At 35.1% G+C, this 67,060-nt stretch overlaps 1 protein-coding gene across 2 annotated transcripts; it reads right to left on the bottom strand.

Annotated features, from left to right (window-relative positions):
- Nucleotides 1-9,742: 9,742 nt before the first annotated feature.
- On the bottom strand, nucleotides 9,743-56,660 carry LOC112127701. Of its 2 annotated transcripts, none has more exons than XR_002910691.1 (2): nucleotides 55,805-56,660; nucleotides 9,743-9,861 (listed from the first exon to the last, which is right to left on the bottom strand). XR_002910691.1 is itself a non-coding variant. In XM_024229036.1 (2 exons), exons 1-2 carry the CDS (start codon nucleotides 56,008-56,010, stop codon nucleotides 19,398-19,400), a joined length of 303 nt encoding a protein of 100 aa, XP_024084804.1. In that variant the 5' UTR covers nucleotides 56,011-56,660; the 3' UTR covers nucleotides 19,133-19,397. The 2 variants fall into 2 exon arrangements, 1 of the variants encoding a protein (XP_024084804.1); XM_024229036.1 differs by lacking the exon at nucleotides 9,743-9,861 and adding an exon at nucleotides 19,133-19,494.
- Nucleotides 56,661-67,060: the final 10,400 nt, after the last annotated feature.

The raw sequence follows: 67,060 nt of genomic DNA, 5'->3' as shown, positions 1-67,060 counted from the left end.
TATATATATATATTTGGGTAATATTTTGTATGAAGCAAGTAAAATAAAATATTTTGAAAAAATTAAAAAATAAAACAGTATTATCTGGGACAGTTTATAAACATTCAACCGACGATTGAATTGTCCGAGACCAGGATAAAAACACTTTTTCATATTAGTCTACTGTCCTCGTTTAATTCAAAAATTCACATAGTCATCAATTCGAACATTGTTTTCTTGGGTTAATGAAGTCAAACGAGAATTTCCTACTTTAACGTCACAAACGCCAAAAAACAGGCTAGTATAAATTGTAGCCCTGGTATTTTTCCGGGGTTAATAATCGTCAGATTGAGATAGCCCATCTATCGCAGAACATTACAGTTTAAACTATCGGCTGTTTTTCCTGCCAAGTTATGACATTTTATGATATAACGGTAACCAATTATCTCATTTCTTTATCCTATTGCTGGCATCAGTGGTCCTCAGGGCCACGTCAATTGTGGATAAAACACAAATGACAATCACAAATACATAGAAACACAGACACAAGAGAAAAAAATGATAAACTGTTTAGCATTCACACAACTCCAGAGGACTTATATTCCTCGGGATAATTGGGGATAAGCCCTGCCATTCACGCTAATAAATTAAATTCACACTTCACTGATACTTTCCAAGAGTGCTCGATATTCCTCGCGGTAATTGGAGGGTAAGCCCCTCGCTACTCTCTGTCTGTNTCTCTCTCTCTCTCTCTCTCTCTCTCTCTCTCTCTATCTATCTATCTATCTATCTATCTATTTCTATTTTTATAATTTTCATCAACTTCGGCTAAAATTGAATTGCCCCTTACAGAACCATTTATATAAGTAACATTTTATAAATTTGTTTTAAATACAGATCTTTTTTTATCCTTAATAGGTATAATTAACTACTTGTGGATTAATCCAAGATTTTAATTGTTTTTCATATTGATTCAACCGCTTTCCACAGTTTTTCTCTTTTTATGTAGCGGCAAATTCGATAGGAATTTGTCGGCTATTAATGTGTACAACATTTTCAAACGGAGTTAACCTCCTGAAAAGCTTTTCTATGTATTTCTTATAAAGCGGTATTCATTAGCACATTATCTCAGAAGAAAGTTGCTAATATGGACAAAATCCCAAGGGAGAGACAATTAAGGTAATCTGAAACGTCATTTATTCCCAATTTATGGTTTTAAATTTATAATTAAAAAATCAATACTTATAAAACTCGCTTCTTGGCATTTGAGGCTAAAATTTATAGTTAAACTGTTACAGAACGTAGTAATTACTTTATCTGCAGTTCTTAATGAAATTGAGAACAGATCCAGGCAACACAAAAACACAGATTCTCTCTCTCTCGCGCGCGCGCACACACACACACACACACACACACACACACACACACTCTCACTCACTCACTCACTCACTCACTCACTCACTCACTCACTCACTCACTCACTCACTCACTCACTCACTCACTCACTCACTCACTCACTCACTCTCACTTCGCAACAGCAGAGGTCAAATCAACGCGCAGGGTGCCGGTGTTTTTGGGAAAAAAACCCATTTGTAGGTATTATTTGTTTAATTATCAGTGAATATAAAACGATATATGAATAATTGTAGGTAAATATTTTCTACGGTACGTAAAAGTTCAAGTTGAAATCTCAAAATCTTTTTTAATATTTCGTATGAATAATTAATGTGTACAACAGTAATTATTTGTTTAATTAGCGGTAAATATAAGAAAAGTACGATTAATTTAAGGTAAAAATGTATAGAGAACCTTAAAATTCAAGCTGGGATTTAAACTACTTTTTTCTTGCATTTCTATGGTACTTAGTGTCCTAAATCTTTGATTTTTGAATTGAACTTTAAAAAAAGAGTACTTAATTTTGCAATAAAAAAAAAACTAGTGAGTGAAATGTTTTTACAATAATTATTCTTACTACTATGGCACATGATTTATGATACTGTAGTTATTTTATATTAATGATTTATGATAATGATAAATTATGATTTATAGAAACGTTCTTATTTTATATTAGTGATTTCTGATAATGATGAATTATGATTTTTGTGTAATTAAATAGCGAGACCTTTCAAAGTTGTTGACTATAACGAGTGTCGATTTAGACGACGGACGTATTAATAAAATCCAACATAGAAATGTTACAGTATAGACTGTTAGTTCAAGTTCTAACGATACTTCGATCATTCAAATGATAATAAATAGAAAGTTTTGTTGTTTTCTGTTTGTGACGAATTTTTCCACCCTAAAGCGGTCAACACTGACAGAGTGGTATATTCAACGTTTGTACAAAGCTCCGATGTGGGCAAAGTCTCAAGCAAGTTACAATTAAGATAATGAGGACGTACAGAATTGGTGCTGCAAGGATGTGGGGCGTGGCGAGGGCGAAAAGCGACTCGGTCACATGTCGGACATGAGACGACAGACAACATATCGTAGGGGTCCCACATAGGCCTGCATATCCGAGACCGGCACACCATAGCCCACCCTATTTACCACGCGTCATTAAATCGCCGGCTTCACTTTTTCAAATGTCTCCCAGCCGAAAGGTCAATTGGTAAAGGTCTCTTCCCGGCGTCCTCAGTTTATGTTCAACAATTCACTAACTGTTCTTATGTGTTCAGACCTAAACGGTTACTGAGCCGGCCGAATAATTGACTCCGCCATGCTAATAGTTTAAGAGAGTTTATTTGCTTAAACTAACAGTATATCATAGAATCGTTTAATCAGAAAAGTCGAGACGAAATTAATAAATCATTTAACACTAAAAGAGTTTTTAACATAGTTTTAACAGATTAAAGAAAAATCTTTACTTTTTTTTATGACGAAACTATTGCAAATAAAAATAACATAAAATGTATATATTTTCAGATTATTGTGCCGTCTATCGACCGTTTTATGTTATCGGACTTTTTCGACCAAGAGCGAGACAAGTTAGGTCAGAAAAGCTGTCAGAGATTAATAAATTTTCATCAAACTTATCAGATAATAATAATAAATCTTTATTTTCAAGGATATATATTTACAACAAAAAATAATAATTTGTACATCCTTGCCTCCAGTCAAAAAGCAAAGCATGTACTAGACAGCAGGATTTTTTTGGAGATCCTCAGAAAATGAAAGAAAATATATCTTTTCAAAGGGATTCTTTAAAACAAACAAATAAACAGAATAAACGTGAAGTGTGAAAAAACCAATCAAATAAATCTTGGTTTAAAAATATCTTAATTGCTATTCAAACTTTTGAAATTATCAATTTTTTACCTTCTTTGAAGTTTTTAAAATTTTTAATAATGAACCTCCCTAAAAAAAAACCAAGTGGCCTATTTAACATAATTTAGATATTTCCTATAAACCTATTGATGTAGAGGAGGAAATTTTGCATTCTGTTAATTGTGATCCCGAAACCAGTGCATAGTTTGGGATACCTTCCTTCGGGAAGGATTGTACCCTTAATATTTTACGAGGGTGTAAAGTGAGGAACGAAATGATCACAATGAGTTGAATTTTTCCTCATCTACATCTTTGTCTTCCCTTTTTCTTCGAGTGGAAGAACCAGTTTCTCTCAGCCTCTGGTGTTGGAAGGTGCGATCTGCTGGAACGACTCGATATGGAAAACGAGCTTGGTATTCTTTCCCTGCAGCATTAGCAGTGCACATCAGCAAGATGTTCATTACGAAACAAGGCCATAATTTAAATCAACAACTTGAGCAAGTTGTCAGCTGATAACATAAGGCAAACTGATTGAATCGAACAATACTGACACGAAACTCAAGAGCCAGACAGACTTCCTGGAAAAATTGATCGTGCCCCAGTCAGTTTTTTTCTCAACAAAATGCAAAATTTTTGGGACTTCCAGAAGCGCAATCCAAAAAGATGGGTACCGCTGGAAGCTAATTGAATGGGGAACTTTGAAGGAATTTGCATGGCTCTAGGAGTTTGTAGTCAATAACAATTACTAATCCAACATTTAAAATCAATCAGAGATAATATGTAAAGTACACGAAGAAGGACACATTGATGTCAAGAAAACAAAAGAGATGAATCTACCACAAGAACTATCTAACTCTAAAAGAAATTATAGAACAAGAAATAAGCAAACGCTTTTCAGAAGAAAGAGATCAACTTAGGGAAAACCGAAACGTCAAATACAGAAAATGCAAGACGAAAACAGGAGAGACTTCTATAGAAACCGAAAAGAAGAAACAAAGTACAATGTTGGACAGCTAGTCGCAATTAAAAGGAAGGACGCAGTTTGGACAACTTCTAAAGACGAAAAAGAAATTTCTGGGTCCGTACAAAATTGTTCAGATCCTGGGAAAAGACCGGTACAGAGTTCAAAAGATTGGTGACGACGAAGGGCAACGAACACTGCAAGCAGTGCCGATAATATGAAGACGTGGACAACTACCAACCCGAAGACGACTTCTCATCCGGGACGGATGAAGAACAGGATGGCCGAAATGTGGGAATAACCGATGATGACGTGACGAGAGGTGGGGACGAGAACAACGAAGAGAAGAATCAAGAAGGTTATAAAAAAGTTAAGACGAGTTAAGTCAATGTGTTAATGTGAAAATAAAAAATAGTTTAAAAATAGTCACAGTATTTTCTTCCAAAGCCCATATATATATATATATATATTAGGTTATCATTTATCATGGATTGAAGAAGAGTAAAATATAATGTCCTTAAGAGTTCAATTTTCATAAAGTTAAGTCAAATTCTAAATTTTTAAAAGAGCTTTCTCAGACGGGAGACTAGAAAATCAATACGCAAATTAAATCTCAAATTTGAGTCCAATGTCATACCAAGATATCTAAAACTGTAAGCAAAATGGATAGGGAAGCAAGAACCCTCATCATTAACATCACATGTATGAAAAGCAAATTTTAAATTATTAACATTAATTATCTTTTTTAATGAAAATTGCAATTTTCTTATTTTTTTTTGTTTTTAAAAGAAGAAAGTTTGAGTTATAACTAATTATGTTTCGAGAGAATTTAATATTCAAAAAATCATTAATATATGAAAGAAACAAAATTGAGCTTAAGATTACCTTGTGGTACTACCGAACCCGAGAGGCAGACAAATTGCGGCTGTTGCCAGCAAATATTACAGTACAGTTAATAATAGTACTTAAATACTTTACACGACATTATCCACTTAAATACTTTAATCACAAGCAAAATCAGTTTGTTCGAAAGCAAAGAAAGCTATGGTACTCCAAAACAATCAGCCTTCTTACAGTATTGCTTTTCTGCGATGGACATAAAAAGAAACCTGTGGATTTCTGTTTTATGAATGGAGTTTATATTTTATTATTGTTCACTCTCCTACTATAGTTTTATGCTCTTCTGATTTCCTTCATAACTATTGTACGTTTTAGCTTATTGTTTCTTGTTAAATTGGTAGGAAATACGTAGTTGAAGATATTTCTGTTATCACATCACAGGCAAATTTACACATAATCATGGGAACATTTAAACAAATTGTATGCCAATATTAATTATTTATTTTAAAGAGTTGTTTATTTTAAAATTAATTATTTATTTTAAAGAGTTAATTTTCCGAAAGAAATGAAACATTTCATCCGATTGACTGTCGAAAAATAAGCAGGAGTTGTCGTGTTCCTTTTGGATCTAAGCTTGTATTTCCAATATTGTGAATTAGATTTTTTTAGGCTCAATTTGGCAAATCCTGAGTAAATATAAATTGGGATTCATCCAAAAAGATGGATGGCGGAATGATTTACCAAAATTGTTTTCTAGCCAGCAAATTCCAAATCGAAATCTATCTCTTATATAAATTAAACCGATCTGTTCTAATCTTTCGAAACGAATATATTCACACATAAATTAATATATTGAAAAATACTAATTCAGAAGCTATGATTTTCATGGTGGGTACAGGTTTTCAGCTTGTAATGAAAGGTTCCTCAGGGCGTCACATTTGGTCGAGGAGTGGCACGCTTTGTCTCCTTACAGGGAACGAGTGGCACGGCACCCGACATAAAGTCTTGAGCACGATATTAGATTGTTGGGTCCCCTGTTCTTATGTTTAAGGGAAACTGAGAAGTTTCCTCATCCAATTACTGTAGCTCTAGGAGGTCCGAAGTCCTCGAATGTAATGTACAATATGCTGCAAGTGCCTTTAATCAGTTCTCTAGGAATATACGGTAGCTCTATAGTTTGTATGTATATATTTGTTTGTTTGTGTGAAATGAGAGGGCCGAAGGCGGTACATGGAGTACTCCATCGGCCGTCAGACCGCATTGGATGCTGGTATGGCTGTGTTGAGAATTACATTAATACTCCATACTGACATAGATGAATTTTTACACAACCTTCGCGAAGACTTGGGAAAGTTACGTCCTACAAATAACTCTTATCACAAGAGAACCTTTGTTCTGGCTGCGCTTACTACTGCGACGCACGTTTTCCTCAGAGACGACCGAAGTAAACATCCTTTAACTCCAGCCTACACGGGTCCGTACAGGGTTATAAGCCGAACCAACAAGGTGTTTACAATCAAGTTGTTACAACAAATCTTAACAATTGATCCTCTTAAGCCAGCGTTCCAGCTTGACGACACTGATCCAACACTGGCCCAAGCTACACAACCACCAGCAGAGCGACTAATCACGCCATCGAACAGCACAGCAACTGGACCGATGGAGCAATGCAGGACGCGTTCTGGCAGAGCAGTTAAGTGCAGTGTTAGGTTTTTGGACGCTGTTTTTTTTTGGGGGGGGGGAGTACTGTTGAGAATTACGTTAATTCTCCACTTACAGCGCCACTCACCGTAGATTTTCCCTGACAGCACATTGCGGTATCCATTAGATTGTTAGTATCGAGAATTTGAGTTGGCGGTGAAGTTAAGACGAGTTTTGGTTTGAGATTGAGTTGTAACTGTGTACCGTAATCTTGCGTGAATAAAATAATACAAAGTAATCTGTGTTGTTTCCCGAAGTTAGTAAAACCTCCACAACTGCATTGTCGGTAGCCTCAGTGCTTTTCGGGCGCCTTTTAAAAACAATCATATGTTATACTGAATAGTAGGGAATATTCTGCTGACCTACTGACAACATGATCCTCGTAACAGCAACGCTGCTAAGACTGTATTATTTTAGACAGGCAATCGTGATAAGATAGGAAATCAGCATAAACAGTTGCTTTATTGGAAAGTAGAAGAAAACCATTTAAAGATGGTTTCATACTATATGGGGAAAAACCGGGCCTACAAGAAGGTTATCAAAGATAAAGAAAGGTCAGGATGAAGGTTGATCAATTAGTTGAGCAACTGGAACAACGGAATCTGCCAGCCCAAAAATAACAAATAAATGAAATCCGGGTATTTAAGTAAATAGTAATAAAGACAAGATCGCACCTCTTGTCAAATGGGCAATAAAAACTAAACGGATTTTGTGCCTTGACAATGTAAGAACACTTTTGTCATCGGGGACGCCAGCTTGATAAATGTTTAATTGAGTCATTTGCCTGAGCATTTTCACATTGGTTCACATCATTTTTATACCTCGCCCTGACAACATTACTGACAAAACGTTTACATGAAATTAGTATGCAATTTATATTCCGAGTCTAATGCCGAAATAAATCCTCGGCCGATATTGCACGAGGGAGAGGGGTTGCTGTAAATAACGTGTAAAATTAATGAAAGAGTTTATTTATGCGTCCCGTCAGCATAAACGGTGTATTAAAAAAAAGTTCAAACAATCCACCGAGCACGTTCTCGCAGAAGATGGCGAATGTACTGTATTATGTATTAATTGCATTTGTATTTTATTCCATTGAATAAACATACACGTACGACTGGCTTCGGCATAGATCTGTTAAAATCGAGGTCTCCCTTAGGTAAACATAACTCGTACAGCAGTGTTTGTCTTTCATTATAAGATGAAAATCTCTAAAATAACTTTGCTGTAATTAATATTCGTTGAGTAAACTTTGATCGATACACCTATTCTTATAGAACATATAAAAGCTTAACAAATGGAATATGTTTAGCTTTTAGGATAAAAAACAACTCATTTTTAAAATCTGTCCTGAGATAAAGAATTCAAATATCTTTAATGGCTTATTTATCAATAATTTAAGTATGTAATTGTTAGCCCTTCCCCCCTGCAGAAAACAATTCATATAATAAATTCATAAAACTTGAATTCATACACATATGCCTTGAAACTCTATCACTTGGACCAAATAAGATTGTATTATAGCGTTTATCAATTTTTAACGAAAGAAAAAAAAAATGGTTCTTCACGCACATTAGTATCGAGTGAAATCCAAAAATGCATTTCAATTGATAATGTAAAAGTATTTATTTTCATAAATATACATTGATGATATTCAACTTTATAAAACAGAAACAGTCAAATATAAATATTTATTTTCTCGTTTTGTTGGTCCAGTTAAAAACGTACATTTTGTAAGGACAGACTTATTTTTATTTTTAAAACAAAAGACAATTTTTGTTGTGTTGTTGAATTAAAAAAGATAGGTTTTTTTGGTCATCCAATACAAACAAAACAACAGGAGCAACATAGGACTGTATATTTAAAGCGACTTGGTAGTCGAGGGCAATGGAGACGTAAGCCGGGAACTCACCCGATGGAATGCTATGCGACGCTACCCTACGCAAATCCAAAGCCCAATTTTCCATAAGATTGTATTACCCCCGTGCACATCTGCCCGATGCCATGCAACGCTACCCTACTCTGCGCACTGCGATCCCCACTGTCCAGATTTTCGTCGGGTCGCATCGAATATAGTCGAAGACAAAAGAATCGGACACTCACATTTTTTTTTTTATTGGCCTTATGATCTTGCATATTACCCATAGTACGAATTCTTGTGTGTTCAAATTGGGGGTTATCGGGAAAAAAGGGCCAGAGGCGACGGTGGGAATCGAACCCACGACCGCGGCGTGAGAGTCTCTCACGCTAACCACTCGGCTACCGCGGAGAAAATTGTTCAAAACATACCATTTTTTGATATAATGAATTCAACTAACAATTTATTACACGGTTTTGCTCATAAAATTTAACTAACAATTTATTTCATGGTTTCGCTCATAAAATTACACAATTTTCGTCGAGTAGCGTCAGAACAGGACAATCATATTTTTTTTTAGTTTATTTCAAACTAAGTATAAATAATTTTGCCATTATATTAATTACAATATTCCTATTTTAACGTAAACCAAATTAAACGAGATAAAAAATTCGTAAGTTTTTATAAAAATTATTTAATTATGAGGTTCTTTTTACGAGGGTATTTCAACTACGAGGTTATAAGAATCTCGGGGTGCCTATTTAAAATAAAAAGCCCATTTGTAAGTATGTCCGGTTCGAATGCAGGGCCGCAGGATTCGAACCCGGGACCTTTTCCTTACAGTGATGAACGCCGTGTCAACGCCTAAACCGTTGCGGCCACCGACGCCCCCCATAATTATGAGGCTTAGGAAGAAAATTTATCAAAATATTGTAATAGCTTTATTTAAAACAATTAAGTTTGATAAACAATTTATTACATGGCTGTGCTTATAAAATTTAACTAACAATTTATTACATGGTTTTGCTCAAAAGAATGCATTAAGAACAAAAGAGGCGTTGCGATTGCGATACTGATTTGTGATGTACGCTGTGTGACTGTACGTGGCGTGCGCTTGACGTCGCATAGATGTGCACACCTACCAAAACGTAACATGGCGTCGGGTAGCATCGGGTAGCGTCGCATAGCATTGCATCGGGTGTGTTCCCCTCTTTAGGATGTAGAAGGACTTCAAGACGAAGGCTCAGTAAAATAACTGTAACAATAGAAACTACCCGTGTAAAAATATCAAATAAATGAAAGGCCGAAAGTAATTAATTTGCAGCATTAATTGTCATTGTTAGGCACATTATTTGTCACGATACAGGCAGAAAGTCGCAAATAAGGAAAATCTAGAATAAACTATTTGTTCAATAAAACGACTGGAACAAAATAAAACAACTCTCTGCTTAAAACAAAGCAACTAGGAAAGATCTTCATCTCGGTTAACAAAAGAGATGGAAGCACTGTATCTTTTACAAGACTTGGTAATCGGCGATATTGAAGAGTTAGGATGAAGGACTTTAGAACGATGGATCAGTAAAGTAACTGGAACAACATAAATTTTCAGCTTAAAAACAAAATATTAATGAAGGGCTGGAAGGAATGAATTTCCACACAAGGAGGAACAACTGGCATCATTCAGGTAAAAACAGAAGGAAAGGATTCTTTAAAACAACTTGATACTCGTGGATAATGTAAATTCATAATGAAATCAACAACAAAACAACTGGAGTAACCGAAAGACCAAAATTTCAACTCACGAATTCAATAAAACTCTGAAATCATATAAATGAGAGAATGGGAGGTCCAGTATGAAGGACATTGACTTGATAAAGTAATTAGCACTACAGAAACAATCAGCTCAACGCACAACATTAACGAACGACTGGAAGAATGAAATATATGCTCAATATAGATGGAGACACAGAAAATATACAAGAATACCAAATTGATGATAGAACAGATAGAACAGGAAGAACAGAAAGAAAAATGGATGAACTGAATGTTCAAGATAAGTTGAAAATCGAGAGTACTAAATTAAATATGTAGTCAAAAAAATATATAAGGAGAAACGGTAAATATAAACTCAATAATGTCAAATTGATGATGATGACCGGAAGATGAATCACATGGCCATTATCTTGGCTGAAAAATATAATAAAAATTCTCAAATCTCACCGCAAACACACTGTTTAACAAACTTAACGCACTTAAATTAAAACTACCACTAAGCTAACCACTTCTTACAATGTTTTTAAACTGTTAATAGATTGTAGATTTATAAGGGCGTGGCATGTCTCAAGGCAGCTTCAAACGTTAAAACCACTATCAGCTCGAAGATGTTTTAGCAGCAAGGTAAATAAAGAGTTTTCAAGTCCCAGAACAAATAAGAATCAAGTGAGATGGACGTACACGCAACGATTATCACAGCGCTGACAGGCCCTGCGTCAGGAACCCACATGCTATACGAGAAATGTTCAGAGAAGATGAAAATGTAATCTGAACCTCTTCTAATGTGCTCAAAAATGAATAGGGATATTTGTAAATTAATCTTATTTTATTTTTATTTTATTTTATTTTTTTTACGAGGTCATATAAAACCTCAGGGTGCTTTTTCGAAAAAAAGCTCATTTGTAAGTATTTCGGGTTCGAATGCAGGGCCGCTGGTTTCGAACCCAGGACCTTTACCTTACAGTGATGAGCGCCGTGTCAACGCCCAAACCATTGCGGCCACCGACTCCCCAATTATTCTTATTGTATTAATTTTAATTAAATTAACCGATATATTCTTGTTAGTTGGATAAAGCAAAATAGAAAATACAAACCAAAAACACACTAATGTTAATCCTCAATTTTAATAACGGTTTTATTTAGACTAGTAAACATAAAGATTATTTATTTTGTAAATAAACACCTTTTCTCGTCTTTTCTCCATTTTAATACAGTTGTGTTCTCTTTAACCATGGAAAAGCAACATCTTGAACCAGAAGTTCGCAATATTATTGTGAAAATGAGTCATCGAGGCCATCAGTAAGTGGGATATTGCAGAGGCAGTTGGCGTTTCTCAGAGCGAGGTCTCTCGGGGTTTAGCCAGATTCCGAGAGACTAGAAATCCCAATAGTGGATCTCAGCGCATTACGACGCGAAGGAAGGACAGAAATATTGTCATTGCCGCAAGACGGAACCCTTTCCATAATGCCCAGCAGATCCTCAATGAAGTACGGGATGTGTGACAAGCCCTTTATCAACACAAACGATTTTTAATCGAGACGACCTACAGCAACAACCCACCACCAGCAACTCAGGAGAAAATGGTGCAGCGAGCACAACACCTAAAACATAATTTGAATCCTGTTATGTTTATGTGTGCTTACTGATAGCAGACGCCGAAGAGTCTGCCAAGAACAGGTGATCCGTACAATGCCCAGTTAGTGATCATTTCAGTGCAGTTTGGAAGAGGCGGTGTCATGGTCTGGGCTGGGATTTATACTAGAGGAAGACTGGAATCCATATTGTTCGAAGGCAACCTCACCGCAGTCCGTTATGTCCAAGAAATTATGTAGGAATACATCCCTCAAACCAGGGATCTCATTGGCAGGGATTTTCGATTTCTGGATGACAATTCCAGACCTCATAGAGACATAGTTATTCATCAAGGTTTAGAAAACCTGTGAATTTTCCATCTCCCCTGTCGACCATTGCCTCCAGACCTCAATCTCATTGAGCACATGTGGGATGCGTTGCAGAGAAGGCTTTTCGATCACCATCCGCAGCCAGTTGGCCTGCAACAACTGAGTGCAGCGTTGCAACGTCTATGGAGTAAAACAACATATAAAAATGGTACAAATAAGGAGCAACTCAGTATGTAAAAATAAAATAATTGCAGGATATATTTTGTAGATGGTACAAATGGTAGAAAGAATAAGGAGAATCTAGTAAAATGTCTTCTGTTCAACTTTTTTTTATTAGGAAACAATATCTAATACATTTCTTTTAACCTTTATCGTCTGGACCACGATTTTATTATTGATCTATACAATTTAAATAAGAAATACAATCAACACGTACATCTTAGTAAACGTAAAGGGTATAAATGCGAGTCAGGTTGACTAGCTATCAGTCACAAGTGGAGTTCTTAACAGTTTACTACTATCAGAACAGTATGATTAAATTATGCAAATACTATAACAAGTGAAAAAATGAATTTGTACAATGATAGAAATTTTAGACTCAATCATTGTATAAATTCATTTTTTCACATCGTACATGTATGTGTATAATTTAAACAATGATTATAAACCCCAGGCCCTGAAGATGATCTCAACAAAGTTCGAAACGATGGCACGTTGAATGTTTGTCTAATCCTACTCACACGAGAGTGCATCTCACGTTCTCCAAATAATCATTAATTAACGGTCACTAAACACCACACAGCACGATTAATTGATGGTTGGAACACATTCTGTCGTAAGATTGATACAAATTGAATGTAAGCCAAAAAGCTAGAAAAACCATTTCACCAGTTCCACAGCCACATTTATTAAACTTGGGGTACAAAGAATTTAAACATGAACTGATGACCCATGAGATGAATGAAATATAACAGTTTTATGCAGTAATCGTTCCATCCAAGTAAGTCAATTTAAAAAAAATCTATACATTTAGTTTTGATGATTTTTTAATAATCCCTAAGTCATAATGCAAATTCCCCACGTTAAACGATACTGGCTCAGTGTACAGTTTATATTGTCTTTTTTTTTTAAATTAATCATTCATAGAAAGAACCATTTAACCTGTTTGATATGAAATTTTTCAAAAACGGCCCAGCTTTTCATTTCAGATATGTTCATCGCGTTAATCACATGTTTGATATTGAACGTTTGTAAATTTGGAAGTCCGTACAATACACACAACTAAAAACTGGTGTTATATTGAAGTTAAAACTGGCCAGGTAATTAACAATTTAAAGTTTTAAAAAAATTTGGTTTTTTAATCATTTCATGTTTAAAATGGCTTTTTACGGACCTCTTTAATTGCAATTTAGTATAACAATTTAATAGCATTCCATTAAAATTTTATATAGACATGTTATAAACTAATATTGGGTTGTCCGGAAAATAATGCAGGATTTTGGTATTAAACAAAAAAAAAGAAACTAGTTACTTTAAAGCAATGTTCTTTAATCAANTCCTGTAAACGTAAACAGAATATTTTATATAGATTTTTTTTAATGAAAACTTAAAATCCTGCATTATTTTCCGGACAACCCAATAGATTGATTGAAAGATTAACATAGTATTTTACCAATAAAGTGAAAAAACAAAATTTCAAGGTTTGTAACAAACCTGTATTTTAGAACCTAGAATTTCACCTCGAACTTTTACTACAGACTTTGCAAAATCTCAATTTCAAACGGGATTTTATTACGGACCAATATATTTACATAAAAACAATTATTATGTATTATTTTCAACTAATTAATCTTTATGTAAGGTATTGATTGAGATAAAAAAGTCAATGTCACGAGCGGAATTCGAACCCACGACATTCGGCTAAATACGCCGCTGCTCTACCACTTGAGCTATCGTGACTTCGATCCAGTCGGACACCTACTCCCCATCTCAATGTACCTTTGGAATCTTCCTTCCTTTTTGCCATTTTTCAAATGACTTGTAATCTATTTGATTCTCGGCGACAAATTAAATAGCCACGGAGAGCTTTAGTGAAGATACACTTAATTTTAATTATTAAATCCATTAGAGTTCGTGGTCCGATTGTCCAAATAACTTCTTTTCAATTAATTAATCTTTAGTGGTAGAGCAGCGGCGTATTTAGCCGAAGGTCGTGGGTTCGAATTCCGCTCGTGGCATTGACTTTTTTATCTCAACCAGTACTTTACATAGAGATTAATTAATTGAAAAGAAGTTATTTGGTCAATCGGACTGCAAACTAAGGGATTATGTATTTTGTTATAAAACAATACGCTGAAAATGTCAAATACTTTGTAACAAAACTGATCAGTAATTTAATCATAACTTGGAACTGTTAGGGACCTCGCATAGTCACAGCTTAGGATAACAATTTCATCACTAACCATTAAAATTGAATAAATACGTTATAAATTAATAGGTTTGAAAGATATTAACATTGCATTTTCCCAATCAAATGGGAAAACAAATTTCAAACAATTTCTAACAAAACTTTATGTATCACCTGGGACATTTCCTAGTTGCTCGATGTCGCACATAATAGAGGTTTGCCATGCCTTGGCTCCGTAGAGAGAGCGTATAGGCATGCCGTTGAATTTAAGTTCACTAATTTCGTGGTCCGCTTGACCAATTAATATATTACAATTAATTAAGGTTTTTAGTTGAGATAAAAAAGTCAATGGCACGAGCGGGATTCGAACCCACGATCTTCGGCTAGATACGCCGCTTCTCTACCACTTGAGCTATCGTGACCTCGATCCACTCGGACACTAACTTCCCATCTCAACCCCACCTTTTGAATTTTTCCACCTTTTTGCCATTTTTCAAATGTCGTGTCGATAGCTCAAGTGGTAGAGCAGCGGCGTATCTAGCCGAAGATCGTGGGTTCGAATCCCGCTCGTGCCATTGACATTTTTATCTCACCTAAAAACCTTAATTAATTGTAGTTGAATTTAAGAATGGTACTCGGACACGGTAACGAGCGACGGGGTCCCCTGATCTCCTTTTTAGAGGACATGGTTTATTTGATTGTATACACATCTGTTTTATATGAGTGCGTGTATTTAAAGGTGTGAGTGGTGAGGTTTTTATGTTGAAATATGGCGTCACCATCGCCCCTCCAGTAGTGTGTTTAGGGTGTATGTGGAATATTTATAAAAGTACATTATCAACTCTAATTTAGATTAGATTATTACTACTGGGTTCAGGTCGATGGAAGAATATCGAGTACTCCACCGATTAATCAGAATGAGTGCAATGTAAATAGTGTATTTGTGCGGCTTTATTATACATGTTAATTTAAGGCTAGATTATATTTTGCACCTTGGGGTCGAAATGACCTAGCTGTCGAACGTCCCTGTTGGTTGCGAAGCGATGAAGTCCTAAGCATCTGGCTTAAGGGGGAATACTAGCGACTCAGGCGCATAAAGGGGTAGGTGAACTCCCTGAGGTATAGACATAGCCCTATGGGGGAGTGATAACCCTTCGGTGTGAAAGCACAATACGTTGGATTTTTCCAATATGTTAAAACCCTCTGCATTCTAAATATAACCTGGCATTAAAATTGTTCCGTTCTTATAACATTTATACACAAACTATGCAATTGTTAATAAAAAACAAATATCGTATGATTAAAAACAAGATGCTTAAATAAAATATAAAAATAATTTAGAACAAGCCTCTCGGTTTTTTAAATTTCTTTTTATACCCGGAGTATGATTCTAGCTTCTAGCAACCCTGGGGAAGGATCTGAGGAACAGGACTTATGCGTTGACCATATATAATAAAAACATATCTAGGCTGATTTTATGGTTTTTATGAGTTCTACATGTACACAGACAACCCTGGATGTTAAAATAGATCAGAAACAAAGGAAGAAGATAAACAATCCAAAAAAAGAAATGTAAACCACTCAGTACTTTACTTACATTACATTATTAGGGGAGTACCATCGTAAATTCGTATATAAATTGGTCACCTTTTATGCAATATTTAAACTATTAAAAATATGATATATTATGTAAAAAATTACACGCTAATTAGAAAATAACATCGGATTTTAACAATAAGGTTTTCAATCATTTGTACTTTGTAATAAAATTTCAGTGCTCTTTATGTTGAACCGAGCCTTTAGGTTCTTCTGTCGTGATTCCACAAAATTTGTAACACAATATTAAGAAAATAAAAATGAAGAAAAGAATGGTAAACCTGTCTGCATTTTAATTACAAATAAACAAGTTTAGAGTACTTAGTACCATCGTAATTTCTCATGAAAATTCGTCGCACCGTTTATAAACTTTTATAAATATGTATATGTATAATTATGTAAAATAAAGACGGATTAGAAAATGCCATCGGATTTTGCCTCAATTTGAATTTTGTACAAAAAATTCACTGCACTTTTTGTAAAACTCGAGCCTTTTAGGACTTCATAATGGCACGATTTCAGATAATTCGTCACACATGATTAAAAATATATATAAACTAAATACGTTAAGTAGAAAATAACTTTCCTTTACGGACACTGGCTATTTTGTTATCAATTAATTCTTAATGCTAAAGTCATTAGCCGAGTAAGCACCCGCTAAATGTTTTTTGTTCTTTTACTTATTCTCTAGCAGATGATGTGCTTTTATTCTAGTTATTTTATGCTCTGGTGTGCTTTTAATGGCCCAGCATGATTTTATTTTAATCTTTTTAGATCTAAACGAAAACAGAGCCGTATCATCTCAGGGCCAGTTTAGTTCAGCACAGTTTCACAGTTGATGAAACTTGGCCTGAGAACCGTCTCGCAACTCTGGGGCCGCATTCCAAATTTAAGAAACCGCATTATATCTGTGTTCAAAAGGCTATGATTTTGTTCTATGATCCGCTTAAAGTATGATCAGAAAATGATCGAAACCACAGCTTTTCACTTATTAAAATAAACATTCAGAGAGAAGCCAGTTTTTTTTACATAGTTTTAAAGAAGTATGAAAAATACACTGAAAATAATTAATTATACAATTAGTAACAACAAATAGTTTTATACTACATAAACTGCTGAAAAATGAATAGGGACAATGCCAATTTTGTAGTATTTACTTTCCCTAACATTTTTGTTTGATGCTTTTATAAATTGCATTAAAATTTATTAGAAATTGGTGTTTTTTACTGAAAGATCATTTAATTAAGAGATTTTGAAAAATAACAAAATAAAGGGGGCGTCGGTGGCCACAAGGTTTAGTCTTTGACACGGCGCTCATCACAGTAAGGTAAAGGTCCCGGGTTCGAATCCAGCAGCCCTGCATTCGAACCCAACATACTTACAAATGGGCTTTTTTAAAACACCGGCACCCTGAGGGTTTATATGACCCCTGCTGTTGCGAACCCTTGTAAAAAAAAATAAAAATAAATAAATAAAAAACGGATACAATAATTTTTTTAAATAATTAATACCGTGTAAAAGTCCTCTGTTATCTAAATCTTTGTGCATTATTGTTGATGAGCTTATCAGTAATTTCATAAGGAATTTCACTCCATAGATGTTGAAACGCTGCACTGTGTTGTTGCAGGTCTACTGGCTGCGGATGGTGATTGAAAAGCCAGCTCTGCCACGCATCCTACATGTGCTCAATGAGATTGAGGTCTGAAGACAATGGGGGAAAGGGCAGATGGGAAATTGCCCAGGTTTTCTAGACATTGGTAAATAACTCTGCCTCTATGAGGTCTGGCATTGTCATTCAGAAATCGAAAATCCCTGCCAATGAGATCTCTGGTTTGAGGGATGTATTCATCGATAATTTCTTGGGCATAACGAACTGCGGTGAGGTTGCCTTCAACAACATGGATTCCAGTTGGTCCTCCAGTATAAATCCCAGCCCAGACCATTACACCGTCTCCTTCAAACTGCACGGAAGGGAGCACGAACTAGGGATTGGTACCCATCCTCTGTTCTCGGTAGACTACGGTACTGTACACTATACAGTCAGAAACGCGACGTAACAGCATTCCAATTGGTGTTCTCTACTAAACGCTCACTGCACCATATTCTCTAGAGTAGCGGGCTGTTGCTGCAGGTCTCAAAAGGCCATACGATGAGAGGCCAACTACCTACAAACGATTACGAATCGTTTGGGTTGATAAAGGCCTTGCCAAAACATTTGGTACTTCATTTAGGATCTGGCGGGCCCTATGGAAAGGGTTCCACCTTGGCAATATTCCTATCTTCCCTTCTATCTTCCATATGCGCTGAAATCCAGGCTCCCTACTGGCACTTCCAGTCCTTCAGAATCGGGAGACCCCGCTCTGAGAAACGCCAACTGCTTCTGCGATATCCACTTGCCGGTGACCTCGATGACTCGTTCTCACAATAATATTGCGAACTTCTGGTTCAAGATGATGCCTTTCCATGGTTGAATAGAACACAACTGGACTAGAACGGAGAAAATGCGAGAAAAGGTGTTTGTTTACAAAATGAGTAATCTTCGTGTTTACTTTTCTTAAGTAACTCTGTTATTAAAACTGAGGACTAACATTTGTTTGTCTTTGGTTTGTGTTTTCTATTTTGTTTTATCCAACTAACAAGAATATATCGGTTATTTAATTAAAATTAATAGAATAAGAATAATTGAAAAATATTCCTATTTAATGTTGAGCAGTATATTAATGTGACTTTTCTTAATAATATTTTTCACATAAAATTTCTGTGCCATCATCTCCTATCGCACAAGAAATCCTAGAGGGCACGAAGAACAATTAGAAAAACCAGGAAGGGAACGGATAATAAAAACAAGGATTATATTAACCTTTTATAATTATAATTGCATCGAGAAATTTTACAGTTTGCTTTTTTAAAAACAGAATACACATGCGTACAGTTCAAAACACCAGCACTTTTTCTATTTTAGGCCGTTATTTTTCCCTTTTGGGACGACCCAGGGATCACTTAACTTTCAAATAGCCTCGGCCGTTGGCCCGATTCAACAAGTAACGAGATGCAGGAGCCGAACCTGTTCAGGGGTGCATGATCCGAAGATCGCTCAAAGTCTACAGGCCCTTATCAGTTCTCCGTCCAGTAGATTTGCATATAACACTGGACAAGAGAATGATAAGGGTCCGGAGCAGAGCCACGCATGATCCTCATCGGCGGACAATACCTGGAACAGACGAGATACAACGTTAATTAAATTTAATTATTATTTTAATATTTTTAAGGATTCGGTTAGAAAGCCCGGTTTTTTAGAACATACGAAGAGCACGATGTCTCTGGTATCTTCCAATACTATATCGGTTTTTATGACATTACAGTTTTTATTATGTCATTTCCTTCCAGCCAAAATTCTTCATACCATCCCATGAAAGTATAACATAAAACTTACGAACCGGCATGAAAAATGCCATCAATCTACGAGATGAAAATTCGTTTTTACACTTTTGCATTCGACAATTTTCAACAAACAAGCGGAAACTAAATTGAAACATTAAAAACTCCAGCGGATAATGTTTGAACTGTGATATATTTATACAAAGTCATTGAAAAATTTACAAAAGAAACGAGATAAAACTATTTATCTTCTTATCTCTTGATCTCAACTCCATTCACTAGTTCCTTAATCTTACTTTAATAATTTAAATATAACTTCCTTTCAAAATAAGCAGCCATTTTGAATTTAAATAGGGCTAGTTTATTGTTTTGTGAAGACAAAAGAAATCTCGGACTTACCACTTTAAAAAAAAAATTAATGTGCACAAAAGTTAAATTCATAAATAAGCTGTTTATTTTTGTGAACTTGGGCCATTTTCAGAACAATTTTCGACCTGGGGTAAAAATTTAAATGGTTATCAAGAGCCAAGGACCTAGTTTGACCTCGGCGTGTAACGAGTTATTAGAGCCTGGCACCAGATCAACGAAGACGTCAACCTGGGTGGAAAAACTAAAAACCCTGAATTTCCAATTTCAAAATATGCAAATGAACAAAATTAAAGAAACTTTCAAGATTATAGCACCTTTTCAATATGCCTTGTTGAATGGTTAATTTAAAAAAAAAATTAAAGAAAAAATCCTATAATGTAAAGCTACACAGAAAAAAAGGAAAAAAGGTTTACAAAAAGGATGTTTTATGTCGCGTCAAATAGTTAATATTGGCACATCTGGTTTTGAGATATAAGAAGGCGAACCGGACTTGATGTCAAGTCCCCATGACCTCCGTATCCGGCCTAAGTCACCTATTGCCGACCACCAACAGTTTTTTCGATTTTTTTTTAACACGTACATATTTCAATTATAAATTTGTTTTAAAGATCAAATGAATCTGTCATATCTGGAACAATTCGGCTTTCGGCCGGAAACACCATAGTTTATCTGAGAGATAACTACACCCGATAAGATGGACGGGGAGAAAAAAAAGCCACTCCTCACTGGGCCGAATTGAAATTTTGAAAACTTTCCTGTTACAAAAATTGCAAGTTGCTTAAGAAAGCGTGAAAAAGCACAGTATCGCGCTCAGAGTTGTATAAACGTAATCGTCTTCATGAAATATGGATGACACCATTTTGGAAAGATTGAAAGGCCCTGTGATATTGGATCTTGTGATATTATCATTCCAGATTTTTTATTTTTATAGGTCAAAAGCGTAAAGATTAAGCTTTTCAAAGGTTGCATTAAACATTATAAATTATTTAGTAATACGTACATGTGTGAACATTTTTCCGGCGAAGTGATGGAAGATGGAAACGGGCAGGTTATTTGGCCGTTTCGATGAATCGTTCCACAAAACGGTTGTGACAACGGGAGGGTGGATTTAAACAGGTTGTAGTGGAAGGGCCTAGGAGGCTATTTATAGTGATTAGGTAAGTACAGGAACAGGCTAATTGTGAAGTGGTGTTCTCACGAGGGTGTGGGAACTTGGGCAGATCCATATATTACCAGTTTACTGCAAATTCGTGTCGCCGTTTCTTGGACCGTGGAGTTCCACAAGGAACATTGTTTGCATTCCGGGTAACAGACCCCGAGAGAGGGAAGGGAAACTCGAACAAAAGTGGGGAGGGGCAATTCTCACGCCCTTTGTACCCCCTTTAACCCTCGCCCTTGCTCCGCTCTTCCCAAGGTACACGTGCGACACCCGAAATTCCACGAAAAACTGACTATAACGGTTTAAAAAAAAATCAACTACGGTTGTCTTTATGAAAAAATGTTACAGCATTATACATAGTAAGAAAAGTGTATTGAATAGGGACAAGAATAGACTTTCTTGGCTTTAGAAGCGTTATGTATATATGAGTTGAAGATTAGCGAGAACAGAGGGAAGGCATGCTAGGAAGTCGGCCCTAAAGATTATCCTTTGTGGAGAACCAGACCCTTTTCAACCTCCAAACAAGGGCGACCCCGGGCCCTTTACGAAATTTCCACACCCGGCTACACTTCGTCGCAGCGACCAACTGGGAAAGATTTTAAAGTTCCCGACGTCAAAAATGCTAATCGAAAAGTCCACAGGGAAGATCCCGACACCGGTGGATGAAAAAATTATTTAAAAAATCATAATAAAATTAAAACAGTACTTACTGAAAAAAAGAGAAAGGTCCGTCAGACACGAGTTAGTAAGCACAAATTAGTATTAAATTCACAAAAAATGTTTTGACAGAATTTCCGAAACCGAGTCACGTTCGGATACGGGCACAGACTGAACTCCGAAGTTCTGAGTAGGACGAGTCGGATCCAACGGCTTTCCCCCTCCAATCAGAACCATTCTAGTCATCCCCGGCCAAGTCACCGTTCCCCCCGATGGCCCGATTCGAACCAACTTGTGGCCCGGAAATCCGAGGAAAGTGCTCTAATTGATATAACCCTTTGTTATACCGACCGCTGATCGATCGTGATGGTTGTGATCGTAAAATGAAATATTGAAATTTCGTCGGATCAGAGGGCACGGAACATTGTTAATCTAAAAATCCATCACTAAGGTCGTGTATGAGGTCCCGACAGATAAACTGCACTGACCTCCTCCACCCCGTGGTGTAGAGAAGTGGAAACGCAAATAGCACAAATCTTTAACCGAAAGTCAAATTAATACACGTTGAGAAAGAAGAGTTCATGATGTCGAACACGAGATTTTCAATTCTTGCAAAAACATTTCCTTCCGCTTGACGGTTGTAGTTCTAATTTCAAAAAATAATTATTTCACTTTTTCTTCATTACTTCTACCCCTGTTTCACTAATTTTTAAGAAGTAGGTATATGTATTATACATAACACACACACAAATAAACTGATCTATTTTTTTTTTTTTTTTTTTTTTTTTTGTAGGGAAGGGAGGTTGAAAATTCGGCAAGGGTCAGCTGATGGTCTTTCGTATGATTCTCCCTTTCATTCTCTCACACTCAATCACTCTTTCTCACTCACTCCTCTCATTCACTCCCGCCCTTTCTCACTTAGTCACTCTCTCTCTCTCTCTTTTTTTTCTTTCTCATACAAATCTCCCTCACTCAATTTGCGAGATTTTTAAATAAAACGATATTCATTCACTCTTTTTCCCCCTCAATCAATCTCTCTCTCTCCGTGAAATAATGTTTCATTCATTTACTTTAAAATGCAGTCTGCTTGAATATTTTTCCAATTCCGAAATTTGGATTAGGCAGAAAGCACTGTATAATTTTAAGGGAATGTTATAAACTCTCATAAATTGCCAGTTTTTCAATATGTATATAAATTAATTTATCGAACGTCCATTGAGTATGTATTAAGGTTTTTTTCAAAAAATATAACAAAAAGTTATTAGTATTTATGTAAAGGTTCTATCTTTTTAGTTACACTTATTTTTTCAAAAGCAAAAAAGTTTATTTAATATTAAAATCAATTATAAATCAGAAGTTATAATTAGTTAATTATTGATTGTATCATGAAAAGGAAAAAATTGTCGTGTTACCAAGGAAGATGACTACATCAGGCTGACGGGCCATGCCTTAAATGTGTTTAATGTTATCTGTATTTTTATTACTTGTTTCTTTTGTAATAAATAATAATAAATAACTTTATCTATCTATTTATCTATCTTCAAATAAATGTGGATTTCGTTTATCAAAACGCCCAGAATTGATTCGAAGCTTTCCATAAAGTATACCTCCAGTAGACTAGTGTTTTTATGTTTAAAGACTGTGGTTTTCCTTTGTTTAACCATTTCATTTAAAACCATTTGTGTTTCAATTATAAAAATGTTGAAAAGCTTCATGGGGTATTCAATAAAACAGGCATTTTGCTAAACGAAAACTTTAAAAATATTAAGATTGACAATTCAACATTTATTGTATTACACCTATCTTTTCTAATCAATCGGGGCTTGTAGTCTTAGAAGAATTTCACCCTGCCGAGGTTATCGATCTGACAGATTCGACTGTTCCAGTATAAATGTTTACACCTCTGCTTTTCTTTTCGACATTTCCCTTTTCTCTCTAGTGCGCCTTTTTCTGAACGCATCTCCAAATAGAAACGGAACGGTTCGGTCGTCGAACTGAACTGAAGTCAAGCATGTTTTCAATAGATTCAATATGACATAAGTTTTTTTTTTCTAAATGCAAATTTGAACCAAAAATTTAAACAAAATTGTTAAAATCAAATTTACCCTGTCAGGATGACTTTAAGAAAACTAATAAACATTGTTTTATTTTAACAACAGACCGATACGTGCTTCTCTTTCTTCACAATTTTTTTTCAATTTTGCTCATTAATATATAAAAGGGAAAAATAATTTTTTTTTTCAATTTCAATCAAGTCAAATTTTATTTAAATGATAAGAAAATTATTGTCAATCAACCTTTAAACCAAAATCCCGTTTAATTGTTCTTTTTTAATTCCGGTACGACATTGTTTATTGAAACAAGTCATATTTACAACGGACTGAATAAACATCTAATTTAATAAACTATCGATTTCCGCGTCATAAATGGACCCAACTGCGGTTCATTGTTCCACTTTTCAAGCGTACGACGGCTCAGATTATCAATTGCAAACGTTTTGGGGGAAGAAAAAAATTGTTATTTGACGTCGCTGTTCATTCCTTTCTCGGCCAATCGAAGGATGACGGCGTAAGACCGTCTACGATTTGACATTTAAACAAACAGACCTGACAACTGACAGACCTGTGACGTCGGGGACTAAAGGAATTGACAGATCGGTTAGTGCGCTATTTCTCACACGACTTAAAAAGGCTAACTTTACGGCAAAAAAGCCCGAACAAGACAACGCCGGAGTAACATCTTGAAGTTGACACACAATTGGCAACATACAATAATATATATAAATAACATCTCCAGCACAAAAAAATATAAAATCTTCAACTCGATGTAGTATAACATATACCACAAGACAACAATGACAATAACTTCACTATTTTTCGTGGTCCGCTTGACCAATTAATTGAATGACAATAACATTTCCAACACGACTTTGTTGGCAATAATATTTACAGCTATGTCAAAACCTTCAGCATATCCCAGCAGATGACAATAACATCTTCAGAATCAAAGTTTCAAGTTTTCAAACCGGGGAATAATATTTCCAATAATAAAGCTGACACTACCATTTTCAGCACAATAATCTATGCCAGGATAACCTCGACGATCAAATTGACGTGTTCATCACATAAATAACGTACTCGAACAATAACATTTTCAAGCGATGACAATAACTCTAGGGTAACAACTATGACAATAACATCTTCAGCGCCAAGACAATAACTCGAGCATAACAACTATGACAATAATATCTTCAGCCTAATGACAATAACTACAAGATGACAACTTTGACTATAACATCTTCAGCACAATGACAATAACTCCAAGATGACAACTATGACAATAAAAATCTTCAGCCTAATGACAATAACTCCCGGGTAACAACTATATCAGAAACACATTCAGCACAGCGACAAGAATTTCAATAGAATTACAATAGTTCAAGCGAAACAACTATGACAATAGCATCTTCAGCATAATGACAACAACTCCAGCTTAATAATTATAGCAATAACATTTTCATCAGAATGATAATAACTCCAGCGTAACAACTATGACAATAACATCTTCAGCACGATGACAATAACTTCACCATAACAACTCCGTCAAAAACATCTTCAGCACAATGATATTAAATCCAGTATAACAATTATGAAAATAACATCAACACAATGCCAATAATTCCACCATAACAACTATGACAATAGCACCTGTAGCACATTACATATTTAGTATGAAAACAACTTCTAAAATAAGTTCTTTTCAATTAATTAAGGTTTTGGTTGAGATAAAAAAGTCATTATCACAAGCGGGATTCGAACCCCCGAATGTCATAAAAGAATTTATTTGGTCAAGCGGACCACGAAATCTAATAAATGTTCTAAAATAAGATATAATTAAACAAAAAAGTCGAGTGACAGGAGGATAGAATTATATATTTTATTTTAATGAATATAAAAATTAGTATAATTTTATAATTATATAAATGAGGTAACATTATATTGTGCAACTCTTTTGACTTGAATATTTTTTGTCTAAAGAGTTTGTTGATTCTTTATAAACATTCTTAGCCTGAACTTAAAAATTGCATGGCACATAGAGAAATAATGTCATTTGCATCATATATCACTTTCTTTAGTAAAATATTAAATTTGTCATATTTGTAAAACATTAAAGTTAAACCAGCTAACTGTTATGAGTTACATGTTAATTCTGTTTTTATTCGGTTATGTTGGTGGTGGTTGTAAATGTTTAATATCAGCTGTTTTAGTCTTCCAGACACGTCTAGAATATAGATTCCCAACGCGGAAATCAATCGTGCATGCCATGGATAATTCGAGCCATCAGAGAAATGCTGTCTTCTCGTATTGTGTGTATTTTTAGGCGAGAGTTCATGCTGGTGTGCGAGTTTATGAGAATGGAATTGAAGTCTGGAGGACGGTGGTTGGGAGACATCTGCTCGTGGGCACAATACAGCACGCAGCTGCCCCATCCTCGCCGACGTCACATATCGTCTTTACATCACCTTTACTGCCCCTATATCAAATAGGGAGAACATAAAAGAGGCTCTCCCAAGGAAGTAAAGCCGGTTTATATTTGTACAGGGATATGAGCCGACGTGTATAAAATCGCTTGCTAACGGTAACACATCCATGGCTTTTGGATAATGAAATTTATAGATTTTTGTTTTGTTTAATGTGAAATTACGCAATCAATAATTTCTTTCGTTGAACCCTAATATCTTTAAGTTCACAGACTATCGACGATGATTCACCAGTGCGTGATCGGGATAAAACTGCTATGACATCAGCCAAATTTTTATTTCGGACCGTAACAGTTTGATGATTTCCAGTTGCTTTTTTATGGTTGTACACCTCTGAAGTCCACCAAACAAAAAATACACGAAAAATCAACAAATTCGCTTTGCGCAATATTGAAAAAGACTTGCGCTTTTATTTATTTATTTTTTTTCTCGAGAAATTGACGATAAAGTTATGATTTGCAGTTTCATAATAATAAATAAAAGACAGACGACATCGTCGACCATTGTCTACTGGCTGTTCATTTTAAATTACATATTTATAGACGTATTTATATTATAAATAAATGATTTTATCAACCATCTTATCTCCTCGAATAGAGTAATATTCCGACTTCTATTATTATTAAAATAATATAGACTTTTGTCAAACAAATAAATGTAAATTTGTCAAATATTTGGGGAGAAATCTTTCACGAAAACGACGCACAGCAGTTCAGAGAGCAAAAACACAAGAAAATATATAAAAGTCATCATGTGTAATATCGAAAAAAAGGTTTATAAGCTGGACGGATAGGGGATAGGAATACAAGAGGTGGCCACAAGGCCTTCTGTACCTCGACCTGAGTAGATCTATTGTGCACCTCTAATTTCATAGCTCACTGGCTAGCTTCAGGTTGTTAATTAACCTCCCATAACCTTGCCAGCGGGTTTTCCTATCTTAGTTTCAAGAATGTACAACTACTTTGACCTTTACAAAAACATGTGTTCTGCGGTTTGTTCTTCTTCCTGGTACTAACTGCACAGTATTTCTTCTGTCTGTACTCCTATCCGGTGCATGTGTCTTCTCAGAAAGCCCTGTCAGGAGTCCAACCAGAATCCTGGTTCTGTTGCGGTTATCTTCCAGTAATTTGTAAGTGTTGTGGATGGCTCTTCTATGAATCTCTTCGCGTGCCTCATGCCTGTGGTATTGTTCCACCAGGTCTTGGACTATTTAAGGATCCATTTTAAGATGTATCTTCTTTCGTGGCATGATGCTAAGCCACAGTGGGGTTCAGGCGACCTCTGCTTCTACCATTTGGCTAAGGAGTAGAGGACTTGCTCTATATTGCTATTCCATTGGATTTGTTCTTTTATGTGGCCAGATGTTAGGCTTAGAAAATGCATATTGGTTCCTATTTTGGTCAACATGCCCACTATCTCATTGCTCCCAGAATGCCCAGGATATCATGCCAGGGTCAGGTCATTGGTATCACTGACTTCTGCCAGGGCTTCCATTCATTACCTTTATCTACCATGAGGGTAAGGTCTTAAGTGCAGCCTGACTGTCAGAGAAAATGGAGTTCTAGGATGTGTTCCTAGCCTTTTTATTTCTCTGGCAGTGTTCAATTACTTTAATTTCAGACTGGAAAAAACCTGGAGCGTATTTACTTAAATTTAAGTCAGTTGGGATTCATCTCCCATGCCTACATCCGTTTTTGAGCCGTCAGTATACCAGTAGGAATTGGTCTTGAGAAATATTCCTTTGGCCCACTCTTCACTTTCAGGTATGCGAGTAGGGATATTTTGGAGTAGTAGCATCAATTAGAATGCCTATATCTCCTCCCTCAACATTGTTCGTTCATAATATGGTCTCTCCTTACAGATGGTTGACCATTTATGAGCCTGTGAGCCGCAACTCTGGCTTCTCCTTGGAAGCCAAGGTGGTACATGGGTATATTATAGCCCTACACCCAGGTGCTCTCATATCCCTGATATCCTGACGTTCAGTATAATTATCAAAATCACATTGTTCGGAATACTTTTCGTCAAAGATAAAAAAAAGTAATTTTGCCTGGCCTTCTGAATTAAATAATTATTCAACAATAATAATCAAATAGTATGGTAATACGATTTAAACCCATGTCTGTGTGTGTGTGTGTGTGTGTGTGTGCGCGCGCGCGCGTGTGCGTGTGTGTGTGTTTAGGAGAAATTCACCCACAAAACCCAAAAGTAATAACTTTCCAAACAAAAATATAATGGTAAATTGTAATTATTTTTATTATAACGATAAATTTATACAATTGGAATTGTGCTAAAGAAAGTAGAATACAGCTTTTTTAACCGTTTAGACATGATGTTATCATTGTTGTAGATCAACTAAAATAAAACTAGCCAAACGCTGACCAAGTTGGTTTAGACAATAATAAATAAAAAAACAAATATAAATAAGAGAATGTTTTGATCGCTTGGAAGCTGACTAAAGACAACGGGTAATCGAATTAATTACAAACATTGGCCGAATTTGCATTTAAAAGGGCGAAATTGTTTCGTTCCCGTTATGAAAAGTTGGCCAAGGAGAAGGAAAAATGTTAAGAGAAACAATGGAAGAGGGCTGAGACCTTTCATTAAGGGTTCAGCCCCCGTGTACAATACTGACGAGACAGCTGTGCCTAGAATTCACAAAAGAAAAAAAAATTCTCATAGAAAACAAATTTAAAAACCTTGGAAACAGGTTTTTACGACTAAATTTATTTTGTAGTTGCATCTGCATTTTCTTCCAAACGTTGTTCATTCTATTGGTGGTCAGACTAGTTAAACACATGGAAACAATAAAAACTAATAACTGACTACCTATTTTTTTCTAACATAGTTTGAAAAAAAAAGTTTTTTAAATGATTGGAACGTGTTTTGTAATGAATAAATTGGTTGGTGATATTTTACGAAATATTACTTCAACAGTAAATCGAACGAAGCCTGCTAAGCCAAAGGAGATTTACACGGTTATACTTTTGTATAAATCAAATTCTGCTTAGTTTTCAATTTCTTTTTTGCTTGTTTTGCACTTGAAGAGTTTTCCTTTCGAACTTACAAGTTTATACTGTATAATAGAGAAATTTTGCATAATGTTTCCGCCATTTCAAGGTCACCGTTTTATTTTTGCTTGAATGTAAACAAAACAGCTAAATATTTTAATGTTGGAAAACAAATTTACATACGTTCTCAGGGGTCGGGGCTTATGAAAACTTCTAGGAATTATAAAATAAACAATAGTACTATACTCTAGATATACAGTATTATTATTTTTTAATTCTCCAACAAAAACTACTTTGTTCATTTTACCGCCACACGTTAACAGGCATGCTATTTTAACAGAAGACAAATAACGTAGGGCGCTATTTCAGATAGCATGCGCGTTTCTTTAGCCTTGTCGTTCATGCTAACGTTGAGCAAAATCTCCCTTATATTGACAAGACAGCTGTACCAAAATTTTAAAAATGAAAAAAAAATGGTGTGCACAGAAAACACATTTAAACTCCATCCATATAAGTTTTTGAGTTTGAATTTTATTATTGGAAAATGTCGTTTATAATTTAGAACTTTGGAATTTGTGTTTTAATCAATAAATTGGATGATCTTTTACGAAATATCATTTAAAAAATAAAGAAAACTAAGCCTGCAAAGGAGATTTACATGGTATTTGTATACCAATACAAATCTATTTCTAGTCTTCTACTCACTTGTTTTGCTTATTTTGCACTTTAATAGTTTGTGGCTGGGTAAATTTTTTCCCCAATTCAAATAGTGGTTTTATTGAAGTAAAAGCAATTTAAAAAATAAGTGGTTCAAGGCTGTTTGACTGCTTAATGTAAACCATTTGGAATTTCACGGATATTTAAATTTAATTACTTTTGTAACAGTAATAAATGTAGTGGGAAGCAATTTCCCAGTGAAATCATTTGTACTTAATTAAGAGGAGTTAAAAAAGTCCCCAAAAATTTGCAAATGGTCGGCATTAAAACTGGGGGAGTAATTCTGACTCGTAACCAAGGATCCCTCCGGAATAGCTGATCTTTACCGAGAAGTTATCGATTTCTGGCGGTTCATGAACCCTCCCTACATTTTAGCAAGTCCGCCGTTAAAGCAGAAGTTGTGGAATTTCGTAAAACGTTTCATCAGTTCGGCGGGGCGGGGTGATATTATTGGGGAAAAAAAGTAAAAACTTCCCCTGTAAATCTTTGCATCGGAATGCCCGGAAAGCCTGTCAAAAGGAAGAGGAAAGTGAGAGAAAACTGAGAACTGTAATTAAAATTGTGATAACTCCTTTGGAAAATTACCTTAATAAAATCATTTTTTGATATTGGGGTTGTATTTCAGCAGGGCTTTATCAAGTTAATCTGAAAAATTTACTTGATAACGACAGTGAGCTGTGCTAGATTGGCGAATATGTAATTGACATTTTAAGGCTTAATAATAATATTAATCGTTAATTTATTGTGAACGATATGCCCTTTCCTCTCGTCCAGGAAGTATTTCCATCAAACCCAGTGCACAGACGGAAATGAAAAAAAAAATTCGGTTAATAGTCGACAATGGGTGGATGGCTAAAAGAATTAATTTATCGAGACAATCAATTCTGCCTGACCCCTTTCCCATGCGCACAGGTGTTAAGTTCATTAATTATCTTAAAGCCCACCCTACCAAAAAACGAAAACTGACTTTTTAATAACACCTCTGCTATTATATTAAACAAGACGGCAAGAAAAGGCACAAACATGGTGAATTTATCCCCTAGATATTAATATAGAATGGCATTAAAAATTAAATCAAGCGCATTTATACTAAAATAAATTCATATTCGCAGCAAAAATTCAGACTTTGTTCTAGGCTGTGCTTATTTTTAGTAAACATTTTTTTCCAGAAATTACAATAGGAGTTTTGAGTTTGTCAAGTTTCACATCTGGTATGAAAAGCCGATGTTCAAAGGGCGGGGGCTTAGCGTTGTTCGAACCGTGAAATGTCGATCGTTTTGTGCTAAGTCCACCTCCTGCAAAGTCCGCCGAGTCACGTACCGGATTTTCTTTTCAAATACAATGACGATGGAACGGGATCATCACGGAAACGATGGCCATTTCATTGAAACCGGCGTACATCACCGGAAATTAATACACGACCGAAATTTCACCGTCTCCTCACCTTCGTGATGATGTACAATATGCGGTGAACCCAAGACTCGTCCGGAAAATACAAAAGATAAGAAAAAACTTTCTTCCACTTTAACATCTGAACTTTTATGAAATGTTCGTTCATTTATACACCGCCTCTTATCGCTGTATTTCATCAGAACAACAACATAACAATTTAATATCAAGTTCATTAAGTCAGTAATGATCAACAATGTACAATATTGATACTATCAGCAAGTTTCAAAAGTCACAAATACATCCTATAGTTATAATAATATAACTTAAGGTGGTTATTAAATTTATTAAAATGGCTTTCATAACGATCAAGTTTTCAGAACTTTATTGATTATTTTAAACTTCGAACGGATAAATGTTGCAAGTGAAAAAGAAGAATTGACAAATTGTAATACTTAGCTCGGTACTTTTTAAAATTGGTCGAAGGCTCATAACCGAGAAGCTGTCAGCATAATCATATGGATTGTACAATAATACCGCCTTTATCATCAGCAACTTGGAAATTTTTAAATTTCTGCTCGACAGTGAAAATAATAGGGCTTGAACTGCATCCGTAAGTGGTTTTGAGGTAAAGGCTTTCATATTAAGTACACGCAGTTGACAAACTTTAAATGGCTGTGGCGTCAAAGATCTTTACTGATTATTTTTAAATTATATGAAAAAATGTCTCACCGCGTACGATTATATGTTGAAAAATAAGGGTAGCGATTATCTTTCAAACATTCTTGCTTTTTTTATATCATAGTTGGACCTCAAAAGTCTCCATGGGAAAATTTGCCTATTATGAAATATACGCAGTTGGCTAAGTTAAATAGCTTTGGTTACTAAATTATTTTATTCCAGAAAATATTGTTTTATGTCTGTTTTATCATATTTAATCGGTTCTTCCTCTTTTAAATCCTTAAGTTGCAAAATGAAAGCGATTGGGAAATTTTTATGTGCCCGTGACAGCAAAAAATGATCAATGCATTCTCCATTATTTTATATAGAATATGCTTACTGCTTTTGATATGAAATATACGCAGAAGGCAAACTTAAAAAAGCTTTGAACGAGTTTATTCGATAAAAATTTTCTTGTATAAAAAAAAAAAGATGAAAAGTTCAAGTTGAAAGTGCAAAGTTATTTATAACTCGTGGTAAGTAAAGCTTGGTACACTACAGCTTAATTTAATTAAAATTATGTGACTAGAACAAAAAAGGGTATGTCGGCAGAGCCGGAGAGGGTTGAAAAGGGCGGTTTTCACAGTTCGTTAAATAGTTAAAAACGAATTTATTCGGATTAGCTAAAGGGATTTAAAGCGAGAGCGAGTGTTTCTGGTTTCGGCCGAATTATAAGAAGGGCCGTTTTTCACAAAAGGTGGCGGCCATGTACCCGCATGTGTGAGGAACAGAGGAATTGGATGTGGGGGGACAATTAATGTTGTTTGCTTCGGGGGATTCCAACCCTGATTAACAACAGGGCCGATGTACGACAGGGCCTCATTGACGCGTACGTTTAAAGACCGGCCCGCTGGGAAATGGGCACGTATTAATCAATTTTCCAACTTGCCACCCCTCGGCAATTTTATCCGCCATGAGGGCCCTCACTAACCGTACGGATGAACCGATATGGCATCCTACAGACAACAATGACTAAAAACCCAAAATATAAACTCTAAAGTTGGCGAAATGCCGAAACGTAACTAGCTGGAACATACAGCAGGTGGACAAGAACGTTTTGAGGACGATGTTCAGTTAAACAACTCACAGATTAACTATTTTAAATTTCACAAAATGTCATTTTAAGAAATTTGAACCTAATTAATTTATGAAACCAACTAATGAATTTTTTTTAGTGAGATTTCTTCTTGAAGTCTGAGGAGAAATAAACTGTAGTTTTTTGTTGTTTCCGGTCATCTAGATTCGCTCATCGTTGTATAAATTTTGTACATACTACAAGCTCACTAAAGATGGCGAAACGCGTCTGGCAGACAGAGCAGTAAACGAACGACATGTCCAAAACTCCAGATATCGAATTTGCTTTAATAGCGAACGACACCTGCACTCTACACATCATCATGGAAGGTGAGTGCCATAGCGAACTGACTGAGCAAGGCAGTGGAGAAGATAGAAGAGATGGCAAATGAGTGTAAATTATGCGCAAAACTGGAGCCATACTTTACACGAAACGATGACCAACCTCAGTGACGAAGAAATAAAGCTCTCCATCAATAAGTACCTCGGGTTTCGGTTAATTTTAAGATGCAAAAAATATATCAAAACGACACAATGTTGTTTCCATATGCACCTCAAACACCAACCTAAAAAATGTGTAAATTACCCAAAACAAGTTTTTACGGCGATGCACAAACTGCCCTTTATCAACCAGTAATTGATGTACAGTAGACTCTCTTTATCCGCGGAGTATATGTACCAAGCATCACCGCGGCAAATGGGAAACATCTCGAATTGCAGGCTTCGAAACTGTAATGCTTTTTCAACTGCTGGAAATTTTGTTGGAGAGGGTCTATTCTTAATGCTTAAGTTAGTAGTCGTGTTATGCTGATGCTTCTTTCCACCAATGGGTCTTATTCTATGACATTGTATATTTCAACTTTTGAGCGAATCGAAACATTTCTCCAAATTTTGTATTGCCATTTATGTTTTTCTTCTATTTGATCCTTTTCTTCCTCTTCTTCTGTTGTCAATGTCTTCTAGACGATAACTGGGGGGAGGGGGAGCGAATGAGTGAAAACGCGAGTAACGAGAGTCTACGCCCAAATTCCGGTCCAAAAATAGTTTCATAGACTCAAATTGTCAAAAATGTTTTGCTAGTCGTTCAAGTAACGCCATAATAAAAGGCATCGGGCAAAAACCAGTACTAATGCACAAAGCCAAGCATAAAACTCTTTGGCACCTGGTTAAGAGGCCGTCCTTAGGGTACTAATCGTAAGTAAATTTACCTGTAGGGGTCTTTTAAATTGATTTTCCCCCGTTATTGTAATTCTAGTGTAAATAATTAGCTATATCAATTGAACATAAATTTTTTCAATTGAAAAAGGAATTGTCCTGGGGTCTCTGCTGCTACAATATTGTCTTATACGTACGCATGTAAAAACAGGATATTAACCAAAATTTCCAAATAAATTTAAGTACCTACCAAAAAATAATATGAACCGTTGCAAACGGCACCATCTGCTAGTATACTGAGTATTGACGGATCTAGGACGCAGAAGGTACGAGGGCAGGAGTAGACGGTCCAGGAAGCAAATACGCAGAACCCATGGGAAAATACATTAGTATCTCCCAAGCTGAAGTACTGCAATTGAGAGATGTACCCAGTTCAATCGAACGAAAGATGCAAAAACGAGACTATATTCTATATATATCGTGTCAGATAGCCAAGCAAACATCAAAGAACTAAACGTCATTAGCTGCATTGAAAAACTAAACAGATTAAGCATGCAAAACAAATTCACCTTCTGCTGGGTTCCAGGACATGTGGTAGTAGAGGGCAACCGGATAACGGACGCCCTTGCAAGTAAAGGGGCTGCCATACCGCTGAAAGGTCCTGAGCCCTTCTGTGGCATTGGGAATCACACTATCAACGAGTACCGGAGACAAATGAGGAAACAGTGGTATTCATCCGTTGGACTCTTGCAAATTTGGAAGGAAAGAAATAACAGAATCAAAGGAAGCACCTAACACGGTAAAACCTAACAGGATTATTGACAGAACACGGCAAACTGAATACGCATCTGAAGAAGATTATTATAACACAACACTGTACGTGCAGATTCTGCAAAAAGCAAAGGAGACACCGCTTACTAACGAACTTTGGCGCATTATTTCCCCGGTTTTGGGATGTACAAAGTATCCGTCGTTTAGTAAACGTAGTTTCTTCATCACCTGTGTGTTTTAAGGGGGATTACTAAAGCTCTGAAAGAGCGCAGAATATTAAACACCCTGAATGATATTCTTCTATTTTCTATCCTAACGATGCTTATATCGTCAACATCAGGGCCTATTTTTTATAGGAAAATATAGCAGTTAGAACGTATTGTATAATTTAAAAAGCAAAAATAAAAAACAATTATAGTTTTCTTACTTTAACTTGAAATATATCCTGAGAAAAAGAAACTGCATTTATAATAAGATTATTTAAAATCAGGTGAGCTCATTATCTAAACTTTAACAGTATGGGATTACTTAACAACAATAAAAACAACATAATATAACATTTTAAAATTTAAAAAAAAAGTGGTCGTATGGAATTAATTAAAAACAATAAAAACAACATAATATAACATTTTAAAATAAAAAAAACGTAGTCGTATGGAATTAATTAAAAATAATAAAAACAGCATAACATTTTAAAATTAAAAAAAAAAAAAAAGTGGTCGTATAGGTTAATACAAATATACCTACCCTATAAATACCTCGGTAAAATATACATATAAGTACATGCCTCTTTTTTTTTTTTTTTACTTTTTCAGGTACATTTGGATATCCCAGTTAAGATTAATTAAGCTTTTTTTTAAATTGTAATTTATATAGATAACATAAATTATTATTGACTAAACTTTTATTATTGAATAGCTGCGTTTTTAAACAATTATTCATTTTTTATTGTGTCCACTAATCAAAGAAGCCTCCTTCAAGGCGAATCCTTTAATCTCGAAGTCACTAGGATAGAATAATTCCACGTTATTTACTGAACTACGTAATAACACGTACAAAACAAGTTTAAATAAATAAAACGGAGCAGTTTGATCATTCTTTACATGAGCTTTTTCAAATTTTCATATTAGAAATATGGGTATGCACTTATCATAAAAGTTTAAATCCGAAAGTTAGAAATAATGCAGCGGAATGGACTTTTATTGTATTACATTTGTATACACAGTTGCAATTCTCATAAATGGCACGTAGTGAAATAAAATTCAAATTAGAGGGCTGGGAAAAGGGCTTTGGGGTGGAAGTGAACAACAAAAGTGTTTTATTTAAATAAAACCCTTGTGAAGAAGAGTGTTAAGGAATAATAGAAAGGGAGTTGTGCGGTATTTGGTTAGGGGGTGGGGCCGTTTCCCTACTTCATGTTGTTTCCTCTTCAAGTTATTCGCCAAAATAGTATTACTCTGTTTGCGGTCCTTTTCGAAGTTGGTCGGCTTGGAGGGCTTTACCGTCCGACGACGGCCTAACTTGTTACCTTCCCAACTTTATATTATCAACACCTATTCGCACTCCGAACTCGGTCGAAACAACAGCAGCGGATAATTCTGGTTCGAATATCCTCCCAGTGTATGCCGGAAAAAAAAGTGGGACGACGCATGTAAAAACCGGACGACTAAACTTCGGGAACACGGGGCAAATATTGTTTAATGCCACTCGGAAAATGTACCGGAATGAGAGCCTTTTATTAGCTGCTATACGGTCTGTCCTTAGGGACATGTATCACATGATCAAATTGTTGCTCTTGGCCACACCCGGTCACTATCGATCCTTTCCCTAAATCCAGCAACTTTGACGCCGAAACTTTAAACAAATTGGTAATATCATTAAAACCAATGTATAATGACAATAAAAAACAACAATCATCTATTTTAATGAAAATTTTTTATCATCAGGTAAATTACAAAAATTGTACTTTTCTAGTGAATTTATCGTATTAGGACACCAAATAACCCGTTCATATTTTCCGAGTTTTCCGAAAAGTTTTTATTAACCAATTGTCAATTTTAATTAATACTGTTTACCGAACAATACATTTTCTGGGTAGCTATCAGAAAACACAACATTGCCATGGTATAATTAAGCTCGTCGGACACATCAACAATTTATTTTCAGAACCATTTAGCGAAAAAACCTCCAACAACGGCGAAATGGTCAATTTCGAAAACCACTTCATTCAACCTGTTCGTTAAACAGGTTGTAAATTAATTTTTTTCTTCTTTTATTTTTATCAATTGTACATGTATTATATACAACCAGCAGATTAGATTTCGATTTATGATTGTGGCATTACGGGAGTTATAGAGCAAGCTACTCATTGGCAGCCGCTCTGGATTAATAAAATTATATTACTCATTTAAGAGATCTATTATCCATATTCTTTTTAGTCGCTTAGGTGGTAATTGTAGGGAATAGAATCGTATTAGTGTGATTTTGTATTTTACTATGATAACGTCTATAATATATTCTGATGGATGAAAAAAACTGTTGGCATGTGAAGATCTCTGAGAAGTGTTATTTTTATTTATTTATTTTATTTTATTTTGTTAGGGGCATCCGACAACCCGGTCATTTCAGCCCGGAGCGCATGCGAAAACAATACACATTCAATACGCATTCACACAAATAAATATTTTTACACCTATATACTTCCTTACATTCCTTCTATTTAGAAGACGGACTATTAAATATTCCTCCATCGACAAACTAATGTAATTGGGGTTGATATATATACTTTTATAAATATTCCGCCATCGATCCAAGTCACGTACACAGCTCGAGGGGCGATGGGGATGTTATATCACCATCAGCCCCTCCCCATTCACTCTAATAAATACACCCACTCATAAAAAACATATTTTAACGGCTTTATGCAATAAAAAATTCCTAATTCTCCTAAAAAGCGGAACGAGGGGAATCTGAAACTAGCTACCGTGTCCGAGAACAATTCTTACATCCGGCGGCATGCCTACACGCTCTCTATACAGAGAAAAGGCATCACAGATTTCTAATATGTGGGATTATTAGGAAGGGTCAAAGCCCGAACAGGTGCCCGCTCAGTTCTCTGAGGGCTATATATCGGTCGTGCTCTTGACTCGCAAGAGCCTCTCAAGAGTGTTATTGTTTTGTAAAAAGGGGTAGAAACAATTAGCCTTAAAATTTTGGATTGAAAACTTTATAATCTTTGAGTATTGGAATATTTGGACGGTCCATAAGATTGGCATCACATCCAAATAGGTTTGACTAGTTATATGCATGTCGAAAGTTTTGGTTGAAATGATTTTGATTGTGAATTGAGTAGGTATTAAATAATTTGTTGAGTGTCTGTTTTTTCAATCGTGTGTGTGATTTCAAGTTAGTCTTATGTCAAATGTAATTCCTAAATAGTTAACTTTGTCGGATTGAGGAACAGGATGTACATGTATATGTTGTATATGCTAGGAAAGCATTACGGCGGAGGGTAAAGGTGATATGTTGTAACCTTGAGGAGTTAAACTTTATTTTCCAAAGATTGCTTCATTTTTCAATTTTTTATATGTGGTTTTTGTAACAAAAGTGAAGCTCGTATAGAAGAGGGATGACTTGTTACGTCTTCTGCTTATGTGACTGTAAGTGCATTCTCATTTGTGGGCAAATCAAAAGAATTTAAATTTCACTTTATTATTATTATTATCTAATTATTATATCGGTTGAGTATACATTTATTTTTGAAGCTACTTGAAGGAAAGATCGAAACGCTCTTGGAGAAACGTATACTGCCCTACTTGGCTGCATTCAACTCGTGATATTTTTTTATTAAAAAAGTAATAGTGTATTTTCCCGGTGGCTTGCCTGAGCCTGTGTGCGGAAAAAATATCTTTTAGTTTAAGATTTAGTTCTTAATCCATACATGCATTTAGCAATCATAATTGACGTATTGATTATTTTAATTAATTTTAATCTAAGGTCTTGGTTAAGATGAAAAAAACCAATAGCTCAAGTGGTTAGAGTAGTGGCGCTTTGAGTCGAAGGTCGTGGGTATCCCGCTCGTAACACTTGCTTTTTCATTTAGTTTTTAAGTTAGAATTTAAGCGAGAGAGCAGGCCCGGCGAGAGGTGTGCGGCTCGATGCTTAGGAGATAATCATAAAGGAGATAAAAATCATAAAAACTATAGATTGCTAATTAAATTGTAATCTATCATTAAATAATTTTCGTCATAATAAGTAAATATATTTTAATTAAAACTCATTAATTTCTGGTCTTGTTTAATTTAGTTTGCATTAAAATAATTACGTCATAATTAATACAACTATAAAAATACACATAGTTTGAAATAAACAACAAAGTATGAGTGACGGGGTTTTTATCTTTGAGGGTATATGAACGTAAAAATTCTATGTATACGTATAAAGAGATTTTAGGAACTTGTGGCGTCCATTTTAACACGTGTTTTCTCAGCTATCAGCTGTAAAGTCTGGCCTTCGGCTCCCGGTATGATACACGTTTCCCGCATCTTTCAAATTCCGATTTGTAGGCGCTAACAGTAAATACACGTACTAACTACTCTAACACTCTATAGTCTTAAAAATTACTGAATCGGTTATAGTTGCAAAACTACAGAGTAGTCGGAAAAACTACAGAATTGGTTTCGCTGATGTAAAGACCATTGTATCTTAACTAAAGGCAGCAGTGGTGTAGGTAGGAAAACGAATTAACTGCATTGGCCTGACCGACGACCATCCACTTAACCGGACCATCAAAATTGAGAAAAGAGTTTCAGGTGAACGGTTATTTAGCATTCAAAAATAAAAATTACAAACACAGATTTTGTTTACAGTTATGTATACATAAACAATTATAAATTGTGTAAAACATTATTAAAGATTGTTTTACCGAATTAAATTATATGTGATACGTAGTGCTGCTGTTTTGCCAATTGGATTTATTAACATTCTGAATTTTAAAAAGTGAAAGGTTGGTTCCGTAAGTTCGGTTTTCTAATGTTTTGTAAGTTTCTTATTGTTCAGTATTAATTGCGATGATTTTGCTGTATTATGAATTACGTTTAATCTTATGTTCTGACTTTTTGACTCCGTTATAAAACTGTATTTTGCTTTGTTTAAAATTCTACCAAAACGACATCGTTTTGTTCGTGGAAATAATTACTAAAATTCAGAGGAGAGGAACAACATACATCAATGATATCAACGGAAGTGCCTTTCCAATTCAGATGAGTATATACTGCTCCCAATGATGTATATATATATCCCTCTCGAGCAATAGCAACATGTGTTTTCAAAATAATGTGTTAAATAACACTTATTATTATCCCCCTGTGCAACGGCGGGTTATAAAGATAGGTCACTTGATAATCCACATATTTTAGATGTTTAAATAGCTTTTGCTTTTTAAACCAAGAGAACCAAAAAGAAAGGTTACTAGATGTGCCTCAGTTGGATGCCTCAAGAATGTCATACCTTGGCTTCATATAGAGAGCGCGCAGGAATGCCACCTATTTGAAAATTGTGTTTAAGCACGGCTGCTAGTAATTTGGTGCTCTGAGTCTTGGAGGAAACGGGGTTGTTCTATTGAATATAGTAATAATAGTTGTGCATACGTAGTTTGTATTGAAATTGAATGTATTTATTAGCGTGAATGTGTGTTGTGAGGGGTCGATGGTGGAATATCGAGTACCAATCGACCCTCAGTTAGGCTAGTTGTATAATACGAATAAAGGGTGAAGGAGGAATAGCGAGTACCCTCAGAGAACGAATGGCATGTAAATCAATGAATGTTAGTATGGATGAGTTTGGAACTGCATGCGTTGGGTGCTGATTTGACCCCCCCCCCCGAGCCAACATCGATAGCTGAACGGATAAGACTGAAAATAACAAATGCTGTACTTGCTGCTGGCCTGAGAGGCGAATAACCTCAACTCGGCACATGTTTGTATGTTCGTGCATTTGCGGATTTGGGCCTATATAAATCCCATATCGTAAATATCTTTTGTAATGTTTGAAGTCCGCCCAGTGGCTAATGGCATATCCAAATATACATTCACCAAATAAAACTTCTCTTCTGTTTTCCTTATACTTTAAATCACTTTTCATTTATTTTTGTCAATAATTTGATTATAACCGCATGACACTTCAGCAGATAAAATCACTCGTAACAGTTCTGTCATAAAGCTACTTGAGTCTTAAATCTGCAGATACAAATAACTAATGTGTAAAGAATACGCCAAAGATTTTAAGCCATTTCGTCATAAATCTTGTAATATCGCAGCTTGAGTTTGTTTGTGCTTTATTTGGTTTGCCAGACAATTTGAAACAAGGGTGGATGGGTACTGACTATTTACAGCCAATCCGTTGTGGATCGAAGCACTCTTTTTTCGGGATTCCAATATTTTTAAATTCTTTTCAGGATCACACACCTCTTTCCGTCTCTCATCTACCCGGAATGGACTCGTTCACCTCTAGACCCCCGTCTCTACCTAATCGTGGAGATCCTTTTTTATTTTCACTGTAGGCCTAATCATGAAATCTGAATCGCAACATAGTCACTATGAAATAAATTGAAATGTGACAAAGGTATGTCAAGGTAATTAATTGATTGATTATATTGTAGTGGTCAATAGTTTCTATACACCAGCCAAGAACTAAACCAACGCAATACTATACAGATTAATCTTTTTATGTAAGGTTTGTAACCCACGACCTTCGGCTGAACACGCCGCTGCTCTACCACTTGAGCTATCGTGACTTCGATCCACTCAGACACCAACTCCCCATCTCAAGCTTTAGAATTTTCCTCCTTTTTGCTATTTTTCGTGGGTTCGAATCCCGCTCGTGACACTAACTTTTTCATTTCAAACAAAACCTTACATAAAAAGAATATAATGGAAAGTAGTAATTTGGTCAACAGACCACTAAATACAATGCTATATATGTTCAGATTTATCGCTAACCAATAAACATATATATAACTCTTTCTGTTTTATATCTAATGCTGAAACCCTTACATATCCAAGTTTCCCAGCTTTACTTTAAGGCTTTACGTAGTTTTAAATTGATTACTAAAGAAGTGGTTAAAAAAATAGATTTACATTACATATTTACATGAATAATGGGGTAGTAAATCTAGAAGTGTGGCATTATCCGAACCATTTCTCATGAGATCTCCCCACTCAACTAGTTTCTAAATTAAAGTATTGGATGGTTGCGACATCTGGCCCGTTGAATAAATGCAGGGCATAGGAGGGCGCAAAGCCCTTCCCCACTACCTTGCAGGGCCGCCCTTTCTGCCACCATTAGGAAAATTCCTACGATCTCTGAGGGTGACCCTTTTTATGTCTTCCTTTCGGACAGTTTCTACAGGAGAGCGTGATAAATGTCGGTTTGCAATAATACGTCTGCCTGTTAAATTTATGCGATACACGTGAACGTAATTCGGGAAGGACCCTCCCGGATTTTACCCGGGAATAAATCTTTGCGCCCCAGCTCACAACTCATAATTGAATTATTAATTCCATGGAATAGGACTGACCTCCGAAGAAAGTCTTCCTTTTTTAAAAGGCTAAAAGCTAAATATTTCTGAAATAAAAGAAAAGAGAGAGAGAGAGAGAGAGAGAGAGAGAGAGAGAGAGAGAGAGAGAGAGAGAGAGAGAGAGAGAGAGAGAGAGAGCGAGAGCGAGAGACAAGACGACTCCCCTGTTGGTGTTATGGCCAGACATATGTTAAACACATGCATAATGGAATTCTTCTTCGTCTAACGTTTATGAGATTTATACTAGCTCTGACGACGATCCGGTTCGAGAAAAAAAAAGCTAATTGCAAAAAGCATGAGTCATCAAATGGTCCCACCAATCATACACAACATTACAAATGAAATCCTGGAGATAAGGTCAAAATTATTAGCTGAGAACCAAATATACGATATACTATAGCAAGAACGTTTTTTACATTTCAATCTCCCTCAATCTCTCTGTACATACACTGACAGGCAAAAAATTGCGCCCAATTGATTTTTTATCATTTTATCGATAAATGAAAATTCTGTCCTTAATTAAAATCATTGTTTTTACCAAAATTTGTTTATGCTATGTTTTAAATTTGGAATATCAATTAGAGGTAAATACCCTTAATCCTTTATCCGAAACAAGGATAAAGGATTTTTCAATGTTTACGTTTTACGGACATCTTCAATTGTAGTAGTCAAACGAACGAGAGAAGGACAGAAAACAAGGAAATTAATTGACATGATTGTCATGTCAACCTCTAACCTCAAACATCATTATTTCAAATGTGGTGTTGAACTACAAACGAAATTAGCACGTACTTATTAGGTATGCAGAACAATATCAGCAAAGGAAAAGGGTTATATCGTTGATATGACCCGAACCCTTTTGTGGCATAAAAAATACACCAGGATCTTCCAAGCTGCGGTCCATGCAATCGAGAGATGTACTCTATTCATCTTGAATAAAGGGTACAAAATCAAGAACATAGCAGTCATGTAATCTAGTCAAGCAGCCATCAAAGCACTAAGCTTAAATATCATTAGTTCAAATATGGTGTTGAACTGCAAAATCAAATTAAACATATTAGGTAAAGTCAGCCCCTACTGGGTCCCAGGACATGTGGGAGCAGAAGGCAACGAGAAGCGGACACACTTGCAAGAAAAAGGACTGCTATACCGCTGATGGAACCCTTCTCTGACATAGGAAATCACACTATCAATGTACCTCAGACAGAAGGATAAAAAGAAAATGAGGGAACAATTGAACACACTCATTGGACACTAACAATCCAAGAAACTCCCAACAAATTTCGGAAGGAAAGGAGTTACAGAATGTATCAAAGAAAGCAGGAAAATACTGCAAATTCTAACAGGATTAACAGGGCACTACAAACTAAACGGACATTTAAAGAAGATTGGTATAACCCAAGACGGCACATGCAGATCCAGCAAAGAGGTAGAGGAGACACAACACACCTACTAACAAACTATGGTGCTACACTTGCCCGCAGTAGGTAATGCTTTGGGACATACTGAGACTGTAGAATAAATTCGACCACTAAAACCGGGCGTGAAAGAAATTCCTTGATGAAATACGACTCACGGGGGATACACAGCTCTTAAAGGGCACAGTACATTACACACCCTGACTAATACATGTCTACATGACAACCTCCGGAATAGAATATTCCAACCTGTAAATACTGATGTATCTTTATAATATATTGCATATATTTGATCTGTATTTAGTAACTAAAGTATTATAATTCCACTGTATGGAGAAATATATGACAAATAATATTAATATTAATACACAGTTAATCTTACATTTACTAGTACTAAGGACTTTAACGCAGTCGGTTTATTAGCGCATACGACAATGAAAATTACTATAACTGGAGGGCTACATTGATGTAAAGTGATACTAGTTACATCATAGAATTACTATTGAAAATGGTTCAGTTGGTTAATGGAGTCTGAATAGAAACAAAAGCTTCTACTACCAACCAAGACTTGGCGGATTGTACGGTGTAATTTCAATGAAAATGCAGAATTTCCCCATCGTTTCGATAGATGAACACGTTTTAAAATACCAATTAGTGACATGTTATAAACAGTCTGCCGGTTTTACGGAATTACTCATAAATAGTTTACCTTTTATTTGTATTATTGTATTGAAAATTCAATTTGAGTTTAATTATTTCGAAGAAGGTTAGTAAATCAGGTTTCATCCCTATCCCTATTATCAATATTAATCATAACCGAATCTGTGTTTTTTTACATCGAAAAATGCAACATTTACCATAAAATTCAAAATTTGATATAGAAATACTCATATTGGGTTATTAACAACTTCTCATCGTTCACCTGTTGAGTTTAAATCATTTTTAGCCTTTAAACGCCTAAAAGTGTAGTAAAAAGAAATTTTCAGAACATCGAGAATAAGTAATAAATTGATCGATATATCTGAAAAAGCGTATAAATCCGCCAGAATTAGCACAGAATCAGAAGGTAGCCTATCAGATCTGATTGATGTCACTGAAGGAGTTTTGCAGGGTAAAACGTTAAGCCCACTCCTACTCTCACTAGTTGTTGCAGATATAATTAAATTCTGAGCCTTTAACGCCTACAGCTGTAGTAAAAAAGTAATTTTCTGAACATTGGGAATAAGGGATAATTTATCAAAATATTTTAAAAAACTGTATGAATCCGCCAGAATTAGTACAGAATCAGAAGGTAGCCTATCAGATCTGATTGATGTCACTAAAGGAGTTTTGCAGGGTAAAAAGTTAAGCCCACTCCTATTCTCACTACTTGTGGCAGATATAATTAAATTCTTCTGGCAATATGGTGCAGAAGACAAAGTGTTGACCAATAAGGGAGACCTCCTGATGATGCTGGAAGGATGTCCAATTCAAACTGTATCTGCTGAAAAAATACTGTAATTTGAATAGACTGAATAGAAAAAAAGCGAGACTTGGCGGACTAGGCGATGCAATTCCAAACCAAATGCAGAATTTTCATTGCAATAGTATACGTTTTAAAATACCATATAGTGAAATGATATTTATATTATTGTTAAAATTCAAATTGAGTCTAATTATCGTCAAGTTGGTTAGTAAATCAAGGCTACCACTGATATAACGTGAAACGAATTATAGCCTGGTTAGTTTTCTATAGGAGATGGTGAAAATGGTTAATGGATATAAGATAAAGGCAAAAGCTAACATGTGCTGAACGAATGATCAATTTTGATCAAACCACTAGCAGCATTTGGCACTTTCGTAACACGTATAATTTAAAATTAGTAGTTACTTATTATACATAATCTGCCAGTTTTAACAAATAATTAATAAATAGATTATCTTTTAATATTATTATAGTAAAATCTTTCAATTAATTATTCTTTTTATGTAAGGTCTTGGTTGAGATAAAAAAAAGTGTCACGAGCGGGATTCGAACCCACGACCTTCGGCTAAATACGCCGCTGTTCTACTATTTGAATTCGATCCTCTCGACACCAAGTCTCCATCTCAACCTACAACCGTTCGAATTTTCCCTATTTTTGCCATCGTTTTATCTCAACCAAGACCTTACATATAAAGAATAATTAATTGAAAGATTTTACTATAATAATATTAAAAGATAATCTATAACCAATTGACCACTAAAACGTAAATGGATTATAGTTAAAATTTAAGCATTGAAACAAGGGCTAGTAAATTGAGTGAACCATATTCAACTACTGATATAAAGTGAAGCTGATTATATAAAATGGTGAAAATGATTGTTGGAATCTGACCAGAGGACAAATGCCACCCTGGACGTACGAAATAATCAATATTTCCATCTAGCAGGCCAGATTTCACCTCTTCCTATAAAAACGTCGGTCAGATGAAAACACTATAGAACGGATGGAATTGGGATGCAGTTACTACCGGATTTGCACAGATCATAAACGGCCATAAAATTACTTTTAAACCGCTATAAAATTCCTTTTCCATCTGTCACATAAGCTTTTAACTTCTTTGAACTTTGCCATCCTATTTGTTTGGGGGCTTTTCTCGTTCATAATACCATCTAAGACCAGATCCTCAATAAATAAAGACAAATATCGGTCCAGGAAAGAAAAATCCGTAATGAAACTGACACAAAGTGTAATTGGTTCTTATTATGTCCCATCAGTTAACATTTAATTAGTTGTTTACTGTCTTCTTAACGAACGGGCCGGTATAATACCGAAGACGGAATAAAAGTCGTCAACTGAAAGGCATCTAATCTAGTTGTATCGGTAAATTGTAGTAAATTGCATACCACTCTAATATCCAACCGAGGTCAAACCTTAATTACGAACATGGGTGAAGACTAAAGCCAGTGCCGGATATGTTAATAAAAAAGTGGATTCCTTTCTTCTCTTCTCATAAATTCATTTTGTAGCTTCCTCTTTGCAAGGGTGTTGATTGATTATTTACTTGTCCTTTCTGTCAAAGAAACTCGAGTTAGTAAGGGAAAAATCGATTCATAATAAGAAATGTGTGGGAATTAGCTGAGTGCCGTTTTCAGCCATTTACCATTGATCAATGTTGTTTTGGCCGGAGTAGAGAGGGATAAAGATTTCTCTTAATAAACCCTTGTGAAGTTGACACGAAATATTGTAAACAAGTCGTCGTCGCATTATCTTATGACGCGTTAATCCTTGGGAGAACCGGACATACTGGGATAGCTTAAAGAGTTCAATAGTAACCATCAGGCCTGCAATTTATGTTACATCCTTTGGCAAATTAAGCAAATAAACACTGAAGAAAAAACATTCGCATAAAATGGCCAAGAAAACGAGAATACTTGCAATAATGAAGGGTTTGCAATCAATAAATCTGAACTGTGAAATTTTTTTTCGAGGTCTGTCTCCAATGGATTAAACTTGATGAACTTTCACCATCCATGAAACAAGAGACTGTAGGACTTCGTAACTAGTTCTCTTCTGGTATGCCAATTTTCGTTATTGAGTTCCAGACCTTCAATTTCAACTAACTCTAGTTCTACCACAAAACCAAATTTGTTGTTGAAATTTTTTTTTTTTTTTTTTTTTTTAATTTGGCGTTATGAACTATGCATATTAGCCATGTGACAATTCATATATGTGTGTTAAAATTTGGGGGGGTTATTGTGAAAAAAGGGCCAGAGGCGACGGTGGGAATCGAACCCACGACTGCGGCGTGAGAGTCTCTTAATGCTAACCACTCGGCTACCGCGGTCCCCTTATATCATTGTGATTAATATTTTAAAAATTGAATGAAATAAATACGGACGAGAGTTGAAAAAGCATTTCATTGTAATTTATGAGATTGCGACGTACTAAGAAAAAATTATCTATTGACCAGGGTTATAAGAAGGTCGAGGAAAAATATCTTAACTCAAGGCAACAAAGTTTGTTTTAGGACTAAAGCTGTTGTATCTATTTAAATTATTTTACAAATGAGCTATATGTCAAATTAATGTATTTATATCGTTGTAATTAATATTTAAAAAATTAAGAGCAATTGTTTCAATTTGATTACCGTTAAGTTAGTGCATTTTAAGTTTTAAGAATTGGGACTTTTAAGTTCGGTAAAATTTCCATAATGATCCGCTCATCAGTAGATATGCTAAACTTCCTTCATTCAGACTTTATCCATGTTAGCCAGTCTGTTTTGTTGAACTTGTGTATTTATAGTGCTAGATTTACTTACGAAATGTCAAAATTTGATTATTATCACCATGCTCTAAGTGGTGTTTTGAAAATATTTCTAAAATTTGATAAACGTTTCGTAAAATATTATTCAGTAATGAAAAAGTCCTGCCAATATTCTCTTTTGCCACCATCAAATGCAAGTTCTACAAAAGACAATGGACTTTTGAAATTTGACTCAACTGTTTTTATTTTCGATTATTTCATTAAAATATTCGGGGCTTTACATGTCTTAAAACATTGTCTATATCTATTCTAAAGCTCGCATGTTCTTCCAATCATAACGAATCAGATCTATATTCAAACCAACGCTATTTTTAAACAATAGGAATTAGCTTCAAGGCAAAATATTGCTCAGGAGTCTCAATATTTCTTACATAGTCCGCCTATCCTCGTTATTTAGTAGATAAATTGCAGTATTTACACTTTTTGTATTTGCATGAAATGTCTACATTTTAGTTCAATGTAATTAAAGGAAAAGGTATACCGCTAGACAGCTTATTAAACGAAAAAGTTTTGATTAAACTTGTCAAAATTTACTCTAAATTGTTCAAATGATGTTGCGAATTTAGTTTTTTTACAAATTTTAAACTTAGCATTAAAAGATTTAGTGTTTGTTTTTGGACAACAATTAAATTTAAAGTTCTAGTTGGGTGACTTCTCAAAGAAAATTTAAGGTTATTTTCAATTTTTTTTTAACTTTCCAAAAATGAATAGTTCAAGAGCTAGAACCACTAGCTGTAGAAGCACCTGACGAAATTTGTCGTACGAATAGCCAATACCCAGTATATCCTGTTATTAAATTTGGTATTTTTAGACTATACAAACTGTTACCACCACTACTCGACAGACGGTCATGAGTTCTACTGAATTACCAAACATTAAATACATACCAAGGTTCTAAAACCTATGTGGACTTATCGAACCCTGGATGTCAACCAAGCATTCCAACTGCCAACTCATCCAAAGATTCCAATCGAAAGTCCTAAGAAAAATTGTTAACACTCCTTATTATGTGCCAAACCCCAACCTACACCGAGACCGTAATATTCTCTTTGCTCAGGGAGTAGCGAAAAGCAATTACAAAAAATTTCATCAATCCTTTTCCAACCATCTCATCAATGCCTTGGTCCGTCAGCTCAGTTCCACTGCCATCCCAGACTGAGACGCCGGTGGCGACGTACCGTCCTAAGTGAAGGATAAATTCTGACACAATGATTTCTTCTCACATGTTTTTCATGTCAATTTTATTCTTATAACATTATTATGACGTTATATTTTGTTATTATTATAACGTTATAAATGTTTTACAGATGTAAAAATCAATAAAAAAAGAAGGTATTTTCCATCATAAAAAAATTGTTAGTATTACAATGTTATTATTCCTCTACATAATTCTCAGGCTCGGGCTTTAGGTTTCATTTGTTTGGAAAAAGGTTTCATGTGACTGAAAAAAGATTCAATTGCTCAAGATTGATTGAAAAAAGGTTTCAATTGATTGAAAAAAGATTTCATTTGCTTGAAAGAAAGTTTCATTTACTTGGAAAAAGGTTTCATTTGCTTGGAAAAAAGTTTCAATTGTTTGGGAAAAAGTTTCAATTGTTTGACAAAAAGGTTTCATTTATTTGGAAAAAAAGGTTCGATGGGGAAAATGTTTTAATTGTTTGAAAAAAGGTTTCATTTGCTTGGGAAAAAGACTCAATTGCTTGAAAACTGGTTTCAATTGTTTGAAAAAAGGTTTTATTTGCTTGGAAAAAGGTTTCATTTGCTTGAAAAAAAGGTTTCAATTGTTTGAAAAAGTTTCATTTGCTTGGTAAAAAGATTCAATTGCATGAAAACAGGTTTCAATTGTTTGAAAAAAAAGTTTCATTTGCTTGAAAAAAGATTCAATTGCTTGAAAACAGGTTTCAATTGATTGAAAAAAGATTTAATTTGCTTGAAAGAAAGTTTCATTTACTTGGAAAAAGGTTTCATTTGCTTGGAAAAGTTTCAACTGTTTGAAGGCAGGTTTCAATTGATAGAAAAAATGTTTCATTTGTTTGAAAGAAAGTTTCATTTGCTTGGAAAAAGTTTCAAATGCTTGAAAAAAGATGTCAATTGTTTGAAAAAATGTTTCATTTGCTTGGGAAAAGGTTTTATTTGTTTGAAAATAATTTCATTTGATTGGAAAATGCTATCTATATATGCCAAACTTTGGTGTCATAGGATTTGTGTGATTTGAACAATGATTTGAAGTAAAGTGTATTCTTTACTTTTCTCTTATTCCAAGATGTTGTACATTTTATTAGTTTTAAATGAGTTTATTAAATTGAAATTTCCTTTACTAATTGAGTTGTGTAAGAGAATATATTGGATTTGAAAGGAGGCTTTCAAAATAACCATCCCAACGGATCAGTCCAGTGAATTCCTAATAGGAGAAGTCTAAATCATTCTTCAATTTGCCAAGTCGGATAATCTTAAAAGGAAAACTTTCTCGTAATATCGGCCTTCGCCGCGACTATCTTTAAGCGATTTATCTGATCCATTTATCTTTGGGGATTATTGACGAGAAGATAATAATGTATGGGGGCGGGCCGATTCAAAATTCGGCCTTTGTTCCGGCATTTGACGAAGTGGGTAAGTTAGATCTTCGGATTCGGAGTCAATGGCAAAGGCTCGGAAAATGTTTGGCCGCAGATTTCAACGATGGCTATTTATAACGGACAGGGAGCCACGGGGAACGGCATTGTTTACCACGATCCTTCATGCAGATAGGTAAATGTATTTTTAGAAAGAAGTATGCGGACGGGGAATTTTTCACATTGCTCACAGAAGCCCTTTGGGAAAATATTCTGACGAATATTTCCCTCCTGAAAAGTTCCGGTATGACAACGCGGTAGAAGCCCTTCTTGTGCAAAACCACAAAAATAGTTACACATTGTGTTTATTTAACAATAAAGGTATTTCAAAGAAATATTGAAATTTTTACACGAAACAAACAACAAACAGAAAAACATACGAAATATGTTACATGAGTCACAAACGGAACATTTCACAACTGTATGGTTTTTCACACTCAAAACACTATTATAAAAATAAACTCTAATAATTAATTCAAACTGTTCATAAGTCAGAAATAAATATATAAAAAAAATTAAATAAAAAATTCACTAATTTCGTGGTCCGCTTGACCAATTAATATCTTACAATTAATTAAGGTTTTTAGTTAAGATAAAAAAGTCAATGGCACGAGCGGGATTCGAACCCACGATCTTCGGCTAGATACGCCGCTGCTCTACCACTTGAGCTATCGTGACCTCGATCCACTCGGACATTAACTTCCCATCTCAACCCCACCTTTTGAATTTTCCCTCCTTTTTGCCATTTTTCAAATGTCGTGAATCTATTTGATTCTCGGCGACAAATTTTTATCTCAACTAAAAACCTTAATTAATTGTAAGATATTAATTGGTCAAGCGGACCACGAAATTAGTAAATTTAATAAGTTTAAAATGAAGTATACCTTCACTAAAACTCTCCGTGGCCATTTCATTCGCCTAGAAGCGAATAGATGCAAAAAGAAGGGAAAATTCGAAAGGTGGGGTTGAGATGGGGAGTTGGGGTCTGAGTGGATCGAGGTCACGATAGCTCAAGTGGTAGAGCAGCGGCGTATCTAGCCGAAGATCGTGGGTTCGAATCCCGCTCGTGCCATTGACTTTTTTATCTCAACTAAAAACCTTAATTGTTAAATAAAAAAGTTCAATAAACAAAGATTGAACTGATGTTTAAGAATTAATCCAATGTCGGTTCTACAGAAGAGAAACTTCTCAAAAATCTTTCTTTTTTCAAATAAAAGTCAAACGGAAAGACACAAAGTACATTACTGTTAGATGTCTGATGGTTATCGAACGACAAAGTCCACCTTGTTGCTGTAGGTCAAACACATTTGGCTTGTCGCCATCATCTGTATACCACATCCAAGGCTGAAGCTGATAGAAAAGGTTAGGACGGGACGAGACTGGACGGACCCGGTTGGCAAAACTTGCTGACAACGTCCCTATAATTGCTTATGATAATCAGGAATTTGCTTAATAAGTAACATTTAATGTTAATGTAATTATTGTCCTATTTAATAAAAAAATGTATTCTAAAACGGTTTATGACGTCCAAAAAGGAAAAATTAAAATCTTTTTACCAATTTAGAGATCATAATAAATCAGTACAATAAGTGTGAAAATGGCTGAAATCTTAGTATGCTCATACTAACTTTTTTGTCGTTTTAAATAAGTTCTTGAATGAAAATTCTTTTTGGATATTTTCAAATGTAGATCCCTAAAGGTCTTTTGTTAATCAGACAGGATTGTGTCCTCCCTGACCTTTCGCCCTTTCTACCCCCTTTTACGATTAATTGATTCAACGTTCAACATGTTAAATATAAAATCATGTTCAATCATAAAGAAAAACTTTGTATGCCACACACTATTTTCAGGATCTAAGCTCTCTACTGTAAAAAATAAACACCATTACCGGTAAAGTCATACAATTATAAAAGTGCTGACGCTCAAGAGCTGAGAGAACTTTTTTTTATCGCTCGGATCGGAAGTGTCTGGGCGCATTGAATGAAAAACGTGGCCTTAAAAAAGGGAGCCGGGATTTCACAGACGACCGGCCAGGTCAAATAGTAGTAGTATGAAAGGGATGGGAGTGTTTGCCATGGGCCACGTGGGCAATTGGTAGAAAACAAATATCATTACGGGCCCTTGCTAAGAATAATGGGAAAAGGAAACCCGGGAGTACGGTGACTGGACAAAGAGGGTGGCCGGCTCTCGAAAACCGCCCTGAACAACCCCCAAACAAAAAAAGTATACCCAGGAACGATTTAAAATTTCAAAAAAGGGGCGAAATTGCAAAATCTGATTTTTCCAGATCCAAGAATTTTAACCAATTTACAGGCTATCCCTTGGCTATGATTTATTACCGATAAGCCTTCCATGAGGATTTGACAAGCTTGAGAAACCTACTTACGCCCACTTCATGTGTCAAGAGGATATATATATATGTTAGAAAAAAAAGTACTATCGGGAACTTTACTTGAAAGGCCCACGGGCGAATAAGGGCCAAACTCCAAACAAGTTAGCGGAGTTAAAAATTACACTGCACTCTTTCCTTATATACACAGAACTTTTTCAATTATATTCTCGTACAACAATTTACACATATACAATTTTAGAAAGGATCCACACCGAATACGAAAGTCCACAATCGTGGCACATAATTTATCAGTAAACGCGTTTGGCCTTGTTTTCCGGCTTGCATTGATTGTATACAAATCACTTTATATCGAATCTTTGGGATTAAAAGCAGTTTTGTATACAATTCTATCCGAAAAATTATTCCACTAAAAGGATAACAGTCAATAATAAGTCTGCTTTTACTAGGTTTTTCCTAACATATGTCCACTTTTGGCTGACTGTACGTTTCAATTATTACCAAATTATAAAGGCACCCACTGGTAAAAACTGAACCGTCGGATTCTCGAAATGATTTGTGTGTAGACCAATTGTAGAAATACCAATTATAGTTATTTTATCAGACTCCTTGAAAGCATCCAAACTACTCAAATTCGCCATTGTCTGGTTAATTATGGTAAAGGAGGATATTCAATTATGCTGGAAATACGAGGAGGCGACGCGTCGTTGGAGGCGAGTGGAACTCTTATCGAGGCGGATAAGATAGCACTGTTTGTACAGATATGAACCTACCCTCGACGACGTCCTCCTTTCTGATCCAAATTAGTTTAATAACTATTTTAAACAATGAGATTTACAAAACATAACCGTTAACATAAAAACAAAAGGGCATTTTGTTCAGCTAAAACAGTCTGAATGGCGTTTAAGAAATCAAGCAAAAGACGAAACTTTGAGAGAAGGTCGATCGAAAGCATCCAGCCTCAAATCCCTGGCATATGCTTAATCTCAAGACTCCATTGAACGACTTCACATTATTCGTAAAAGTATTCCTCAGGTATTTAATTTGTAACAACTCTGACGTTACATTTTCTTCAATTAAATCATATTCAGCAGTATTGTATACATTTCAAAATTAATAAGTATTACAATTAGCACTTTACAGATCAAAATCGATTTTAGTTATTTGGACCAGGTGTTTGACAGTTGAAATTAGTAATGCAAATAATTGAAAGTACAAGTTTATCAAAATTACACAATTCAAGATGAATCCACAATTGAATACCTACGTATATTTATATTTTTTATAGATATTTTTTAAATAAAGGTGAAAGTTAATCCTTCATAATAATTCAAAGTTCGAGTTTACAAGTGGTAAATTTTAAGTATGAGGGACCTGATATTCAATAAATTCCTGTTCACATAAAAAACTGAAAGTTCAGACTTTTTAAATTAAACCAAATTGAATACATATGTATATTTTTTATAGATATTTTTAAATAAAAGTGAAAGTTAATCCGTCATAAAACTTCAAAGTTCGAGTTTACAAGTGGTAAATTTTTAAGTCTGAGGGACCTGATATTCAATAAATTCCTGTTCACAGAAAAACCTGAAAGTTCAGACTTTTTAAATTAAACCAAATTGAATACATATGTATATTTTTTTATAGATATTTTTAAATAAAAGTGAAAGTTAATCCGTCATAAAACTTCAAAGTTCGAGTTTACGAGTGGTAAATTTTAAGTCTGAGGAACCAGATATTCAATAACTTATTGGTTGCAGAAAAAAATAAAAGTTCAGACTTTTTAGATTAAACCATAATTGAATACCTACGTATATTTACATTTTTTATTACATATTTTTAAATAAAGGAGGAAATTGATCCTTCATAAAAACTTTTACAGGCAAAAATCGATTTTAATAATGGACTGATTCGATAACTAAATAGTAATGCAAATACATTTCGAAGTGCAATTTATTGTAATGATTTATAAGTACATGAGTTTGGAATAAAAAAAATTCCGAAAAAATGTGAAATGCCCATGTAATAACGTTGCCTAAACTTTTTAATGGCGAATCACGTCATGGTGAGACGACCAAATCCACAATTAAACCGAATCCACTCGAGGTCGCTGTCTCCCTTCATACAATCGTGTGAAAACATTCAAGACGAGGATTATATTTAGGAAGAAGTTCAATAAATAGAATGTTTTTATGTAGAAAGATAAAATAAATAAATAGAGGGCTTATTTTTGTTGTTTGATATGTTTAAATCTCGGGGTGAAAAAAAAAGTGATGGGAAATTTCGGGTGTACAATTATAGCAAGACGTCCGGGGAAAAAGCACATGCATACAGACCTTGTGCGTTGGTTTGTCGGAGGGCGGGCGGTGAGCGTCGTACGCGAGTGTCTGGAGCGGAGGAGGCGCGCGGCGAGTGGCGAGTGGCGTGCGGTGAGTGCGGCGCGGCGAGGCCGGACCGGCTCGGCGGCTCCTCCTCTACAGCACGGAATACAGTTGTAGCCGGAGGGAGAAGCGTAGACGTGGCGCATGCGTCCGCCGCCCATCCGAGGAATCCATGGACCCCGGTATTGACAACGTCTACAGGCCGTCCCACTGATCTTGTAACCGGCGTGACGTCACTACTCGCTCTCCCTCGCCCTCTGTTTCGACTTTGACAGCTTTTAATGAAAGAGTCCGACGGAGATTTACGGCGTAGATAATAACGAGGAAGCTATTGATTCTGGGAGAGTTGGCGATCCGAGGAACCGAGCCGCTAGCTATCGCCCTCCGACAAAACGAGATCACACTCAATTCAAACACTTCAAACATACCAAAAAACCGCAGCCAAATACTCAAAATAATATCCAAATGCCAGAGAGATACGTTACTCAACAACATAAAAATTGCAACTACCAAGTAACAGCATATAACTGAAAAACATTCAAAAAAACAGTATAACAACTAACTATATTTCCCAGATGGTCGTAGTTGGAACTAAGTGACGCTTAATTTTGACTTAAAACTAATACAATAGAATAGAATAGAAATTATATATTACATACAAATTAAACACTAAATTGAAATAAATATAACAAAACCTGTACAGAATCGCTAGCTTTCATCTAAGTGAAAACCTGCATTTGTTAGCTGGAGGCCTGGTTCGGAGCACAGTAAATAATGACTAGCATGTTCGAGATCGGGATGCGGTCATCAAAACGAGCAAGTTTTGTAACTTATGCCAAGCTTTCAACCTTTATTGAGGTCTTCATCAGAGTCATCAGCCCTACAAGTAATTCAACGTTTATAATTAATAAATAAGGGGACCGCGGTAGCCGAGTGGTTAGCATGAGAGACTCTCACGCCGCGGTCGTGGGTTCGATTCCCACCGTCGCCTCTGGCCCTTTTTTCCCGATAACCCCCAATTTGAACACACAAGAATTCGTACTATGGCTAATATGCAAGATGATAAGGCCAATAAAAAAAAAGTAACACAATAATTCTCAGATAACAATGGATAACTTATTCGTCATAATATTAAAAGTAAAATATTATAATGATAGCCAACAAAAGTGTGTTTAAGTCTTTTTTGCATGTATTTACGGTAGTACAAGTCTATCCTGTTATAAATATAATAATATACGGGTGTTCGGCTATTCGTGTTACAAACTTTGCCAGTAGATTCTACATTCTAAAAGGAGCAAAAAAGTTTTAAAAAACTGAAGGTAATTTTGAATGAATTTATTAAAGGTTTGTTAATTTTGATTAAACGTTTAATATTATTATATTATCATTCAAAATTATCTTTTTTTTTAATTTTCCACCTTACCATCATTTAATCAAAATTGGAGTCGTGTTGCTAAATAAGTAAACTTGCACAATTTCGGTTTTGAACCCAAATTTAAAAAACTTTTAATAAATTCTTCCAAAATTTCCTTGTTTTTTTTTTTTTAATTTTTCCAACTTACCAATCCGTCAGCCACGGGTTTTCCTATCCTCCATCAATTTCTTCACCTTTGAAAAAATTAATTAAAAAAGAAATAACACTACTAAACAGGATATAAAATGAAGTACGTTTTCTGAAATTTGCTGGCCTCTAGGTTTGGAAATAGTAGTTTAGAATCACCATAGTAAGTTTTCAACTTTGAAAAATATATTCTGGATACTAAAACGCTTATTTCACGAACATTTACAAGTTTAGTGTTGTCCACATCTTATTGAGAATTGAACATAGTTTTCAGTGGTATCAACCTTTTAGTTTTGGAGTTATCATTGTTTATTTGAAGCATGGTCGTGAAGTATTAAAAAATCAGAAAAAGAGAAATAACTCCGAAACTGTTGAGATTCGGACCATAGTTAAATAGGACTTTTTGGTTCCGTTTTCAGTAGAATCTACTGGACAAGTCTGTAACGCAAGTAGCCAAACACCCTGTATAATATATTTATTTACTTGAACTATCATAAATGCATACAAAAAAGACTTAAGCACATGTTTAACAAATGATGAACATGTGTTACAAAGAAATTTGTCTGCCACATTTAACCAATTGCTGTGACAACTAAATAGATATTATTGTCCTTGTCTGTTAGATGATTTGTTGTGTATAACATGTATTTGAATATCGTTACTGCATTTTTTTTAATTTATTGCTTTTTGGTTTACAGAATCAAACACTACCATTCACATCTAAGCATGTTACTCGACCTGACTGCAGAGTTCTCAATATTACGGTGTTTGACATAATTAATGCTAATTTATTCTGGGTTAAGGTATTCAATTCACAAGCCATGATCTTATTATAAACTTGTTCTCCTTTAACAACCACCAAAGTTTGTAACACGAGTACCCGAACACCCTGTCTATATATATATCGTTATAGACTCAGAATGACACAACACAGACAGAAATTTTAATATTGTGACGAATTAGTAGAGCTCTGATGAAGACCTCAATGCTCAATAAAGGTTGAAAGACTGGCGTAAGTTACAAAACTTACTCGTTTTGATGACCGCATCCCTGATCTCGAACATACTAGTGATATCCTGGCAGTCGATTCATCCTTCCTTCATAATGAATTGTGAAAAGAAAAAAATGTACTTGTACATAGACAAACACTAAACAAAAAGTTTAATTATAATTATATTGTTCGATAATTTTATTTATTATGGTTTTTATAAAGGATGTAAAATTATTATAATATTTGTAATTAATTTTATTTTTATCGATTATTTAGAGATCGTGAAGCGGTCTGATATGATGTAAGTTCTGAAAAACATTTTCTTTATCGTGCCAACGTTTCGACCTTTATTGAGGTCAACTTTAGGGGCTGGGATTTACAAACATTGTTTAAATTATACAAATACATTTAAGATGTGAAAATGAATTTATACAATGATGTACACAATATAGAAATTTTAGGCTTAATCAAATTATTTGTACTTCCTCAAAGTGTGTATTTTTTTTTTTTTTTTTGGCGTTATGAACTATGCATATTAGCCATGTGACAATTCGTATATGTGTGTTCAAATTTGGGGGGGTTATTGCGAAAAAAGAGCCAGGGGCAACGGTGGGAATTGAACCCACGACCGCGGCGTGAGAGTCTCTCATGCTAACCACTCGGCTACCGCGGTTTTTTTTTTTAAATTATACGATTTTAGTCATAGACATAGATTTATTATAAAAACCAGTGAGAGGTTATTCTTAATTTCACTACCTTTCGGCATGTTATTTACAATTTTTGTTCTTTTTTTCTATTTTTAACGCTTGTGGGTCGTGTTGAGAGTGTTAGTGAGATATTAATGTTTTTTGTTTTTATATATTTGATTTTGAAGGAGTGTGGAAGGAAGTATACTGTACTATACTATACTACTACAATTTATTCTTATCTAAAAATCTCAATGCAAAATTATGTGAAAAATTGTAGGTTACGGCAGTTTTAACTTCAGGCATCTGACATGTATGCAAATTTCTAGTGATTAATAAATTATTATGGAAGGGAGGGATTTTATTATATTTAAAGAGGTGACTACAAGACTATTTTAGGAATATTTGCTTTAAATGGAGCACTTTCATTTATAATAGAGCTGCTTTGTATGTCTTAATTTTTTTAAAGAATAATTTAGAATATAACGTATAACGTCCTAATCTTTAATGTTTTTATGTAGCAATTTCTTACTCCATCCCAGGCAATTGTGCCATATGACAGTACAGATTGGGCGAGCGCAGAGTAAACTGATTTTACAGATTCAAAGTCTAATATTCTAAAAATTTTAAATTTAAAAAATCGTTTTCGGATTCTCTTTACTAAAAATTCAATATTTAAATTTAAATGACAAGCGCTCGTCAGAAATGATTCCGAGATATTTGAGGCGATTACAGAAGGAAAGAGGATGACAATTATTGCTGCAATCAGGGAATTTTCAAAGACTTTGAAGTAACATTGTTCTACAAAGAAAAATTAATTAAACTTGTTTTCCCAGTGCTCAAATAATACGTTTCTAAGCAACCAGACTAACAATATTTATGTCATTAATTTCCGTATATAAAGTTTTTAAATTATTGCATGAAAAAATAAGACAGATATCATCCGTATAGCTAATAATTTTTGCAGCTAGTTGAAGGTTAAACATTTCATTAATGTAAATTATAAATAAAATCGAACCAAGAACTGTACCTTGGGGTACACCAGATTTAATTACAAAAGAAACACTGATGACATCGCCTATTTTAGAAACCTGCGTTCTAGTAATGCATAAAGGGCAAGCGCTGATCCTAAAACGTCAATATTTTTGCAATATTTCGTGATCCACAGAATCGAAAACTTTATTAATAACCAGAAAAACCCCATAACCATAATTTCCACAATCGATTTCCCAGAATGAATGATTGGTAACTTCAAAAATGGCTTGCTCGGTAGACCTAGACGGGAGAAAACTAAATTGATTTTTTGAAATGTACATAGTTCTTGTATTATCTAGTTCGGATAATATACTCCAGCAGTCTATTCTTGATAGTTTTCTCCAAGATTTTTGATAGTGATAAAGTTATAGATATTGGACGGTAATTTCTTATTTCAGATGGACTAAAGGTGTTAATATAAATTTGGAATTTTTTTAAGTGGTAATTTATGAGATACTAATCAAGAAAGGAGTTATTAGTTAATAATTTCCAACTTAAAACATCAAAGACTTCCCTCTTTGAAATGGAGTTTATACAGGGTAGCCCGAAAACCCGAAAAAAGCCGAAAAAAAATTGGCTTATAATACTTCCCAAATGGAGTAAAATGCAACTTACCGAACTGTTCTATCACAATCCGGTCGGAAGTTATGTTATGAATTTTTACGTGTTTTCCGAAAAATCCCGATCTTAACCCATTGGCATTTCCCAACTTTTTTCTTTGTCCCATTCCCAGTAGACTTTTTCAAATTCCTTCTGCCCCACCCTTCAACCCTGAAGTACATAATCTATAATATTAAAACACTCACTGAATAAAGTTAAAGATTATTGGGAAAATCACTATAGAATAATTGATAAAACACAGTAAGAATATTTTTTGAAAACCCCGACAACGATGTTCAACATCTAGGGCGCTGGAACGAATATGAGAGTTAATAAATTATTTGATCTGAAACTCATCTTGTGATGTTGTTCAATTTTTAAAACAAGTTATACTCCTTTAATGCACCAATAAGATTCGCATCAGTAAGAATCAATCTTTTTCATTTTATTTATTTTTTTAAACAGCGGTCATTGGTGAATGCTAAAGAGTTTGCTGGAACACGATATCTGAGATACAAGTTCAATCAAAGTACTTCGTCGCAAAATAGATGATTTTTTCGCACTATAAAAAATCGTTGAAAAATAGTAAATTTCAATGAAATTCGTATATCTGATAAATCTTTATTTTCTAAAAAAGAGAAAAACTCCCTTATGTTTGGTTGAAATTTCCAAATTTAACAAAAAATCAAGTAAAAGTTTTCCTTATGTGAAATATTTATTATCTGAGAAATTAATATGATTCTCGGAATGTATTTCATTCTATTTATTTTCACCTGATATATAAGTTATATTGGTCTTCAAAAGCAAAATACTAATTAATATTAATCAATATATGTCATAATTGATCTATTTAATTATTTCAATTAATTATGCTTTTTGTCTAAAGTCTTGGTTGAGACGAAAAATTCATTTCACGAGCGGGATTCGATCCAACGACCTTCTGGTTCGACGCTGCTGCTCTAACCAGAAATCACGATAGCTCAAGTGGCTAGAGCAGCGGCGTATTGAGCTGAAGGTCGTGGGTTCGAATCCCGCTCGTGAACTGAGTTTTTCATCTCAACCAAGGCTTTAGATAAAAAGTATGATTAATTGATTTAACTAATATTATTTCATGTGAAATATTGCGATGTTTTGTTCAGTAGGAAAATCATCACTTGCATTGATCTCGATACTCGAACAGGATTATTTCTTAAATTATGGAACTCATATATTTCATTTAACATTAAAATTATGACACAGAAAGATACGGATTATAAATTGCACTGTATTGTTTGTATGTAAAAATCGAAACGACACATTTTATTTTCAATTCATTGCTTTATAGATTTGGAGTGAACTGTCTAGATGTTGATATGCAAAAGCCAGTATTGGTAACAAATTATATAAGCCTATAATTTAAAATTTTATTGAAATTTTAATTTTATGTGTTTTTACTTTTCATAAAATGGCTAATATCTATCTTTATGTTTGTTAAGTCTGACTATTCAAAAGTTACCTTAAAAAACCCTGAACTTTTCGATTAAAATGAAAACTATATCTATTATGTTTAGTGGCCTAATTGACCAAATTACTTCTTTCAATTAATTATCCTATTTATGTAACGTCATCAGCAGGATTCGAACCCATGACATTCGGCTCAATACGCTTCACTTTGAGCTATCGTGACTTCTTCTGGTTAGAGCAAACTTTTTTCAACCAAGGCTTTGGACTAAACTTATTATGTTGTATCAATTATTTCCCACCCAGCCAAAGGTCGTGGGTTCGAATTCCGCTCGTGCCACTTACTTTTTTATATTAACCGAGACCTTACATAAATAGAATAATTAATTAAAACTATATCTGTATTTAATATTATTAATCATAAGTTCATATCTGCTGTTAAGTAGCTACTATAATAAAAAAATTTAATGAATATTTGTTGTCAAATAAAAGTTAAAAATGTGTAATTAATCCAATATATTTTAATTAGAAGCAGGTTTTTACTAAAACCTCTACGGATTATTAAATAGAGATTAACCCGGATGTTGCTACCAAGAATTCTATTTAATGTACTAACAAGTTTTTTTTTCTTTAAAGGTTTCATATCAAAATGCAAAGCATTTCTCAGTATTCCATTCGTTTAACGTTTTTATTACGAATATTTGGTTGAACTTAAAAAGTGACTTCGCTAATTAATTCCTCCGGTACTTACAGAAAAAAATCGACGTCTTTCATTAGACACAATTCACCACGAGTCGGCGGGTTCGATTTGATCGAACCTTGTGGATTTGGTCGGATCACTATAAAGCAGGGGATGCTACGAAGTTAACAACTTCGTAATCTTGGGGGAAAACGGATTACATCCATTGCGGAAACGATATGGTGGAGGTGAAAGGATTTGACCTTACAATACTCGGCTCGATCAGATGTTTTTGAACATCGTTCAGACATAAGACCCGCGTTAAACTAAAACAACAACTGAATACTTCAGCATTACCAACCAAAAATAAACCATTGGTTAATTCAGTCGGTTGTACATCCAAAACTAAAAGGATACGTAATCATGAAACATTTTGGCATTTAGGAAAAAATTGAGCAGTTTTAATGTTCAGTAAACAATCGGCGTTTTGATGAACTATCATCCCAGGTCCGCCTAATCTCGCTGGAAAAGAATCTAAACTCACGTTTCTTTTTATCGCTATTATACTTGTAACCTGAAAATAAACTGCCACTATCAAAATCGTGTCTGATTATACATTGTAGAACGTGTTACCACGATGACAGTTTTTGATGCTGGCCACAGTTTTATAATAACAGCGATAGATGTAGATGTAATCCAAGGTAATTTGACAAACAGGGCCATTGTATCCCCTACAATAATACAAAATAATAATAACAGTAATAAAAAAAACATGAAAATTTGATTTGAATGAATGTGACACAAATGACACAATAGATATTAATGAACGGCTGGCCTAACGAGTGAGTCGATCAATGAGTAGTCGATGAGAGAAGGAAGAGACAAGACAGTTAATACGCGTAATTGAGCGACTGAGAAGATTAACAGGTACTTATTTCATCCAGTTTGTGGATGTGAAAATTATTGAGTTGTTAGACATGTCACACTATTTTATTTCTTTGTCAGCGAGCGAGATGTGAAAGAAAATAGGTGATAGGAGTGACGGGCAAGTTAGACAGCGAATCAATGGAGTGTGTGTATGTGTGAACGATTGAGCGAGTTGGAGAACAGAATGGATGAGTGAGAATGAGTGCGGACACTTGAGTAAGTGCTTTTAATGATGTGAATGGTAAATCTGTGATTCTATCTTTGCAGGAGTCTAAGTGAGTAAACGTGTGAGAGAGTGATTCAGTGGAGTAGGTGAATGAGCGAACAATTCAGCGAATTATAGATAGAATGCGTAAGTGAGAATTAGTGGGGACACTTGAAAAAGTGAATGTGCCTTTATAGATTGAATGAGTGAGCTAAATCGACGATTCTATCTTTGTCAAGCAAAGTTTGTCGAACTTGTAAAGCAAGTCTAAGTGAGTGAGCGTGCAAGAGAGTCTGCGAATGGATTAGAGTGAGAACGAATGATCCAGTAATTTAAACATGGAATGTGCGGTAGAGAGAGAGAGTGAGAGAGGGTGTGGGAAAGGGCGAGGGAGAGGGAGAGAGAGAGGGAGAGAGGGAGGGAGAGGGATAGGGAGAGGGAGAGGGAGAGGNAGAGATATAGAGAGAGAAAGATGGAGAGATAGATAGATAGCTAGATAGAGAGATAGAGAGAGAGGGAGAGGGAGAGAGAGAGAGAGAGAGAGAGGGAGAGGGAAAGGGAGAGAGAGAGGGAGAGGGAGAGGGAGAGAGAGAGAGAAAGAAAGAGAGAGAGTGAGGGAGAGGGAGAGAGAGTGAGAGGTCGAGGGAGAGGGGGAGAGAGAGAATGTGTGTTAGAGTAAATTAATATTAAGTTAAATGAAAATCTACTGAATTATTTTCTATTATTTGCCAATAAATCTGTCACTAAAGAACCACCATATCTACCGCAAGCCCACTAAATCGCAGTGCTTCCCATTATATTATTCTTGTTTGCAAATTATGACGAAAGTCTTCTCTGATCTAGATTTATATTTTTAATCTAAAAGGGCCAGCTTGTTCTTATTATGATGAAGATGTGTTGTACTTAATTGCGAGGGGGCGGATGCTAATTTTTTTTCGATGGTACGACTAAATGGCGACCGTCACCCGGAGTGGGGAATTGTTTCGCCAAGATTAGCTAATCCATTCGTGTTGGAACCAGATCGATATAAAGCAACATGCATTTCAACAACGCTGCTGTCCAATCCCAACCGGTTCTCTTGTGGAAACAACTGCAAACGAGATAAAGATGACACCAATCAATAAAACACAATTAAAAGTCACATTTTGTACAAAATTAGATTTGTGACCAACTGCGATAACAGTCCTGCACGGGATCATCATTGTTGTTATTCACAGGCACAACGTATTTTTTTGTTAAATGAAATGAATACTGCAACACTCATTGCAAGGATATTTCTTTGTCATATCAGACCTCAGGACCTAACCTAGAGATGGGCTTTATATATCGTATTATCAATTTTATAGAAATTTTAATGATATCTATTTATATTATATGCTATTCGATTTTACTAATTCGACTACCATTTCAACATTATAAAAACATATCCACAATGCCTTGAGGTAGTTTGATGATGGTAAACCCAATTCAAGATTTGAGTCAGATCCAAGGGAATCCCCTACTTTGGACGTATGGGTACACCATGAATCCATTGCCCGTGCTTCCAGAAGCAATGAGCTAAAAAATATTTAGACGTGGGTGTTGCTAATCTGCATCTCATGGCCTGGTAAAAGTTTTAACACCAAGACCCCGGTAGGGTGAGATGTTCAAGGGTTCGAGTTGAAACAACTGGAGAGAGATCGCTCATCAGAGTTGAGAGGATCGCTTTATCGTCTGCAAAAGTTAGGGTGGTGGTTTGAGGATGGGATGGGAGGTCAGCTGTGAACATCTGGTCCACTGAGGGGGTGAAAACACTACCCTGTGGTACACCGGCCAGGCTGATGCCGACCCTTCAGTGATTCGGAAGTCCCGGCCAGTAAGGTGCAAAGGATTAGGTACTAGCTAGAGGGAAGGATGTCCTTGAGTAAAAACAAAAAGTCCGGGGCCAATGTCGAAAGCCTACTATAAACATAAGTAAATATTTTCCATTAAAGTCCTGACAAATTTTAAAAATAATTTTTGAAAAAAACCAAATTCTATTTTTCTATTGGCATTAAATCTTTTTCAATCAGACAAGTTGAAGTTGATTTACAAAAATTATAGAAACTACTCACAGCACAGTCATAATAAACTTCTTAACAACAATCTTCAAATTTTAACTAAATATAAAAGTATAAAATTTGTATAAAAGCAATTAAACATTTCAACAAGATATTAACAACGTATGACTAAGTAAAATCAGTTTGAGAGTGAGAATGATCGAGCGAAGAGAAGAATTGAGATTTAGTGAATGAGTGAATATGAGTGTGGTAAAATAAGAAAGAGAGGGAGAGATGGTTTCATTAAGAAATATTATTTATTATTATTGTTTGACTAGATGTAGATGTATTAGTATGTAGTATGCTAGACCTTACAGGGGCAATGCAAACCTGCCCCACCACAGCAATGGAAACTGCACAACCTCCCACCCTTACATGTTTATATGCAAAAGGTGACTTTTGAGAGTGTCAACAGACTTCTTGGATATAAAGAATTAAAACCAGATCTAAGGAGTAGCCGCCACAAAATTCTACAAAGAATTAAAATGAATGAGATGGCTGCAACGGTGTCTGACAAAATGAGAGAAAAGTTAAACTTTGAAGACCCTCCAAGTAGTCATGTAGAAGTAGATGTAGATGTATTAGTCAGGGTGTGTAATGTACTGTGGCCTTTAAGAGCTAATGAATCTCCCGTTTTGTGTCTATATCACACCGGTGAGTCCTATTTCATCAAGCAATTTGATTTTTAGGCCCGGTTTCAGTAAGCAATTTCTTCTAAGGTAATCTTCTATTGTACATCCCAAAGCACTTCCTCCTGCGGGCAACCACAGTTTGTTAGTAGGTGCGTTGATGTCTCCTCTGTTTCTTTGCAGGATTTGCTCGTGCCGACCTTGGGTTACACCAATCTTCTTTAAATGTCCGTTTAGTTTGCAGTGCCCTGTTAAGAATTCTGTTAGGATTCAAAGTATTTTCCTGCTTTCTTTGATACATTCTATAACTCCTTTCCTTCCAAAATTTGTTAGGAGGTTTTTGGATTGTTTGTGTCCAATGAGTGAATTCCATTGTTCCC

This window comes from Cimex lectularius, unplaced genomic scaffold (genome assembly GCF_000648675.2).
Source record: "Cimex lectularius strain Harlan isolate CLEC.00 unplaced genomic scaffold, Clec_2.1 scaffold210, whole genome shotgun sequence".
In the NCBI taxonomy this organism is placed as follows: domain Eukaryota; kingdom Metazoa; phylum Arthropoda; class Insecta; order Hemiptera; family Cimicidae; genus Cimex; species Cimex lectularius.
The sequence above is the reverse complement of the archived record's forward strand: the minus strand, read 5'-3'. Positions and strand labels throughout refer to the sequence as shown.

What these genes read in the sequence shown, in the direction of transcription:
- LOC112127701 (XM_024229036.1), bottom strand. Translation starts at nt 56,010, where the DNA reads ATGGGCGGCGGACGCATGCGCCACGTCTACGCTTCTCCCTCCGGCTAC. An exon ending in CCGACAAACCAACGCACAAG is followed by an intron (nt 19,495 to 55,804) that starts GTCTGTATGCAT and finishes CGTCTGTTCCAG; the next exon opens with GTATTGTCCGCCGATGAGGA.